Source organism: Lissotriton helveticus, chromosome 1_1 (genome assembly GCF_964261635.1).
Source record: "Lissotriton helveticus chromosome 1_1, aLisHel1.1, whole genome shotgun sequence".
NCBI classification, from domain to species: domain Eukaryota; kingdom Metazoa; phylum Chordata; class Amphibia; order Caudata; family Salamandridae; genus Lissotriton; species Lissotriton helveticus.
Window position 1 is genome coordinate 48,368,878 of NC_136057.1, and position 72,089 is coordinate 48,440,966.

At 48.0% G+C, this 72,089-nt stretch overlaps 1 protein-coding gene across 2 annotated transcripts; it reads left to right on the forward strand.

Annotated features, from left to right (window-relative positions):
• The first annotated feature begins 11,219 nt into the window (after positions 1 to 11,219).
• Positions 11,220 to 20,668, forward strand: LOC144767271 (uncharacterized). Of its 2 annotated transcripts, XM_078650789.1 has the most exons (3): positions 11,220 to 12,498; positions 19,672 to 20,126; positions 20,211 to 20,668. In XM_078650789.1, the coding sequence occupies exons 1-3, from the start codon at positions 11,220 to 11,222 to the stop codon at positions 20,526 to 20,528; spliced, it is 2,052 nt and encodes a 683-aa protein (XP_078506915.1). In that variant the 3' UTR covers positions 20,529 to 20,668. The 2 variants fall into 2 exon arrangements, with proteins under 2 accessions (XP_078506915.1, XP_078506913.1); XM_078650787.1 differs by having other exon boundaries at positions 19,672 to 20,668.
• The last annotated feature ends 51,421 nt before the right edge of the window (positions 20,669 to 72,089 follow it).

A 72,089-nucleotide genomic window follows, 5' to 3' on the forward strand; every position in this document is an offset into this window, starting at 1 on the left:
TTCACCTTACCTAAAGCGCCGGGATTCTCTTTTTGAGTAACCGTTGCGCTATATTAAATAAAAAATAACATAACATAACATAACAGTCAATCAGGGACTGGGCTCCTCCAACCACCCAGACTCAGGTTCGAGCTTTCTTGGGCCTGACTGGATACTACCGGAAGTTTGTCAGGAACTATGGTTCCATCGTGACACCATTAAACGAACTGACAAGCAAGAAAATGCCAAAAAAGGTTCAGTGGACAGCGAGCTGTCAAAAAGCATTCGATGACCTAAAGCAGGCCATGTGCACGGCGCCTATCCTCAAGAGTCCGGACTACTCCAAACCATTCATTGTCCAAACAGATGCTTCTGAGTTGGGTGTGGGAGCTGTTCTTTCTCAACTGAATTTTGATGGTCAAGACCAGCCCATTGCTTTTATAAGTAGAAGGCTGACCCCTAGAGAGAAGAATTGGTCAGCTATTGAGAGGGAGGCCTTTGCTGTGGTTTGGGCCCTGAAGAAGCTGAGGCCATACTTGTTTGGCACTCACTTCAAGATTCAGACCGACCATAAGCCCCTCTTGTGGCTAAATCAGATGAAGGGTGAAAACCCCAAACTGCTTAGGTGGTCCATTTCCCTACAGGGGATGGACTTTACCGTGGAACACAGACCTGGTACTGATCATGGCAATGCCGATGGGCTCTCCAGATATTTCCACTTAGAACAAGAAGACTCACCTGGTCAAGGTTAGCTTAGTGTTCCGACGTTTGGGGGGGGGTCATGTAGGAGAGTAGGGTCTGCAATCCTATGATCACCCAGATTTTTTGCTTTTGTTTCACTGGTTTACGACTTTCTCTGGCTGTGGGCCTGCTAATCAGACCCACAGCCTGGCTGTTCTCTTTCTAAATTACGATATGTACCCTAGGTGCATTTACCAATTGGTACTGGGCCACCTTATCAGACCCTGTAACGCAGGGCATAGGTGTACCCAGGGCCGCCAGGGGCTGCAGCATGTATTATGCCACCCCTGGCTGGCCTCTTAAATTTGACACAACTGGCTGCACGACAGCTGGGGCGAAGACGTGTAACCACCCTTCGCTTTAGGTATAGTAGCCCTATATCTAACCATACAATGGACACCCGAGTCCCTATCAGTCACTCCTATGGCAGGCCTTATCAATCCTGAAGGCAGAGTGCGTGGGCTCGTGTGAGCTAGGTTCAGGCCCGAGCCGAGCCCGGCTGCAGCTTGCGGAATCAAGACCCAATAGCTGTTCCATGATAACGCGTACCATATCGGTAACTCCGGTATCGCGTTATCAAAGCATGTCGAGTAAGGTGTCATACGAATCGGGGTGCTGCCCTCTCACCAATTCTGGCGATGAGGTTAGTATCCCACCCTTCTAGAGGGACACGACATGTACGTAACTGTGAACCCCGGTTAAAGTTAACTGAAGCCTCAGCTCCACAAAATGGATGCTGCCACCACAGACACAAGTCTGACCTCCTGCTGCTGGGAGTCCTTCCAGCGAGGAGCACTTGGACAAAGGGTTTCCTGTCGAGGGCGCTGTTCGCACCGTCCCAGACAGGGTTTGTGTATTCTGGGTAGGTAGGGCTTTGGCGAGAAGGTGACTGCGGAGTGGCACCCCGGTGCTCACTACGCATCTGCCGGTTAGAACCAGTTCCAGGGGCGACAGCCCTGGCCTGGGGAAAGCCCGGCAGGGGAGAGGGGCGTAACTACCCCCCTTCCTGGTCCCACCCTTAGGGCAGGACCTAGTCATGTACCCACCCCTTTCTTTAGGATAAAGACCGGAGCGGGGACCCTTCCAAATTAGATCATCTTTGAATCAAGAACTACTTTCTACGAAAGGACACTCAAGACTCTTCTCAAGATTTCTCCCTTGTGGCTAAGGAGTAGTCACCCTGCGTCAGCGGGCACCAACTAAGAACTCTGCGGTTTGCTGCAAGTCCTTCCTCAAGGATCCGACGGCCCAGCTCGACGAGAACCGGCTTCCCTGGCACCTCTGACCTCTACCCACGTCATCAGCTCAGCTGTGATCTGTGGGTGCGACGAGACCTCGAGGGACCGGCCATCATCAGAACCTGCACGCTCTTAAAAACCAGCACGACCATCGAGGTAACTCTCTGGTGAGTGCTCTGGGGTCCGAGAAGCCCCGATCCTGAGCCGCTCTAGCACCGAAGTGCAGTCTCCCAGCATCTCCACGATCTGCGTGGGGCCCTTCTGCTCGCTGCTCAGCACGTTGTCTGGTCACTCGCCGCTGGCTTGTGCCCTTCTGTGACGACATCCGAGAATCATCACTGCTGGTCTGGTTGCTCCAGACTGGCCCTTGCTTCCATCTTTGCGAGAAGCACCCCGGACCCTCCTGGTCCACTCAAGACGCCATCTTAGGCCCACCCCGTGGCCCTGAGATCTGCCAAGGCTTGTTGCCCCATCCTGGGCCCAGCGACGCCGACAGCATCATCCTTCGTGGGACAGCTCGCACCTCCACCGTGGTCGCCGACAACGCCTCCTGGTCCGTGAGACTGCAGAGCCTAGCGTCGCCCACTCACCTAGTCGAGGTGACGGCCAACCGGTGCCTTCCTGGTACCCTCTGACTACTGGCTAGTAGTACGAACTTGGTCCCCTCTGCTTTCAGGTTTCATCAATCTCCGATCCAGGCTTGGATCTCTACGAACTATTCAGCACTGGTCGCCGGCCAGCAACTCCTTTCTTCCGGCTCCTGGCTCGTCAGCGAAGACCCCGACGCCTGTAAGACTTGTGCAGCCGCAGCCCTCGTGGCTAGGTAACTCGGCATTTCGGTGCCTGCATAGCCTCCTTACTCTAGGGTCCCGAGTCCCTCGCTTCCGACTTGCCTTATCGGGTCCGCCCGAGACCTTAACCTTTCCGTGTCCTCGGACACTTGTTTTAATTGTGCACTTGAAGTATTTGCTAAAGAGATTTGGTTTGTGCTTAGTACCCTGTCCTCATAAAGAGTGCAGGGCTGTTGTGATTCTTAATAAATATCCTGTTTATTTTCATAACACTTGTGTGGTGTCCTTTCACTGGGTGTTCAAGGGGTACATGTGTGGTAAACAGCTGGCTTAACACGCCCTCTCGAGTCTTTAGCCTTAGACTGCTCGTATCCACGCTACTAGGATAGCTGGTCTATAGGTTGACTTACAACCAAACACCATAAGGGTCGTTGGAACGATACATAGCGGTCGCTAGAATAGCGAACGTTGCATATCGGGCCAACTTCTCACACGCTGGAGGAAGCTCTATTGCCCTATAGCCAGACAAACTTATAAAGATGCCCTTCAGGTTTACAAAAAGGCAATCTTGGCCCGAAAAACTGAATTTTTCTCGGCACAAATTAAGACCGCGGCTAATTCGGCCAGAGAACTCTTCTCTGTTGTCACCAGCTTGTCCACCCCCCCTGTTGGGCCTGAAGTGGAGCCCTCACAGGCTTTCTGTAACGAATTAGCAGCCTTCTTTATCACAAAGGTTGCAGATATATATGCTTCCTTTGAAGATAACTCTAGAACTGAATGTAGAGGTGGTAGCGGGAAAGAAGCATTGTCTCACTACAACCATGACCTTTTTCCATGCTTTCTACCCGCCTCACATGAGGATGTGATTAAAATCGTCTCTACCATCAAATCGGGCTCCCCACTGGATCCTTGTCCCCCATCCGTGATGTTAAAACTCACAGAAGTGATTTCCCGCCCTCTCATGGAGATTTGCAATATTGCATTTTCGACAGGCCAATTTCCAAGTATATGGAAGAACGCTGTCATAAAACCCCTCCTGAAAAAACCTTCCTTAGATCCCACAGCTGTTGCAAGTTACAGACCGATCGCGTGCCTGCCCTTTCCTGCCAAAGTATGCGAATACCTGATGAATAGACAGCTCTCAGAGTTCGTCGAGACTCACCAGCTTCTCGACGATACGCAGTTTGGGTTTAGGAAAGGGCATGGAACAGAGACTGCCTTGATAAAGGCCTCTGACGAGATCAGGGTGATCATGGACCAGGGAGGGGCGGCTGTTCTTATCCTTTTGGATTTGTCAGCAGCTTTCGACACGGTCGACCATGCCACCTTAGTCGACCGTGTCACTGCTTTGGGGATTAACGGTTGCGCCAAGGATCTTATCTCATCGTTCCTGGCAAACCGTACCCAGACAGTAAAGTTGGGAGATTTCTATTCCCCTATCTCTGCACTCCCTTGTGGAGTCCCACAAGGCTCCTCGCTAAGTCCTATGCTTTTTAATATCTATGTAGCGGACTTGGCGAGGATAATAAAGGCCTATGGGATACAGCTTACATCGTATGCAGACGATACCCAGCTGGTGCTGGGTATCCACAAGGATGGTCCCACTGTAGCAGCCAACTTTCAGAAAGCTATGCTTGAGGTCAGTAGCTGGATGGCTCAGAACTGCCTTCGCCTTAACTCGGATAAGACCGAGATCATGACCTTTGGAAGACTCTCCCCTGAATGGTCTTCTGGTTGGTGGCCAGAAATGCTTGGCCCTCCACCTGTCCCAGTAGAAAAAACCAGAAACCTGGGAGTGATCTTCGATAACAAGTTGGCTTTCGACCTCCACACCAACAAGGTTGTGTCGTCGTCTTTTTTCATTTTGAAAAAAATCAAGAAGCTGCTGCCTTATCTCCCGCCGTCAGCTGGGAAGACCCTGGTCTCTACCCTAGTCTTCTCTAGGATAGATTATGGGAATGCACTTTTCCTTCATACCCAGAAGCGTGTCACAATGAAGCTGCAATCTATTCAGAATGCGGCTGCTAGGATTCTTCTCAACATCCCTCGTCGCAAATCTACCACTCTTGGTATTCGTCAGCTTCATTGGCTGAGAGTGGAGAGCCGCGTCAAGTTTAAGGCCCTCTGTATTGCTTATAAGGCTGTACATGGCACTGGACCTAGGTTCCTGGTTGAAGCTTTCCAGCTGTATACTCCTAGGAGGCAATTAAGATCGGCCAATAACAGTCTCCTCCCGGTGCCACGCACAAGATCGGTTGCCTGGGGAGACAGGCGCTTTCTTGTGGCCACTCCAAAACTTTGGAACCTCCTGCCACTAGCCATCAAAACTGCCCCGAATCTGATGAGCTTCCGCAGGCTCTTGAAAACATGGCTGTTTAATCAGTAAGAGGATGACTTGATGATAGATTCCAGTTGCTCCACAGCGCCGAGACACCTTCGGGTATTTGTTGCGCTATAAAAGTTGCGTAAATAAATAAATAAATAAATAAATAAATATATGGTTAAGACTTAAAGCCAAACAAAGTCCTGAAATTTGCAAGTTATGGTTAGAACCACAATCCGTCAGTCACACTATGGGTGTGCAAACCCCAACTCAGTATGTTACGTGTGATGATGCGATGACATTTTACACAGTTAGTGTATATTTTATTTACTTATTTTATTTAATGCATTTTTATAAAGCGCGGACTTTACCCGAAGGTGCTGCTGTAGGGAGATCATGGCTACTTTTGTCTGCCCATAATACAATTAACTCTCTTTACTGAGCTAGAGGTTGGGAGGTTGAACTCACAAGTGACACATAACCAATCACTTTGTGTATATATCTACCATGAGGTGGTGTGCACTCCTGGAGAACCGTGCAGTGGCAACAACATCCCTGGTCGGCCCTACTATTGAGCCTGAATTCAGACTAGGATTTTTCTATCTGAAACTGGAGATGACTGCATCTTACCCAATGTAACTGTGCAACTGGAAACGCAGTTCCCTCTCTGGACTGCACATGTCTTCTATTCTCAATGAACACCACATCACTTGCATTGACTATTACGTGTGATTCCGGCCAGTAATTCCTCCCATGAATAGCGCTATTTCCAGTTCCTCAGCCAGGAATAGCGACGAACATTGAAGGACGGGAGCTACTGGCCTCCTTGTCTCATGCAGAGTCCCATAACCAGGCCTGTTTCTGCACAGGAAGGATGCAGTCCTGTGTGGAAACAGAGAAGAGTGCAGGGATACATCTAAAAACTATTTTTATTATTTGCCTATTAAAAGAGCTTTGCATGTGCAGTTTTGCCTTTATATTCTGCAAGTTCAGTAAACCTGCCCCCCGGCACCCCCTGATGATGGTGTGAGGTCAGTACACCTGCACCCCCTGATGATGGTGTGAGGTCAGTACACCTGCACCCCCTGATGATGGTGTGAGGTCAGTACACCTTCCCCCTGCACCCCCTGATGATGGTGTGAGGTCAGTACACCTGCACCCCCTGATGATGGTGTGAGGTCAGTACACCTTCCCCCTGCACCACCTGATGATGGTGTGAGGTCAGTACACCTGCATCCCCTGATGATGGTGTGAGGTCAGTACACCTTCCCCCTGCACCCCCTGATGATGGTGTGAGGTCAGTACACCCCAGGCTGCATTCACACTCCTTAGGTTGCAGATGGTTGTGAGAGGCTCACTTACATCGGCTGAAAGCGAGGGTGCCTGCAGCCAGGGCTCACAGGAAGAGAGCGGGCGAGGCTGGGCTCCACTGCTGGTGATGACTCTACCCCCGCTGACCCGGACACTGTTCTACCTGCAGGCCTGAGGAGCTCAGCAGGATCCGGCAATAGAGGAGACTCTGCCACCGCTGACCCGGAAGCAGACATTGTGAGAGGGAGGGGGCGGGGTAATGTTGTCCTGAGACAAATGCTCCCTCCGGCTTCCGCTGCTGGTGCTGACTCTGCCGCGATTGACCCGGAAGAAGGACTGTGTCGGTGTAATGTTACTTTCAGAAAACAAAGAGGCTTTAAACATCCTCCGCGCGGAGCTGCCTCCGGTCACCCGGAAGTGAATCTGTTCAAGAGTTACATATAGTGTTGCCAGATTGGGCGACATTATTTCCAATTGTGCGGGAAAAACCCATGCCTGGCAGGGGGCACATTTTTGGGCTGCTATTAAGCTTGTGTGCTCTTTTTTCTTGCTTGGACGTGCGCCGACCACGATGAAGACGTGGCGTGCGCCTATCACAGTGGCCAGACAGTCCGGTGGCAAATGAGCGCGCTGACATCAGAGCAGCACAATGCTAATCATTGGCCGAGGACCCAAGACCACACCCACACTCGCGTGAATTGTGAAGTGCTGTACAGCCAAGACACACCTTGTCTAGTATTAATGTGAGTCCCCAGGGACACAGTTAAAAGTTCAGTTATGGTTCTGGCTCCAATGCGTTAAACCCATCAGGGGTAACAAGTGCTATATGAATGCAAACCTTTCTTCCCCTCACTCCAAATAACTGACTAATATCCACCACTCAGATTACTTTCACATTTCACCATATTAATTCACCACTAGGCCTTCATGGGCTTCCGGAGTAGCGTGCTTCAACACCCCAAGCGCTATATAAACACAAACCTTTTTTCCTCCTCTATCCTTCTACTATCCTTCCGAATCCAGATAACTGACTAACATATCCACCACTTAAAAAATGTACTTGCATGTTTAACTATAGATGGGACATGAGTCCAGGGGTGTAGAGGGGAGGTGAGTCCAGGGGGGGGGGAGGTGAGTCCAAGTGTGTAGAGAGGAGGTGAGTCCAGGGGTGTAGAGAGGAGGTGAGTCCAAGGGTTTAGAGGGGAGGTGAGTCCAGGGGTGTAGAGGGGAGGTGAGTCCAGGGGGAGTGGGGAGGTGAGTTCAGGGATGTAGAGAGGAGGTGACTCCAGGGGTGTAGAGAGGAGGTGAGTCCGGGGGTGTAGAGGGGAGGTGAGTCCAGGGTTGTAGAGAAGAGGTCAGTCCAGGGTTGTAGAGAAGAGGTGAGTCCAGGGGTGTAGAGGGGAGGTGAGTCCAGGGGTGTAGAGGGGAGGTGAGTCCAGGGGTGTAGAGGGGAGGTGAGTCCAGGGGTGTAGAGAGGAGGTGAGTCCAGGGGTGTAGAGGAGGTGAGTCCAGCGGTGTAGAGAGGAGGTGAGTCCGGGGGTGTAGAGGGGAGGTGAGTCCAGGGTTGTAGAGAAGAGGTGAGTCCAGGGGTGTAGATGGGAGGTGAGTCCAGGGGTGTAGAGAGGAGGTGAGTCCAGGGGTGAAGAGAGGAGGTGAGTCCAGGGGTGTAGAGGGGAGGTGAGTCCAGGGGGGGAGGGGAGGTGAGTCCAGGGGTGAAGAGGGGAGGTGAGTCCAGGGGTGAAGAGGGGAGGTGAGTCCAGGGGGGGGTGAGTAAAGGTGGGAGGTGGAGGTGAGTCCAGGGGTGTTGAGAGGAGGTGAGTCCAGGGGCACAGAGGGGAGGTGAGTCCAGGGGTTAGAGAGGAGGTGAGTCCAGGGGTGTAGAGGGGAGGTGAGTCCAGGGGTGTAGAGGGGAGGTGAGTCCAGGGGTATAGAGAGGAGGTGAGCCCAGGGGGGATGGGGAGGTGAGTCCAGGGGTGTAGAGAGGAGGTGAGTCCAGGGGTGTAAAGAGCAGGTGAGTCCAGGAGTGTAGAGAGGAGGTGAGTCCAGGGGTGAAGAGAGGAGGTGAGTCCAGGGGTGTAGAGGGGAGGTGAGTCCAGGGGTGTAGAGGGGAGGTGAGTCCAGGGGTGTAGAGGGGAGGTGAGTCCAGGGGTGTAGAGGGGAGGTGAGTCCAGGGGGGAGGGGAGGTGAGTCCAGGGGGTGGAGAGGGGAAGTGAGTCCAGGGTGTAGAGAGGAGGTGAGTCCAGGGGGGGAGGGGAGGTGATAAGCAGCTGTCTCCAAACGTTCATAGTGTCATAGCCTTGTCATTCCCAAACCTTTTTATCTCTGGTTGAGGATTGTATGCAACATTTCTCTAACATGTTTACTTGTCTTCCTCTGCTTTGCGCATATATACTCCTCGATCCTGATGTTATTCCTTCAGGACCTCTTCTCTAAGTCCTCCTCCTTTACTGAAATATTATATTTATTTTCCCCAACTAAGTTATGTGGCGGGGTTATTGCTCTTGCTCAGAGAATCTGTTTGTTTGTCGTCTCCTACAATGACTTCATCTTGTCATCCAACTCATCTGTGTCCCTTTGTATGTCGGCTTCACAGAAACTTTCAATTTATAATTCACTCTCACACTGTTGCACCAACTGTGCGACACAACAAAATTAAAACCTTAATGGGGAGATTGATTCACATACCTTCCCCCTGGTAGAGACCACTTCAGCACCTAGTATTATTTGACACAGGGAGTTCTCCACTTTATACCCTGAGACTTCTGCAACTTCCTTTTGAGGTGGCTTGATCTGGCTAGCTGAACAACGTCAATCCTGTAACAAATTTCAAACATCTGAACCTCTAAGTTGGTCCAGTACCTCTGCCATTACTCCCCACTTAGTTGTTAATGGTATGGTTCCTGCCCCTCTTAAAGACACCACAGCGAATCCCTTGTTCTGGAAGCCAGGAGCAGATTCCTTGGTTTAAAAAAAGTTATTACCAATATCGTTACTTTCTTTTGCTCTTAGCTGGTGTAAAGGTTTGTAGCAAAACCACTTTCTCAAGGACACTAGGGCATGATTGAAGGCCATCACACAATACAAAGACAGAGCCTCTACCGATTATGGATGAGCTGAAATGGGAGCAGGAGCCAATGCTTTGTTCTCGTTAGATCTCTCTGCTGTCGTCCACAGTTGAGTACTCCATCTTGGGGAATCATGTTGAGGCTTTGGGCATCGGGTGCTAGGCCCTAAAGAGGTTCATATCATTCTTTACAGGCTGAACACGTATCGCCAGATTGGGCAACTTTTCGTCCAACACATTGCATGCAATTTCAGAGTGACTCGTGGGTCCTCAATCTCGGCCCATTTGTTCACCAGCTATGTAATCCCGCTTGCTGAAGCTTTACTTGAGAAAGGTGTTAGAGCATTTATGTGTTCTGACGACACCCAGATCTTGCTGTGTTTAGACAGTTAACTCTCCCCTCACCTCACATTCCACCAAACCTTGCCTGTCTATAGCAGTGGCTGGGTTGCAATAAACTAAAGTGAAACGCTGAGAAGACAAACGTTCTGCTTATTAATTGTCATAATGACTAATGGCTTGATGCCTACTAGCCTTCGGAGATGGGCACTCTTCCACTCTTTGCTCAAAATGTGTAGAGCTTGAAAGTAAAGATCAACAGTGCTTTCTCGGTCTGGCAAGGTCTGTGAGTCGTGTCATTGTGCATGTATCATATTAAACGCCAGAAAGAGATTGCCTCTTATTTGACACTAGAAAGCAGGCGCCTTGTAGCAGCAGCATAGATTGGGTCCAGTTTGGACTGGTCGAACATTCTCTACTTACAGTTTCCGACAGTCCACAAGAATGTTTATTTTGAGAGCCGAAAACATGGCCAAGGCCTTCTTCTCAGTAGTGGAATGTCTACATTCAGCCTCCGGCAAAGCCCTAGATGCAAAGGCAATCATGACTTGCTTTCCGATCATGCCGCTGTTTCAGTTCCACTCCTGGGCCCTTGTCTCTGGCATCCGTAACAACGCAATGGGGCAAAACTATGTAGACTATGAGCATTCACAAGACTCTCCATAATATCTGCAAATTCTTCTCGTATTCCCTACTCCACACGTAGTCTGCACCCTTCCTCAGCAGGGCTCACATGGCACAAGTAAATTAGGTACAAACTGAGAATAGAATGTTTCTCACCAAAAACGTGAGTGCCTCTTCTTTCTTTATGGGCCTAGGTATTTCCTGTATCGCTTTAATTGATTCATCTTTGGGGCAGACCCCATCAGCAGAGAATACGTGGCCTAGGTAGCTTCTGACCAGCACATTTGTATTTTTATCTGGGACTTTAAATCTATTATTCCTCAATGCTCAATTTCATAGAGAATATCTGTTATGGTAATGCTTGCCAAATTTTAATAAAGAATTACAAAAACATAATAAGTCCGTTAAATTATAGGGTTAGGTTTGATGAGGTCATACTGATACATTTTGAAGCTTTACAGATCAGCTCTGGATAGGGAGTCCTCTCTGGCAGGGCAGAGCGGACCTGCATGAAATCTCACCATATCACGTAAGGGCAGCACTGAGCGGGTTTAGATGTGTAGCAGGGTAACTCCTGATGTCCTCGAGGACAGGCTTGACCTTGAGCATGGTAGATTCTCTCCAGCTCTTGAGACAATTTAGTTCTTTCGAGCCATTAGCTGGACTGAATAATTTTTACTTAAAGCTTAACCAACGTGTGATGAGACAGGAAGGAGTATTTTGACCTAATTGTCCTGTGATAATGTGTTGTCTTTTCTATTTTCTTCCCCTTCACAGACACTTGAGGACGTGAACATCGGAATTCCAGAATGGAGAAAAGGCGGGTTCCAAGACAAAAAGGAGAAGTGCAGTGTTCACCTGAACCAGTAAGAGTTGCACTCCCTTCTTCTCCTATCCATAATGTGCCTTCTTCAAGATCCCAAACTGATGCTCAGAGGGACTGTGAGATGGAACCGCTATCGGGGAACGCACCTAACATGATCCTTTTATCTATGCTGGAGCAGTTAGAAGCCAAACTGGACAAATTGCAGAATACCCTAGAGGACGTGCCGTCAAGAGTCGCTGGGCTTATGGAGCAAATCTGGATAGCAAAGGGTCTAGATCACCTTGTAAATGGGGGTTTGTCTTTGGAGATGGCCGGTCCCGTGGTGGTTAGAGATTGTCCTCTCAGCAGGTCCCCTCCGATCAATCTTTCAGTCAGGGCCAAGGAGGTGAACCCATGCCTTCAATCAACATCTTCACCTGGTCGTGATCCACAGCCGAATCAGTGTCTTCAACCTACGTCTCCTCATGGGCATGAACCACAGCAGAGCCAGTGCCCCCAACCTCTGTCTCCGGTTTCCCCTGGACCACGGCAGGACGGTACTGTCTCCAGGTACCCTCCTCCAGATGTTCAAGTCATCTCAGGTGAGCCAAGCCTTCGTCTTCCACCAGTGTTTGATGATGGGCAGGAACCACAGCAGGACCAGTGCATACAGCTAGTTTTCCCAGTTGAACAGGAACAAGAGGAGCACGTGAAGAAGGAACCATTGTATGCAGATAGTTGGGGCCCACAACAGAACGTCTGCCTGCAGCCACTGTTTCATGAGGGACTTGAGCCACAGCGAAACCACTGCAGCCAAACAGTGCTATCAGATGGGGAGGGAACAAGTGAACTCCTAAAGCAAGAGTTGTTGTGGTTTGAGGGTGAGGATCAACGGCACAACATCTGCAGACAACCAGCATTTCAAGAAGACCAGAGTCTGCAGCTCAACACATGTCTGCAGGTGCTCTCTGATGCACATGAACCACATCAGAACTTAAAGACCGAACCAATGCACCTTGAGGCAGTCAGTCCAGATCGCGGCTATAAGCTAGAACCACTGAGTCCTGAGGACTACGATCAGAACTACAAGCAAGAACCACTGGGCCCTGAGAACCGAGATGAGAACTCTGACCTACAACCAACATGTGCTGATGCACAGGGCCCATCTGGATCCTCATCCTTCCTGCCACAGAATGCTGCTGATACTGATGGAGCTATCGCTAGAGACCCACTGGAGAGAGGAAATACAGACGCAGATGGATTGCTGCCCAAAGCCATCCCAGGTATTTGGTTTGTACTGAATGAACATGCAGAATGTCGAGTAACTTGTACAGTTCTGAGGGAATGTAGCATAAAAGATTTCCAAAGTTGATGTTTCCATATTTTTAGTAAGACCTGCAGGGGGCATAATCTGAGTTTTATGGAGTGGCATCTTTGTGGGGGCCTTGAGTACACCAGAAGCGGTCATGTACCTAGTATCTCCTTTATTTTCGCAAAGGAGTTTCTCCTTCCCGTTATGTGATAGGCTAAGAATTGGGACTCTGCACATGAAAAATGAACTGAATTCTGATATGTGCATGAGACGCCCCATTCCGGGCTCAGGAATTATGTGGCAGAATCTGTGATTTCAATCCAAGCACCGCAATACTCCTCGTCCCCTGAGTGTGAGATGAAAGTGAGGTGTTATTCACAGAGTGTAATATTGCCCTTTTTTTTTGCTAGTGCAAACTAAAGCACTGATGGGGCTGGGTCTTTGTGATGTTCGAGTGCACAGAATATAAGAGGATTTCTGGGTCAGTCAGGGTCTGACGCTTAGAAGGGAAGGAAGGCAGTGTGAAGAGGACAAGTGATCTGTAATTCAGGTCTGTAGTGGTTGAATGGGTAGGGTAAGACCCGCTTCACCCAGAGCCTTCGATAAGAAGTGGTCTTTTTTCTGAAGTGTGTAGGTACTTGCAAATAGAACTGGGGGGCCTGCAGGTCAGAGAGGGCCGGTTGTATTATAACATACTACATCATGTAGAACAACGTACAAGGTCAAGGGAGTTTCAAGATTAAGTGTGGTCTGTAGGGTTAGGTGCACAGTACAAGGTGTTCTGAATATCAAGCTGGGTTAGTTGTATTACCGTATACAGGATTGGGAGATATATTTTCTTATGTTTATTTTATCTAATATGGGCTCCATTATAAGGCCTCAGCTGTGTCTCCATAATGTTTCCTATTACATTTCCTTCACTTTTTCCTCCCTTTAAGTCAGCAATATCCGCGATTAAAGAAACTCTGGTGAAGGGTGGGTGAAGTAAATGGTGATTGCTCTGAGTTATGTGGAATTACTGTGGAGATTTGGCATCTGATTCCCTCAGTAATTCCAGAGTACTATGATTGCATAATATTATTGGTTCTGTGATCATGTTTGTGCGAATAATAGCTTTACAATATCACATGTTTCTTTTGAAGCCCAATTTATCTTTATTCCTTCTTTATTTAGCTATTGTGTCTCAGCCCCTCTTTAGACATTTCAGTGCACATTACAAGGACCAAATCATGCAAATGTCCGTCTCTCTGCACAAAATGGTGCAGTGCAGTGTGTTGCGATAAGCTGAAAGCATAGCCCTTGCAGCATCTTCCACTTTGAAAAGGGCCATGAAAAAACCCTGATTGACCAATCTGTTCATCCTCTCTGCTTGGCCATTACTCTGTGGGTGATGACGACTAGCACATTTATCTTAATACCAGTTCCATCAAAATACTGCTTCATTTCGAACAAGACAAACTGTACACCATTATCCGATACCAATTCACACAGAAAACCCTCACTTCCATGTACAAACCATACTTTCAACCAATTTGACATGTACTCCACAAGCACAATGGCAAATTTCTGATGCACAGCAAGCATCTGAACCAGACCTAAAAAATCTTTACATTCATTGGCCTGCACTCTGTCAGGAAAACCCACTTCTGTCATAAGCAGAACACTGTATATCATCCTTTTATCATTTTACAAACAGCTGGTAACTCTCTAATGGATTTTACCACATCCCTGTCCATGGCAGGCGACCAGTATTGCATTGTCAGTCGTTTGTTGTTGGATATCACACCTAAATGTCCTTCATGGCTCTCCTCTGACAGTATGAACTTGGCCATCGGTCTGCAGTTCACACAACAAATCGCTTTTCTTTTGGCTATTCTTTCCTCATGAAATGAATCACTTTCAATAAAATAGAATCTTCATCCAATGTCTTTTGCCCACAAACACGCACACACACACTCTTTACCCGGCCAACAAATACTTGCTGCAATACATTCCACATCTTCGCAGTCATTCTCTTTTTTCTCATGTTCCACATCTTCCTGCCCTCAGGGCAGTCAAGGCAAGCAATCAGTATTTTTGACCCTCTCGCCTGCAGTGTGTTCATTCTCAAAATGATGTTTCAAACTTAACCTCACCAACCTGGCAGTAGCCTGCTGGTGTACACATTATTACCATTCAAAAGAGGTTGATCATCAGTTCATATTCTGAACTTGGTCCCACATAAGGATGACTTAGCCAGGTCATTTATAGATTTATTTCTGATCTAATGAGTGAATTTTCGGTTGAGATCAGTTTTTGTCTGTCTCTGTATATATCTTTTAGACATTTCCCTACTTCCGTCCCACAGCAGGGAAAGGTCATCTGTATCCCCGATCCAAATCAGCGTATGGTTTGTCATGTTTTCATTTCGTGATGTCCAGACCACCCGTAATGTGCCCGGGTTAGGCCCGTTTAGCGAAGTGGCTCATTTCATATATTGTCCAATGTTTTACAGGATCATTTCTGCTGTGACCTTTTGCACATATTTGCATGCACGACAATGTTGGATTTGTTTCTCTGAAACTACTTTGTTTACACATCTAGCTTCGTACAACATTATCACGATGCCTCGAACACCATGTACAAGGCCTCTTGACGCACTATGTACAAATGTCATCTCTATCTTCATTCACGGAGTGACAGGGCTATCTACATATCTATAACATTGTCTAATCTATACGTACATCACAAGATGCTTTCTATTATAAATAATGAGCATCCCATTAGATTAGTAGAGGTGGCGCTACAGCTGACACCCAGGGTCCGTGCAGGCTGAGACTTCACTATGCAGCGGACTGGCATCTCGGTGGGGGGTGTTCAGTTTGTAACCAATTTGTGGCCTGCATTCTCTCCTGTCATGTCCCTTAGTGGGGATTCTTGGCTGCACACCCACACACACTCTAGGTACACGCAGAGTAGGGAGTGCGTAGTAGGAGTACGCCGTGGCTAGGGCGACTGCCTCCGGAATCTGGGGATCACGGTTCGATCCCAGGGACCAGCGGCAGATTAGCCCAGCACCATGTGACTCTGGACAATAGCTTGCTTAATCTTCCCGACAGCCCCCAGCGCCTAGAGACCCTTACGGGTGATTGTGCGCTTTACAAATGTGGATTATATTATTTTGCTGCCTTGCTCATATGCCTGCATATATACACGGTTTTAGCACCATGGTAGAACTATATCTACTATTTACGTGCTTGTAATCACTTTCAGCTGCTTCGGTCTACAGATTTCTGCAGCTTATGTATTCTATACAAGAATAACGTTGGTTCAATAAATAATTGAAAACGTCCCACTGTGTATTCTCTGTATATTTCTCTGAGAGCAAGTAAGCTTGAGTGACTGAGCAAAAGGTTCTGTTCTGTTTCCAAGATCCCTGAGGGGTCAGGGCTCTCACGTTCAGTGGTTGCCAGAAACCATTTGCTTCCTGGTAAGGTTAGGGAGTCTTATGGTGGCACTGTGAGCTAGCTGGTCTCTAGGCCAACTCATCCTGCGGAGGTGCCCGGAACCAGTCTAGGCACCTCATCCAAAGTTTATGTTGTCCAACAAACGCGCAGGTCCTACGGATTAGTGGGAACTACACCACACACCTGTTCCTTCCACCAGACCACAAATACATTTGCAGAGCTGGGAGAGCAGGTGCCCATTGCTGTTCCTGAGATTTGTCTGTAATATCTATCTTTAAATGTGAAAATATTGTTATTTTGTCAAAAGTCATGGTCCTAAGCATCCATGTATAGTCATATGGAGATATTGGTCTATTGCAAAAAGCGTGTTCTTATGCTCTTAGACCTTGCGTATGTTGTATGCATAATTAGCAAGATCACATCCTGGGTAATTGTCAAATATGATTGTCTCCTGTGTATATCTTTTGTAGAAAATTCTCTCTATCTATACAATGTGATGGGAGGCTCTCCACAAGAATCAGCAATAAATGGTTTTAGTTTATTGCTGTGCTTTTCAGTGAGCTATTGTTGGAGGGCACTATACGCCCCCCTTGTTCTTGCATACATTTGTTACAAGGTAAAAGCATGGTAGAGTAGAGGGTAGTGTTTTACACAAATGAAAATGTTGCCATTCCCATTTCACAACAATCCGTATTTAATAATTATTGAAAAGCCTTTTGTTCATAATTGGAAACAATCATTAAAACCACATTCTTGCCCCTTATCGGATGACATTGGTACTTATGTCGTCATTACGTAATGTCTTAATGGCCTCCTTTTGTCCATTACTCAAGTCGGATCTGATTCTTCCCTTCTTGCCTTGACTGGTGAACAATTTATTTGAACAAGTCTTTGGCGACCAAGTCACTAAAGACATCCAGATTATCATGAGGCAAGGAGGAGTTATATGTAGCTTGCTTTTTGAAGCGAGTTAGGCTTCCCTGATCTATCTGGGCCTCCTTTCCAAGCAACGCTTCCCGCTCTTTCGTTGCACATATATTTCCATTATCCAGACCAGCCAATGTCATGGAGTATCAGTGTCTCTTGAACACAAGTCATGTTTTCTGAATTGGGCTTCCCTATTCTCATGTTCATTGGCTTGGGTCTGATTTTATGTTAATATCTTAGAAACGGAAATATGTCAATTCTACATGAACTGTAATCTAAGTCCCTACTGGGGCAGAAGTATAAGCCACGGTTCTGGATATTTAGTTCATCCACTGTCAGTTAATGTTGGGATGATTTAATAATCATATCCCGCCTTGTTCTATCACCTTTCTCTTCCTATGGGGTGAGTTATCTTTTTGTCTTCCATTTGCTCTTGCCTGTCTTTCTCTTCCTCTGTTTGTGCCTCTTGCTTTTGTTTTTCCTTTTTTATGATATTCCATTGTCCGTCCTTGTCTGACAAGTTGGTTTCTTCCTAGGTAGTTGCTAGCAGAGTCGTCTGAGTCACCTTCTGATCTTGATTCTTCTGTCAGAAGTTGATGTCGTCTTTGTGTCAATCAAATTTTGACTGCTCTCCTTACTTATTCGTATCATCTTACTAAGTTTAAGACTCTTCCAGGACAGTAGTCTTGCTTTTCCCTTTAAAATTTCCTCTTTTGTAGCCTTTACCTCTTTCTTATCACTTGTTCATCATTCTCATTGTCCTTAAGTTCAGCTCTTATTTTCAAGTGCAACAAATGTGAGGTTGGAGAACTCCATCGGACTGCAGACTTAGAACTGTAACAAAAAAAACAAGTTAGCAGGCCTTTTCCATCTATGAACTCATGATCTGGAACAACATCCCTGCATCCATCAAGACCGCCCAACATTGCTCCCGTTTAGGAAAGAGTTGAGGACTTCCTTCTTTAAAAATAATTTATGCTCATCTTTGGCCCTAGCTTTAGGTTAGGTTTGCAGTATAGAAATAACATATACATACATACATAGAGAAGCTGGCCTAGCCTACACTAACGTTTGAATACTTTTGAAAAAACTCCTGTGAAAATGTTCATGGGAGAGTTGAGAATAGTTATCCCATCAGAGCACCCCTGGCATCCAGTTAAGATTTTAATGTTGTCTTATCAAGAGTAAAAAGGCCACCTTTTAAGCCACTACGTCACTGCAAACCTTAATGTGGACAGTTGTCTACCTAGTAGCAGTCACTTCCTCAACCAGTTAGCAAAATACATGCCCCATAAGTAGATGAACAGTTCCTGCAAGTTTACAAAGACAAAGTTAAATATGCATCCAGTGTTAAACATGCACTCATGCTCTGCATTATCAGAATTGAAAATGTATGAAAAAAAGACTGTTTTTTGCACCGGCACAGTTTAGCATATGGTTGTCTACACAAGCAGAGACTAGGGGTGGGCGGAATTTGCGTAGTCGTGTTACGCAAAGCTGTGCGAAAAAAGTCTCAGTGAGCGCGCAGAATTCTGCGAACACGCGGAATGGCTTCTTCCGCTCATTCACAATGCTTTTTCCCTGTTCCCGAATGCTGTTTCCATGCTCGGGGGGAGAATATCTTCCAAACACACATTTTGAAAGTGTGAGCAAGTAAACAATTCTGCGAAGCCGCGGATCTCGGAAGTTTTGGCAATTCCACTTTCTCCGAGGAATGCGAAATTACCCAAATTCCACAAATGCCGCAAGTGGAACTGAATTTACCCACCAGGCCTAGCGGAGACTCCACATAGAAATACTACAGTCTGAGTCCACGTGTGATAAAAATGCAACCATGGCTTTTCTACCCAACATACCTCTAGTAGATATTTGTAAAGTAGAAACATGTGGTTCTGTGCATCCTTCTCAAGGTGCTGGGAGGTGGACGGAGCAGCTCCGGGTCAGTCGAAAAGCCAGGTCTTGAGGTCCTTCCTGAACATGTGGAGGATCGGGGAGCGTCTGATGTAGACCGAGAGCTTGTTCCGGGATTTAGCTGCGATGTAGGAGAAGGCTCTCCCGCCGGTTCTGTTTCTGTGGATGCAGGGACCTCTGCCAGGGTGAGGTCTGTGGAGCAGAGGTTCCTCTTGGGTACGTGGACATCATACTCGGTCATTGAGGTATGTAGGTCCAATGTTGTTCAGGTGTTTCTAGGTGTGGGTGAGGAGTTTGAAGGTGATCCTCTTCTTGACGGGGAGCAAGTGGAGGCTTCATAGGTGTTGGGTCATATGTTTGTGGCGTGGTGTCCCTAGAATGAGACTGGCCGCGGCATTATGGACCTTACCGATTCTTTTAAGTTATGGCACAACCTGTGATGTGCCACAGCTTGCTGCAAATGGAAAATGTTACTCTCTTGCAAATACTGTCAGCTTGTCATGTTGCAGGCTCACATGCATCACCCACTTGCTGTATGGTTGGAAAGTATATAGGTTGCTCAGATTAAGCAGTTTATTGTTTTGATTTTACAATGTAAGCAGTTGTACTCCGATGGAGAAAACAACACAATGATTTTAATTGGAGTCTGCGCGCTGATGCATTATGCCTTTCTGGTATGGGATTACGAGCGTTCACTACATGTGAACGGTAGACCTACACGCAGCAAATGATTGTTTACAGGTAGTAACATTTTCCTTCCTTCCTGGATATTACTGTCCACCTTTCTCATATTATAACCTTGCATTTCTTTCAAGAAATATTTCCCATGTATAATTCTCAGTGTTCATTTCATTCTGCAGCACAGCAGTCGCAGACAGAAAGTATGAATGGGAAAGAGAAACGTAAAGCTTCTGGAGGACGGAAGAATTTTGCTTATAAAATGACTGAAAGAAAACACCAAGGAATACAGAAGAGGGAGAATTTTAACAATAAAACACCACTTGCAAGGCAGAAAAGAATACGCAACGGCCTAAGAGCTTATGCCTGTGTTGAGTGTAAGAAGACATTTACTGGAAAGACGCGTCTTTTACTGCACGAGCAAACACACACAGATCGGTATCCCTACACTGAGCATGAAATGAGGTTTGCTGATAAGGCAACACATGAAAAAACTCACAAAGGAGAGCGGCCCTTTCACTGCAATATCCGTGAGAAAAGTTTTACTCAGAAGGGAAATCTTCTACAACATCAAAGCGTACACACAGGAGAGAAGCCTTATCACTGCACTGTGTGTTCCAAACCCTTTTCTCAGAAGGTGACCCTTGTACGGCATCAAAGAACTCACACAGGAGAGAGGCCTTATCACTGCACAGTGTGTTCCAAGTGCTTTGCTCATCAGACAAACCTTGTACTACATCAAAGAACTCACACAGGAGAGAGGCCTTTTCCCTGCACTGTGTGTTCCAAAAGGTTTTCTCGGAAGGCGTACCTTGTACAGCATCAAAGCGTACACACAGGAGAGAGGCCTTATCACTGCAACGTGTGTTCCAAGGGCTTTACTCTTAAGACAGCCCTTGTACGCCATCAAAGCATACACACAGGAGAGAGGCCTTATCACTGCACTGTGTGTGAGAAGAGGTTTTCTCGGAAGGAGACCCTTGTACGGCATCAAAGCATACACACAGGACAGATGCTTCATCAAGAGCAAGAGCTTTAATCTTAAGGCACGCCTGGTACGCCATCAAAGAACACACAGGCAAGGGCCATGACGCTGTACAGGATATGGAAACTGCTGTAAACAAAAGGTGGTGCTCAGCAGCATCAAATAACACATACAAGTAGGAAGCCTTCTCAAAGCACTGCACAAAAACCTTCATTTAAAAAAAGAAATGTGATCTTTTACATCATCTAAGAATCTACAGCTGAAGTTAGACCTCCTATGACATCTAACGATCCTTCCGGGGCGAGATCCTCCTTGTCCTCTGAATGTCAGAAAAGTTTTGAGTTAAAGGACAAACTCTAACGTTCGCAGCGTCTCCAAACAGAATGTAGCTTCTTTAACGTCATTAACGTCCCTTCACCAAGCCACGAACTTCACAGAGGCTGCTTCACTGCGAATTAAACCTGTCAGACTCTCATGAAATGTGTGCAGTGTTGAGGACATGTTACCAAGTGTGGATCATAAACTATCCTGATAGACATAACTTCTGGGATTCAACAAAAAATTATTGAAAGACCTGAGCACATGGGAAAAAGAAACTAGGAGAAGAAATAGGAATCAAAAACCACTTGAGGACAAAAAATGTAAACTCCTTTCATCACTAAAGCAGGAACTTCTACTCCCTGTCAGTATCTTCAGACCGGCTGTGTAAATATTCTGTACAACCCATCCAGCCTGAGAGATCAAAAGAGGATTCATGGCTGTCCAGATTCTAACAACTTACAAAGGTGGCACCAACCATATCATTCTGCAGTTTCAACTGCCGAGACCGGTACACAATTCATAATGTTTTGAGATGGTTTATTCTGGTGAGAATTATTTTTTTTTTAATCAATTTTATTATCATTTTGAAAAACAAACAAAAAGACAGCATACATCTTACACAGTAAAGCCAATTCCATCTCCAACAGACAGTAAAAAACCCAAATGTGTGGGTAGGAGTATTTATGCAAGCCACCCAAGCTGGAAAGCAGCACCCCGTTACATGGTACTGCCAAAACTGGCAATTTAAAACAGTAGGTTCAGCCATTTGCCTCAAACTCTAAGAAACCTCGCGGGACAAACATGTGTCTCAAAGACGGGTTCCTCCTGGGCCGCGCAGCAATCCACTCCCTGGTGCCACTTTCGCAGGGTAGGGGGGTTGGGCTGGGCCCAGGCCACTGCAATATCTCGTTTAGCCACAGCGACCGCCGTTCCCAGAAAATGTTTGTCCTCTCTTGAGCCGTCCAAACCATCAAATACACCCAGGAGAAGACGTAAGGGATTGTGGGGAACCTGCCGACCCAAGGTCTGTGTGAGCTCAGATTCCACCTCGGACCAGAATGGGTCAAGGCCTGGGCAAAGCAAACAATATGATAGAAGTCGGCCGGAGTTTGACAGCTATTCTGGTGAGAATTAAATACCCAAAAACGAACTTTCACATGCAATACAAAACAAAGCAGATTGTCAGATAAAGACACTGTAAGGAGTATTTCATCTCATTCTGTGATGTGTTTTGTGAGGTCAGTTGTGTCCTGTTCTAGTGTGAGGGGTGAGATTGACATCTAGACAAAGGACACTGTCGCAGTGAGCTGTTTGCCAAGAATGTCTTATTTTACGCAATAAATCTTTGCTAATAAACCAATCTGCCTGCCTGTTCCATGTGGTGATGAGACGGGAGATACTTCAAACTCATCAGTAAGTTCAGAGTGTCTGTTTTCTATCTTGGTGATTACTCTGTCCCGGAAGAGGGTGGGGAGGAACGTACGTGCCCCTGCAGCCCTTCCACCACCAGCCCCTCAGATGGGAGGCATTCCAGTGTGTAGTTCGCTCCTTCACTGTGTTTATTAGAGTAGTGCAAGCGTTACAAGTACAATTTGCACTGTTGATGTTTCCAAAGACAACTTTTGACGTTTAATAGTGTAATTGCTTTGGGAACACCTTTGACCCTTGAACCTTTTCCTTCACTGAGCGTAATGATTGGTTTAAAATAGTCTTGTGACTCTGGACTCTGTGTCTTTTGTGAGCGCACAAGGCTTGCCTCCAAACCATTATATCGAAGCAACAGCACTAGTGTATGGAGTCGTGAAGCATCCTGGGGAACGCTGTGTGTCCCCCACAAGATCCACCCATGGTCATCAGTGACCATGAAGCAAGGGACAGACAGATGCCTGTTGCGAGGCTTTGTGCGAGGCTCCTCTGGGGTCACTCAGACACCCGTTCCCAGGTCTCCACCCACATTTGGCCATGTGCTGGAGCTGGTAGCAAGCCCTGGATCTGCAGTGACGTGTGTGTCTCCAGGAATGTACTAAGTGGTAATGGTGGCATGTATGTGTGTGCAATGATGAGACGCCCTGGGTGCTAAGTGAATGTTGAGACTAGGAATTGGGGGCCTCAGCTGAAGCTGTGATACTGGTTTATTGTCAAGAGCAAGCCAGCGGGTCACAAGATTGTTACAGCTGCGTTGGCACATTTACGACATATCAGCCAGACATAAAACTTTATTCTGCTTACATAGGCCATAAAAGTACTAGGTACAAGCATCTGAGACTCAACATTCATGTAATAAAACATAGTGATATTTTTGCACCACATATTTGTCCCGCACAGTAAAATCAGTGTGAACGGCACCACGCACACTGCAAGAGGGTGCTGCTTCTTTCCGCTGCTTGAATAGAAGTTCTACTAGAGCGGCAGCTTCCTCAACGCGAATGGAAAGTTTATCAAAATGAGTGCTAGTGCCCATCCCCGAGCACCTGCTTTGAGAAATCTGGCTTGGAGATGGTCTAGTGCTGGATTTTCCTTGCTCACGCTCGCCAATTCACATTGGTGAGCGCGAGCAAGGAAAAGTTTTTAATTCCTCCAAGTAGTCCGCGGAGTGCGGAATCTCCCCAAAGTCAACGAACAGCACGGAGTTCACCGCCCAGGCCTAATGTGTATGTATCTGTATATAAGTGTTGAGAGAATATTTTTTTGACCTGTCATGTCAAGAATGTAAATTTTTAGTAAGCACATATAGGTGAGAATAATGCTTCTTTTTCTATTGCTGAGTTTGCACAGCAACCAATGAACAGTAAACTTAACAAGCATTTGCAATGCATCGGTCTTGCCTTTGGGACCTCATATGTATTTAGCTATGCAGCACATTAGCCTGGGTGCTGAAACAGCTACTGTTCTTTAACATGGAGCGAAAGTAAGCACCAAACTGCGTGACACGCCAGGTATGGGAACAAATGGAGAAAAAAAGGGCCTTTCAAATGGAAATGGTATAGTCCAAAGCTCTGTTTTTAATATAAAATCAGGGCCTTTGGTGGTCATATCACTGAAAATACAAGATTTGAAAAAAATATTATTGTCTACGGGTGCTTGTGGAAGACAATTTCTATGGACTGGAATCTAGAGAATCCTAAAGTGATTCTGGTATTTAACTGACTTCTGCTTGTCATTTTCTTTCAAAAAAGTTAAATAGAGGCAGTTGCCAGAAATATTAAAAACAGAAAGTCCCTCAGCAGAAAGCAATTTTTCTATTTTATTGACCTCTACTGGTCCATTTTTATTAAGACAGTTAAATAGAGGCAGTTGAACAGAAAAAAACGGAAGCAGACAAGTCCTAGGGGTGATCTCCAGAACCCACAAAGTACATATATGTATCCACTAATATATAAGTATATACTAAAGTATATACAAGAGATCTTGCATGGTCCACCTAAAAATGACTAGTTGTCGGATGCTTGAACGGAATCAAGCATCCGAGGACCGGACCGGTTTCGAGGTAACACCTCTCATCAGCCCGGCTAGCTTGACTCCAGTGGTGTGGAGTGCCTGGGACCCACGTCTGAGCATCCCCAGCGCACTTATGGCGAATTTGCAAACAAAACAGGTGATGGGCCGAATGTGGATCAATGTCACACATTCACCAAGATCTGGGCCCAAATCCATCGTTTTTTTGCACTGCACACCACCCTGGGTTAGACAATGGCGATATGCAAATCAGCTCTGACCCTGTGCCCCATGGGAACAGTCCAGTCCGAACTACAAAAGCCATGTCCTTCCCAGAACGGAATCAAGCATCCGAGGACCGGACCGGTTTCGAGGTAACACCTCTCATCAGCCCGGCTAGCTTGACTCCAGTGGTGTGGAGTGCCTGGGACCCACGTCTGAGCATCCCCAGCGCACTTATGGCGAATTTGCAAACAAAACAGGTGATGGACCGAATGTGGATCAATGTCACACATTCACCCCAGTCCAAAGATCTGGGCCCAAATCCATCGTTTTTTTGCACTCCACACCACCCTGGGTTAGACAATGGCGATATGCAAATCAGCTCTGACCCTGTGCCCCATGGGAACAGTCCAGTCCGAACTACATAAGCCATGTCCTTCCCAGAACGGAATCAAGCATCCGAGGACCGGACCGGTTTCGAGATAACACCTCTCATCAGCCCGGCTAGCTTGACCTATGTGGCATAAAGCCTGCCTGGTCCGGGTAGACCAGATCTGTCACATACGGGAGTAGCCGGTTCGCCAATGCCTTAGCCAGTATTTTAGCCTCTATGTTGAGCAGAGATATTGGGTGATAAGAGTCATGCCTATCAGGGGGTCTGCCCGGCTTCTGAAAGACCACAATCTCGGCATGACGCCAGTCAGGTGGCAACCTACCCCGCGTCCGCGCCGCCTCCAGTGCACTCCGGTAATGGGACCCCAGTAGGAGCTGAAATTTCTTATAGAATTCACTCGGGAAGCCACTTGGCCCCGGTGCCTTCCCCGTGTTGAGCTGTCCCAGTGCGTCTCCTAGTTCTTCCGCTGTAAGGGGGGCGTCGAGTGCCGTCCTAAACTGAAGGTTTTTTAAATCAGTTTTTTGTGTGGCATCAGGGTACATGTGTTAATGTACTTATGTGGAAGTTTTTTATTGTTTTATAGGTAAGTGTTAAAAACGCATGCTGAAAATAAAGCTGTGTTGTGGTGGCGCAGGGGAGAGACAAACATGTTGTGTACCCCTTGTAAAGCCAGACTCTCATAAATATAACGAAACGTAACAGTGTGAAGCATGTAACTAACCAACAAAATGCACCTAGACATTTTATATCACATGAGGGAAACTAATGGCTATTTGCAAAATTAATATATTAATAATTGTAAACGAGTCATACTAATATAGAGTTACAATAATATACATTTAATTGAATAAGCATGTGTAGTTATGCTTTAAATAGTGTATTTATATGTCGTGGCAAGGGAAAATGCACTTGCTAAGTAAAATGACGCTATCTGTGACGCTTATGCTAGGTAACAACTAACTGGGAACATTAGAATGGTGGGAGGTAAACAGAAGGGCTATAATTCTGCATTAGTTCTCATTGAGGCCTAGGCGGCCTGTCTGTGGAAAAATTATTGATATTTGAAGCGTTGACATCAGTTTGAAAGAAAAGGCCTCCATGCATGCCCGTTCTGAAATCAGAAGTAAATAGAATGGCCTGTACCTGAAGCGAGGTATGTCAAGGTCAGTTGGGCCTAGGGCACGGAAGTGTGCCAAAGGATGCCTGCATCTAAAACCGGGAGAAAGGAACAGATGGAGAAAAATATCAAATTGTGTAACAAAAAGGAGAATGACAAGCATAAATCGGAGATGAATGCCATGAGAACGTTTTAAGATGACTTTGCTGGTTTAAGCGAGGATTGAATGAGGTGATCATCACCACCCGTCTAATGGACCAATCAAAATGAACTGTGGACCCTAAAAGGCTCAATTTTAAGTTAGTTAGTTAGAGAAAAAGGGTATAAAAGAGCTTGTTCGAGAGAGTGAAAAAAAAGGAGCTTGCACCACTGATTTGATTTTGCACCACGACATGCTGTCGGTTTGGACAATTATATGGTGCTAGCGACTTTGAAATATTTTTGGACTTGAACTTTTGATGAAGCAGAGAAGAGGATTGAATGCAGAATTTTATTTGTGCAAGGGAGGCATTGAGGAGAATAGAGAGACAGTTTGGGAACCTGCGTGAATCTGTTATTTTCATATAACAGAGGGTAATATCTTTTCTAAATTTCATTTTTCTTTAACCCCTTCCACGCTGATGACGAGCTGGGCTCGTCATGGCGTAGCCTCCTCGCACGCTGATGACGAGCCCAGCTCGTCACGTAACATGCGATTTTAAACATCTCAGCGTGCGAGCGGAATTCCGCTAGCGCGCATGAGGTTAACATGTACTAAATAAATTGCTTAAACTTTGCTTGTCATAATAAACTTTAACAGTTCCTTTCTTAAATGAAGCAGGTAAAATTTAATTCAAACTTAAACTTGAGTCTGATTATGTTTTTTAATTTTAGATAAATGTCATAACAGAATAGAATAAGAAATGTTAAATGATTATAGGATTACTCTGATTGAGCTGGTCTAAATCGCCATGAACTGACTTCTACTAGCTTCGGAGTACTTTAATGTATATGTGTCCTATTTTCGAATTAGCACGATGAACAAAACTTTATAAATTTATATAATGTATAAAGTGTAGAATCTAGGTACCCCGCTAACCAGCAGCTCGCCTTCTTTTCACTGATTCGGGAGCAGTGTGATGTGTGTGTATGTGTGACTCGCAGTGGTATGGGCCCCATGAGTAGGAACAGTTGTTCCTGAGTTAAGTGACATGATTATAAAGGGATGTTGGGGAGCTCCGCTAGATCAGTTGCATGCTTTGAAGAATGAGATGGTGTATAGGGAAAGGTAGAGAGAGGTGGAGATTAGTCAGAGAAAGAGTGAAGAAATAGAAATGTTTAGATAGAGAGAAAGAGAGAGCTAGGGAGAGAGAGAAAAAGCGAGAGAAACCACGATATGTAAGGTGGGCTGGGAGAGGTCACCTGACAGAAGAGCTCTGGACTGCTAAGCTCGCTTATTTTGTGGTACTTGAGGGTATGTGGGAGGTACAGAAGTATATGTGGAGTCTGAGGCCTCAAATATGTCCCCTGGGTAGGGAGTGGTCACCCTGGCGATGAATTCTGGACTGCTAAGGATATGCACACTTGTGGGTGTTTGAGGGGAGGATGAGGGGAGAACGGTTGGGCTGAGGGAGGATACTTGCTGGTCCAGTTAAATTATAAGGAACAAAAGCAGACCAATGTGCACCCAGCTTGATCAAATCTAAATTACTGCTTGATATAACAAAGCAGGCTGGTAACCAGACACACTATTTGAATAATGCCTCTTGTCCCAGCAGGTCTGTCTCCATTGTGTAGCTCCCTTCTATTATGTATCATGAGGTGTGAACATTCCATGGTAAAGTGTGTGTAACATATACAAGCATTGGCATAGCCATTAGGTTTCGCCTTTGGGTCCTTATAAGTGTTTAGCTAGAGTTCTTGACTTAGCCAACATTTTTAAGCTATGTTGTAGAGCAGTGATGCTGCAGGCAACTATGTCAGCCTGTTTTGAAATGAGAGAGAAAGAGTAAGGAGTTGTGTGTGTGTTGATAGCAAGATGAAAGTTGAAAGTAACCAACTAACCAGTGTAACTAATTCATGGGATTTGAAAGCTTCATTCGCTTCGCAGGGTGTTCTTGTTTTTTTTTTTTTTATAAGTCTTTTTATTAAACAGTCTCAACATTAGGGACAAATTCACAGAATTACTTGAGGGTTACAGTGGAATCAGGTTACATATAATACAGCAGCATGATGCATCGGATTTCACGGGGATGGGGGATCATCATCATTGACATCGCGGGGAGGGGTACATACATCGCCTGGGTATGTATTCCAGGGTGTCCAAATCTTGGACCATTTGCGGGGGCAACCCCGGGCCACATAGACTGTTTTCTCTCTTGGCATACACCAGTCAAGATCTCGCTCCCAAGCTATGACCGTGGGCGGGTGTGAGGCTTCCCAGAGCAGTACTATATTCCTCTTGGCAATCATACAGCCAAGCGTGACCCATTTCGTAGTGTAAGTGTTGAGGTCGGTAGGTTCCCAGATATTGAGGAGACACCTGGGCGCCTCCAGTCTGATTTCTACCCTCAACACTTCACTCATGACCGTGTAGATGCTGCGCCAGTATTCCTGAATTTTCTCACAATACCATAGTATATGTATGAATGTACCTAATTGTGTGCATCCCCTCCTACAAGAGCCGTCCATCAGTACACCCATGTGCACCGGTTGGGGACCAGTTATGTAAATTCTATGTAGGATCTTTAGTTGCACCAGTCTGAGTCGTGCTGGGATAGAGACCGTTTTAGGAGAGGAGACGGCTTCCTGCCAGGTTTCATCATCTAATTCTATTCCGTCCTCAGTCCACTTGTCTCACAGTTTCAATAGGGGGCTGTCGATATTGTTAATGAGTTTTCGATATGTCAGGGAAATGGCTTTGTCCTCTAGTGGGGAGGCGTCGGGTGGAGTCGAGTCAGCGGGAAGTGCCTGATTTGTAGGTATCCGCATACTGAGTTTGGAGAACGTCAAAAGGTTTCACACACCCCGCGTTCCAGAGGTCTTTGACATGGGAAATGCCTATTAAGTCCCACTTATCAAATCCTTTTGTATTTCCCATATATCCAAGTTTTTGTGAGTCCCACAGAGGTGTGGCAAGAGTCAGCTTGTTATGTCAGCCGAGTGATTTCGTAGCAGAGTGCCATATTTTAACGGTGAGGTCGGTGGGGCGGGTGAGTGGGTACTTATTTGGTGTTGAATAAGAAGCCCTTGAAAAGGTCCCGTTGGGTAAAAGCCAACAGTCCATAATGAACCCAGGGTTGTCAGGGCAGCCATATGTGCAATGATTGATAGCTGTTAGATGTGCAGCCCAATAGTATTTTTTAATATCAGGCAATCCAATTCCTCCATCATACCAGCAAAGTGGCAGCTTTTTCATAGCAATATGTGGTCTCCCTCCCCATAGGATGTCCCTCAGGAGCCCTTCGAGATTTTTAAAATACAAGTTTGGGACGAGGTCGGCTGAATTCTGCAACCCGTACAGAAAACGGGACAAAGACATCCTTTTAAATAATGCAGCTTTGCCCAATAGTGAGAGTGGGAGTGACTTCCTGTGTGGCATGTCGCGTTTTAGCTGCTCCATTGGGGGAAGTAGATTGCGGGCGTATCGAACTGATGGGTCTAGGGAAATAAATATGCCCGAGTACTTGAAGTCTTCTGAGACTACTGGCATCGGGCAATTACGGGGTAGAGGGGGAGAAGACCCCACAGGACATACAGAAGTGATTTTTGCCAATTTACTCGAAAACCAGAGTACCTTCCAAAAATATCTAATATATCAAAATTATATGCTATTAGGGATCTCTTAGGAGACGTGAGATAAAGGAGAATGTCATCCGCATATAGGTATATCCGGTCCTCTCAGTCCGCTGACGAACGCATGCCGCAGATCATTACGTCTTTAAGGATCCACGCTGCAAGTAGCCCGAGGGCCAGAGCGAACCGTAAGGGAGAAAGGGGGCATCCCTGACTGGTCCCTCGACTGAGTATAAAGGGCTCTGACTTCTTGTTATTCACAACTATCTGAGCCATCCAGCGCCAAAAATGTGGCCAAATTCCAGTTTGGAAAGTACTACAAAGAGATAAGGCCACTCCAGTGAGTCGAAAGCCATTGTGGCGTCTAGAGAGACTATTAGGGCAACCTCAGGTATAGTCAGTAATCTGCCCAAGACTCCATGCAGTCTGAGCAGGTTGAGAGCAGTGTTTCTTTTAGGCATGAACCCTGATTGATCTGGGTGGACTAAATCGCCTATCACCTTGATCAGTATAGTGGCAAGTACCTTAGCTAGAATTTTGGGTTCAACATTTAGCAGCGATATCGGTCGATATGAGGTGCACTCCGTTTTGGGTTTCCCTTCCTTGTGGATTTTGACTATAGTGGCAATCCTTTGGTCATATGGCAGCGAGCCCTGTTTAAGGCTGTCCTCGAACATGGATTTAAGATAGGGGGCCAATTTGTCTGGATCGAAGTTTGTAATGCTCAATTGGAATGCCGTTTGGACCCAAAGCTTTCCCCGAGCGCAACGTTCTTATTGCTGTTGCTATTTCATCAGCAGTTAGTGCACTATCCATGAATGCGTGTTCTGAGTCTGACAGCTTCAGGAGGGAGATGTCCTTAATAAGATCAGCAAAGTCTGTTTCAGGGTATGGTGCCACCAAGCTATATTCAGTTTGGAAGTGAGTAGCAAAGTGGTTAACTATGTCTTAAGGATCTGTCACTGGGGACCCGTCAGCACTTTTAATTTCTGGCACGAGCCTGCTGGCCTGCTCTCTCTTGTACAACCAGGCGAGCAATTTGCCAGCCTTGTCACCCCAGTCATATATCTGTCCCAGCCTATCCTGTCCCAGTAGTTTGGCACGGTGTCGGGCATGCAGGTATGACCTGGCTTATGAAGGACGCAGCACACTACTTTCACAGATTTCAATAAGTCTTTTAATGGGTAGTCACCAAACACGGCTTCCAAAATGAAAGATAATCCTTCGCTCAGGAGAAACAAAAGAGTATACAACAGCCACAGTCTCTTCTTGAAGGGATGCCTTTCCTACGATTAATCTTTACACAGGAGTATGACGTCCTCGTTGTAGGCGTGGAGGTTCCAGGGAGGGATGCCAGGGCACAGCAGGAGTTATTCCCAGCATGAAAAGAAAAGAAAAACAAAGGCCCATGATTACTGGCAATTCTGGGGAACCATCGGAGTATACGCTCGTTGTGGCCACGATTCCTTTGTAGCCACGTCAATGGGGCATGGTCCATATATAAGATAAAGGGTCTACCTTCCAAATAATACCTAAGCTTGTCAACTCCCCATCGAACCGCTAAACACTCCTTCTCGATGGTGGAATACGCCATTTCTCTGGGGAACAGCTTTCTACTGATGTAGAGGATGGGTTTTTCGATACCTTTGTTGTTCTCCTGTGAGAGAACAGCCCCGATCCCCACCCCAGAAGCGTCCGTTTGAAGAATAAAGGGTTTGTTAAAATCTGGTGACATCAATATCGGGGCGGAAGTGAGGAAGGTTTTCAATGTGTGGAACTCTACCGATTCCTTATCAGAGGGGGCTGGCAATTTGGAAGACGAATGGTTCTTCTTGAGGAGATCTGTAAGTGGACTGGCTATTTCTGCAAATTGGCCGATAAACCGTCTATAATAGCCCACTAAACCCAAAAACGCTCTCAGGTCTCTTTTGGTTTTGGGATAGGGTACATTCAGGATAGCTTTCACCTTTTCGGCTTGGGGTTCGATCAGACCATCACCTAAGAGGTACCGAGGTACTTCACCTTTCGAAATGCAACTCTTGATTTCTTTACGTTAATGTGAAAGACAGTATCCCGGAGACTAGCAAGGATCTTTTCAAGGTGTTCGAGGTGTTCCGCCCAGGTTTTACTAAAGACGACGATATCGTCTAAATAGGCGGAAGAGTATTTATGGTGCGTGGACAGTACCGTGTCCATGGCCCTCTGAAATGTCGCTGGGGCGCCATGTAAACCAAATGGGAGCACGGTAAAGTGGAAGTGCCCATGAGGAGTGGAGAAGGCAGTTTTCTCTTGATCCTCACGAGCTAGAGGAATTTGCCAATATCCCTTGGTGAGGTCAATAGTAGTGATATAATGAGCCTCACCAAGACGTTCTAGCAACTCGTCCACTCTAGGAAGTGGGTATGCATCTTGCTTGGACACTCTGTTTACCGCACGGAAATCGATGCAAAACCGAATGCTGCCATCCGGTTTTGGCACCAAAACCACTGGCGAAGACCAGTTACTGTGCGAAGGTACTAACACCCCGGTTCGTAACATTTGATCGATTTCGTCTTTAAAGGCTTGTCTCCTAGCTTCGGGTATACGATAGGGCTTTTGTTTCACCACAACCCCTGGGTCAGTGGGGATGGTATGTACCGCTATCTGGGTCTTTCCTGGTTGGTCTGAAAATACATCCTTATACCGAAGCAAAAGGGAAAGGACGTCTTCCTTTTCTTGTTGGGTAAGGTCGGGGTTGACAGGGGTGTCGTGCACAGTGTGAGCGACCGTGTGGATGGTGTCAACCGCTTGTGGAGGTTTACCCAGCCATTTCTTCAAGATATTGATATTGTACATTTGAGTTCTGTTTTTAGACAACCGTAGAATATAGGTGGTTCTCCCTATCTTCTTGACTATCGGAAAGGGACCTTGCCATTCTTTTTTTAATTTAGGAGTAGACATGGGGAGTAAAACTAAGGCCCAATCCCCAACATCCAACTCCCTCCATTTTTTTCCTTTATCATAAAAAACCTTTTGTTTTACCTGAGCTATGGCTAGATGGTCATGGGCCAGGGTTCTCAGTTTATGGAGTCTGGACTGTAGCTGTCTGGTGTAATCTAACAGGGCTTCTGCCTCTTGTGCTCCTTCTTTTTCCCAGCTGTCCTTGGTTATTTCGAGTAAGGACCTTGGGCTACGTCCGAACAACAATTCGAACGGAGATGTACCTAGGCTGGCTTGTTTCTGACTACGGAGGACAAAAAGTGCCAGGGGTAACAGTTGATCCCAATTTCTACCATCCCCAGACAGAAGTTTTTTTAGAGTGAGCTTTAGGCTCCCATTGTTACATTCTACCAACCCATCTGTCTGAGGGTGGTAGACGGAAGTTTTGATGTGGGTGATCCTAAGTTGTTGACAGACTTGCTTCATCAGTCTAGAGACAAAGGGAGTCCCCTGGTCGGTAATGATCTTCCGGGGAAATCCCATTCGGAAAAACACCTCAACCAACCGTTGAGCTATGGCGGATGAAGTAGCGGCCTGGAGGGGAAACGCCTCCGGATAACGGGTGGCGTAATCAACCAACACCAACGCGTATTGATGTCCTCTTGCTGACTTGGGTAAGGGACCTATCAGGTCCATCCCCACCCTATCAAAAGGTTTTCCGATAATGGGAAGGGAAGTCAGCGGTATTGCCGGGGGAACGTAGGGGTTACGCCTTTGACAAATCTGACATTCCTGGCAGTATCACTGTACTTGTGCGTAAACTCCCGACCAAAAGAAGTGTTGAAGGATGGCCTGTCCTGTTTTCTCCGCTCCTGAATGTCCTGCTAACAGATGGGCATGTGCAAAAAATAGAATTTGGTCTCTGAAATCCGTAGGGACCAAAACCTGGGGTACCCCATCGGGTTTTGCTAGCCGATACAACAACCCATTCTGTTCTATAAAAGTGGGGTAGGACCTAGTTAAGGGATCCTGACCTGAACGAGCTGTTTGCCATGCATTGGTAAGACTAGCATCGTTTAACTGTGCTGTTCTAAAGTGTGTGTCCCTAGCCCAGGGTTCTGATACCAGAAGGGCGTTGTTAGGAGGCTGTTTAACAGCGTCTCTCATAAGAGAAAGAAACCCTGGATTATCAGTGCCTATAAAGACTGGCTCAGGCAAATGTTCTAAGACCCCAACCATCACCTCTGTCGTGACTCCTGAGGTACTACAAAGGGATATCCTGGCTAATGGATACTCCTTGACGTCCCCATGGACACACCTTATGTGAACAGATTTCCCTGCCAGAAGACAAGATGGGGATACATATCCTTTTCTAACTACGGATTGTCGACACCCAGAGTCAAGCAGAGCCTTTGCTATTTTTCCACTGATGTCTACACTCACATAGAAGACTGGCCCTGTTTCCTGGGCATACAGGAGGGAACGGGGTGCGTAGCTCACGTCCATGGGTTCTTCTTCTTTCTCCATTTTCTTCCTACAATAGCGTGCTAAATGCCCCCATTCCCCACAGTCATAACACTGTGGGCCTGAAGTCAGTGGTATCTCAGGCCTAGGGAGACGAGGACGCGGAAGTTCTACTGGAGGTTTTGTTATTTTCTTCTCTTGTTTTCCTAGTACGTTGCGGTTGGGTTTTTCTGGTTCCTTTATGGGGGGCCGGCCCTGGGTGCGTGCATAGCTTGTAGCCATTTCTATGGCATGCTCAAGAGTCAATCCAGTTTGTTGTTTTAGCCACCGCTGTGTTCCATAAGGTAGAGCCTCCTGGAACTGCTCGGGATAAATTTTATTCATGACTTCTTCCATACTTGAGTCTTGTGGTTTCAGCCACAAGTCAGCTGCTGCTTTTAATCGATAGAATAGCGTTTTGGGAAGATCTCCAGGGCTCCCTCTTTCTTGTTGAAATTTCAACCTGTGTGTTTCTTAATCAACACCCAACCGGTCTAAGATGTACTGTTTCACGAGACCATAGGCAACAGTATGTTAATGTTAATGTTAATGGGGGTACTTTTATAGAGTGTCCCGGCGCTGGAGATCATCACAGACCCAGAGTGATAGGCAAAACGGGAGAAAGAGCTAAGGGCAGATTGGGATAAGTTATTGCGTGAAAAGCAAAGTCTTCAGATCCTTCCTGAAGGCCAGTAGGTTGGTGTTGGATCGGAGTGACAGAGGAAGAGCATTCCATAACCGGGGGCGAGATGTTTAAAAGAACGCCCCCCGCAGCGCGCACGTAGGATCACCGGGGTGGCCGCCCTGGCCTGGGTGGCGGATCGCAAGGATCTAGAAGGCAAATAGAAGCTGATCAGTTTCCGGAGATAACAGGCACCTGTACCATGAAGGGCTTTGAAGGCAATGGTCAAGGCCTTAAAAGTGATCCGCTTCTTAATGGGCAACCAGTGAAGAGCTCTAAGAAGATCGCTGGCCCTGGCTCTCCTAGAGAGGCCAAAGATGGCCCGGGCCGCAGAGTTTTGCACAACCTGGAGGCGCGCAAGAAGGAGGTCCGGAAGGCCTAGGTACAGTATGTTGGAATAATCTAGGCGAGAGCATATCAAGGCCTGTACCGTGATCTTTCTATGCTCTAAAGATAGGAGCGGCAGAAATTTCCTAAGCATCTTCAAGATCGCAAAACACTTGCCGGCCAGACCAGCCACCTCAGCTTTGAAAGAGAGGCTGTTGTCGATCTGGATACCCAGATTTTTAGCAGCCCCCGAATCGCTGGCGGGAGGGGACATGTCTTTACCGTCTTTATTCACCATTTGATACGCTGCTTGCGCTTCTCCAGTCAAGAGAGGGGCAAGATAGAAGGGCCATATGTCCCCGGGCCAAGCACTGGCTCTAGCGGCCCTTTCAAAGTTCAAAAAGAAGGCTAAAGGATCTTCCCCGGTAACATACTTTTGCAGTGGAATGACAGTTCCTGGGGGAGGGGCAGTGGCTTTTTCTTGTCCCAGTACTGCCATTAAATGGTTCTGTCCTTCAGCTAGTTTAATAAGGTTGTCGGCTTGATTTTGTATAGCAGATGTGAACTTGGCGCGGTCTGCTTCGGCTTGCGCGGACGTTTGCCCGATGGCCCACTCGAGCTTGTCTTGGTTCTCCTTCATCTGCTGGATTAGGGTTTCCATCTTGTATCAGATGGCGGTTCGTCGCACCAAACACTCCTATCTGGCTCGCCAATTGTCGGGCATGCAGGTATGACCTGGCTTATGAAGGACGCAGCACACTACTTTCACAGAGTTCAATAAGTCTTTTAATGGGTAGTCACCAAACACGGCTTCCAAAATGAAAGATAATCCTTCGCTCAGGAGAAACAAAAGAGTATACAACAGACACAGTCTCTTCTTGAAGGGATGCCTTTCCTACGATTAATCTTTACACAGGAGTACGACGTCCTTGTTGTAGGCGTGGAGGTTCCAGGGAGGGATGCCAGGGCACAGCAGGAGTTATTCCCAGCATGAAAAGAAAAGAAAAGAAAAACAAAGGCCTGTGATTACTGGCAATTCTGGGGAACTTAACCTGAGAGAGGGGAGTGGGGAGTGAGGGAATCACCAGGGACCAGCACCAAATGTGACTTTCCGTAACGTACAACTGTTGGAGCTATACGTGACAAAGACTGCATGTGCTCGGGAGATGAAGGACCGTTTACAACACGAAAGTCAGCCCTGTGACCTCCCTCAGTCCTCCCCCCCCGTATCCGCCCGTGAAGCAAACAGCCCCTTTAGCCGTCCCCGTACCTTGTCCAGCCACACTTCTCCAGAAGTGCGGCGGGCGGCTCGTGGGAACGTTGGCCTCCTGGCGTTCCTTCTCGGCTGTGCTCTCCGTCTTCTGCTTCCCCTTCGTGGCGCTGAATCTTCTCCAAACTGCTCGGCGTCTCCTCACTCGATCCCCGCCCGGCTTTCGCGCCGTCTTCTTCCTGTAGGCAGGTTTTCACCTCTGTCTCGTTCTCTGATTGGGCATAAGCCGGTGACGTCACGACTGATGAGTCCTCCTCCAGGAAAGCCCAGGCCACATTAAAGGGGCCGCAGGAATCCTGTCCACGGGGCGGAAATGAAGAAGTATTAAAGTCCGGCTCCTGTCCAGTAGCCCCGTGACACACGGTCAGTGACTAACGCCCGGTATTCATCCTGGCGCAGACCTAAGGAGTGAAGGGCTTCAGGTGTGGCGTCTGAGGTAACATCCTGTTCCAGACGGTAAAGCTCCTGTTCTAAGTCGGAGATTTCTTTCACCCTATCTTTTTTGGAACCTGCCACTAAGGAAAGGGCCTGCCCACGGACCACCGTTTTGAAGCTTCCCACAATATTTGGGGGGACTCAACTGTGTGTTCATTCTCCAAAAAGTATGCATCAATTGTTTTGGTTAGTCCTTTCCGTATTTTGGGGTTCTTGAGATACCAGGGGCTTATTGGGGCGACCAGTCCCACCTGTGTATAGTCTAGAACAATATGAACCCACAGAGGGGAGTGGTCGGAAAGGCCTCTCGCCAGGTGACGAATTTCATGAATATCAGTGATTTGCGGAGCCTTGACAAGTATATAGTCAAGGCGGGATAGGCTGTTGTGCGCTCCTGAGTGAAAGGTGTGCTGTATCTTATTGGGGTTGTATGCCCTCCAGCCATGTATGAGCCCCATTGCTTCTAAGAAACTGGAAAACACATGCGCAGCTTGGGGGGTCGTGCGAGGGGGGTGTCTATCTAGAGCACCCGACACTATTGAATTAAAGTCGCCTCCAAGCACCAGGTGTCCGTCAGGCAACGTCAAGGGTATCACACTTAAGTCTGTGAATGTTATGCCCTGCATCCCTGGGGGCGAGTATATTGACATGAAGGTGATAGATCTGCCCTCCCAAGAACCTGTGATTCCAACATATCTACCCCGGTCGTCTACATACGTGGAGGTGAGTGAGAGAAGAAACAACTTTTTTTGCATAATGCCTACTCCCCTGGAGTTAGAGCTGAAGCCCTCGTGTGCCACCATCGAATAGCCCCACCTGTGCATTGCTTTGCACGTGTTGCCAATGAGGTGCGTTTCCTGAAGCAACACAATGTCCGGTGATAGCCTCTTAATATACTGTTACACTGCACTCCCATTGATCATTAAACAGGTCCCCACTAGTGGGTTTACATTTATACATCATGTTGAACATCACTGGGGCAGCCGCCACAGTCCGGAACTGTACCATCAAAAAATTGTCAAGAATAATAAACAAAAAACACAAAACAACTAAGGAAAACACCCCAACCCAACAACCCCCCAACCCGCTGACCTACTCTCTGAGCTCAGAACTGCCCATCAAAAACTTGCAGAGTGCCTGTCGCCCTAAAAATCAAAGGAAGAAAAAACAGAGCGGGAAAGCAGTGTGCTCCGCGTCCTGCCCTATGCTACGTCACTGTCGTTGTTGAGCATTAAACGTAGAGTTGTAGATAAATCAGCAAACCCCTTCAAATAATGCACAGTTATCCCCCCTCCCCTACGTGCCCAGCATCATGTTCCTATCACCTCTCAAAGAGGCGACCATCGTCCGAAACTCCGCCTCAGCTTGGGCCACTGTCTGCCTGGACTTCGGCCACACGCTCCGCTGGGTGTTTAGTTCCTTGTTAGTCAATCCAGTCCGTAACTGCCCCAGGACGATCAAAAAACCACACCCTCCCCTCCACCTTGACTTGGAGGCGCGCTGGGAACAGCATCGAGTATTTAAGGCCCCTTTCTCTCAGGTCACATTTAACAGATAGGAATGACCTCCTTTGCTTCTGTACCCTTTGCGTGAAGGGAAAAAGGAGATTTCGGCATTATCACATTGGAGGGGGGCGTCGGCCCTGGAATTCTGGAGGATCACATCTCTGTCCCGTTAGTTTAAGACACGAGCCAACATGGAGCGCGGGGGAGTGCCTGGCTTGTGACGGCCGCCCGGGACCCTGTGAGCCCGCTCGATCACAAAAAATTTACTGAGGCCTTTGGGTTGCAGGTGCTTGAGGATAAGGTCCTCAACGATCAGGTCAGGAGATTTCCACTCCGATTTCTCCGGAACTCCTATAATGCGGAGATTCTTGCAGCAAAGTCGGCCTTCATAATCATCCAGCATGAGGTCCACGCGAATTCTGGATTCCTGCAGTTCCTGGACCTCCCTCTGTAATTGTGTGACATCACCCACCAAGCTGGTTGTCGTGATTTCCACCTGTTTCACTTTTTCGCTGAGTTTCCCACTGGCAGCTCTGTTTAGGTTGACGTCGCTGGTCACTGAGTCCAGGGAGGTCTTGATACCTGTGATGGCCATCATGACGTCTTTAAGGGAAAGCTCAGGCTCTCCTTCTCCATGGCCTCCCCGTGCTGCTTCATCTGATGGACGTCCCTGTTGCACGTCTTTGGTCACTGTATAATTGTTCCAGCTTGTTGGTCTGGACTGGTCTCAGTCCCCTGGCCCCCGTCCCCTCACCGCGCTCCATAATTGCAGATGAGGTGGATCACAAATGGATGCGGATTCTTGAATGTGGTGGGTGAGGAAGCGGCCTGCTCTAGGACAGGTTCGACGATAGTAACACTGAAAGTCTCCCACCCTATCTCAACCACCACAGGGATGAAGGCAATGCAGGTAAACGCATTAGGGGGACCTGAACCCCGAAGCCACTCGTCACAGTTCAATCCGCTCCTGACCTTTCCAGTGGAAAGAGGGGCGTGGGTGACCCACCGATCTCTATGTGAGGGGGTTCCACAGGAAAACAACAATGGTAGAGTTAGAGAAGCCCAGTCGCCACCTTCGAAAGCACCACCCTCGGCGCCCCTCAATTGACCACAGACTGGAGCGCAGACAGGTGTTATAAGTGTTGTCCAGTAAGGCCTCAATCAGTGCTGCTAGCGTGGCTGCACGTGATCCTCCCGTCATAGATTCCCTTCCTGGTTGGAGCGCCATAGTGCCGCGGGGTCTCGGCGCCACCGCCTTGAGGTGACTGGATGACTGGGGCTTTCAGTTGGGAGGGTCGGAGCTCTGCTTCAGGTATCTGCATGTGCCTTGCCATTAAGGATTCCGCGGTTGGCGCTCTACAGTTAGCCCCACTGTGGCGTACAGATTAATGTCCCCAGCGCATATCAACAAGGCCAAAATCACTCCTCCTAGCTTTTTCTGGGGTGACCCTCGGCACAGGCCCCCTGCTGTAGATGGAGCGCAACAGTGTTGTGCACCATTAGCGCCTATTCAGTGCAGTGGTAGAACATGTGTGCCTGGAGATCAAAGGATCTGTTGCTGTGGGCCCCAGCTGCAGGCTTTAGTGCAGGCCACGAAGAACAAAGGCAAGGAGAGCCCACTAGGTCAAAACAGGCCGATGGGAAGGCATCATTATTCCCATCAGGGGCGCGCTGCCTGATTCCAGCTGTTTTGCAGCCTGCTCGCCCCGAGTAACAACCACTGTGCCCTCTCACAACGGCTGCACATCAACAACGGGCCGCAGTTCCCCTGCTGCTCCGTGCAGCGACGGTCCCTCCAAGAGCCTCTGTCTCACGAGGCTCGTGTTGGCGCTAATTTCTGTGACAGCCCAGCGGGGCATCAAACGTCCAGATCACAATGTGCCTCGGTCTCGGCCTCGCAATGATGAGCATGCAGGCCGTGATGGAAGACGCAAGTAGAGGAGCGCCACTAAGAGAGCGAGAAGGGGTTGGAGCCTAAGTCTGGCATGTGACACGTGTCACTCTGTCATGTGGCATATGCCACATCTGATGTGACATATGCCATAGATTTTCTACTTGGTCTTTCATTATTATCAGTTGAGCATTTCCAAAGGACTATGTTTCACTCTGCTAAAATAAATAAATTGTTTAAAAAAATAAAAATAATATTAAAAAGTAATTTCCCGAGGTGGGGTTTGAACTCTGGTCAAAACTCACTCAAAGCCCCTGTACAGTCACAGTGAGCCACCTACTCTGCTGAAACTTCCACAGCCAAAGGTATCTATGTCATAGAATAAGGTTGCCAGTCCTTCCTCTATTTCTATTGTCTTTGGACAGTAGATACCAGAAATCTTCTCTCGATTTACATTCTTTAAATACAAATAGCCCTTCCTTTCATACAGTCTGCCACTAGCCCCATGCATTTCCAATTCTTACACAATCATCCCCAAATTCTCATTCCACTAAATAAGTGATTTCTTTCATAGCAAACCTGTACCCCCTATCCACGTGCCACACAGCATGCCATTATCAATGCCTGACATGCGCTATGACTAAGGAGGCCAAAGTTCTCCCAGATACTGCTAGGGGGTCATTTACAAAGGCACAGCTTTCATTTGTGGAATTTAGAAATAAAATGAAAAAAAAAAAAAACGATTTTCCCCAGCTGGGGTTTGAACCCTGGTCAAAACTCCCTCTAAGCCCCTGCACATTCACAGTGAGCCACCTACTCTGCTGAAAGTTCCCCAGCCAAAGGCATCTATGTCATAGAATAAGGATGTCAGTCCTTCTTCTATTTCTATTGTCTTTGGACTGTAGATACCAGAAATCGTCTCTCGATTTACATTCTTTAAATACAAATAGCCCTTCCTTTCATACAGTCTGCCACTAGCCCCATGCATTTCCAATTCTTACACAATCATCCCCAAATTCTCATTCCACTAAATAAGTGATTTCTTTCATAGCAAACTGTCCCCCCTATCCGCATGCCACACAGCATGCCATTATCAATGCCTGACATGCACTATGACTAAGGAGGCCAAAGTTCTCCCAGATACTGCTAGGGGGTCATTTACAAAGGCACAGCTTTCATTTGTGGAATTTAGAAATAAAATGAAAAAAAAACAAAAAAAGATTTTCCCCAGCTGGGGTTTGAACCCTGGTCAAAACTCACTCAAAGCCCCTGCACATTCACAGTGAGCCACCTACTCTGCAGAAACTTCCCCAGCCAAAGGCATTTATGTCATAGAATAAGGATGTCAGTCCTTCCTCTATTTCTATTGTCTTTGGACTGTAGATACCAGAAATCTTCTCTCGATTTACATTCTTTAAATACAAATAGCCCTTCCTTTCATACAGTCTGCCACTAGCCCCATGCATTTCCAATTCTTACACAATCATCCCCAAATTCTCATTCCACTAAATAAGTGCTTTCTTTCATAGCAAACCTGTCCCCCCTATCCACGTGCCACACAGCATGCCATTATCAATGCCTGACATGCGCTATGACTAAGGAGGCCAAAGTTCTCCCAGATACTGCTAGGGGGTCATTTACAAAGGCACAGCTTTCATTTGTGGAATTTAGAAATAAAATGAAAAAAAAACAAAAAAAGATTTTCCCCAGCTGGGGTTTGAACCCTGGTCAAAACTCACTCAAAGCCCCTGCACATTCACAGTGAGCCACCTACTCTGCAGAAACTTCCCCAGCCAAAGGCATTTATGTCATAGAATAAGGATGTCAGTCCTTCCTCTATTTCTATTGTCTTTGGACTGTAGATACCAGAAATCTTCTCTCGATTTACATTCTTTAAATACAAATAGCCCTTCCTTTCATACAGTCTGCCACTAGCCCCATGCATTTCCAATTCTTACACAATCATCCCCAAATTCTCATTCCACTAAATAAGTGCTTTCTTTCATAGCAAACCTGTCCCCCCTATCCACGTGCCACACAGCATGCCATTATCAATGCCTGACATGCACTATGACTAAGGAGGCCATAGTTCTCACCTACTTACTTACTTTTGAAGCGGAAGGCATCACTCACGCTGTAGCCTATCAGCCCAGCAGCGCACCGGCCTCCCAGCCCACCTCTCGCCGCACCCGCTTCGCGGGTGCCGCTTCGCTGGTGGGCGCTGGTAGAGGCAACATCTTCAAGGACCAACGCAGGACGCCGGCGGCAAGGCGGTAAGGGGCGCGAGGAACCAGCGGGGCTGCGAGTGTGCGGGGACTTCATTTCCCAGAAGTCCCTGCAAGACCAAGGAAGAGCTTCCGGTCCGCTCTCCCTGCTGGCCCGCCCCCCGCCCATCAAAGCCAGTTAAAAGCCCTCCTCTTCCTCTACCCTGTGGGACACCTACTTACTTACTTTTGAAGCGGAAGGCATCACTCACGCTGTAGCCTATCAGCCCAGCAGCGCACCGGCCTCCCAGCCCACCTCTCGCCGCACCCGCTTCGCGGGTGCCGCTTCGCTGGTGGGCGCTGGTAGAGGCAACATCTTCAAGGACCAACGCAGGACGCCGGCGGCAAGGCGGTAAGGGGCGCGAGGAACCAGCGGGGCTGCGAGTGTGCGGGGACTTCATTTCCCAGAAGTCCCTGCAAGACCAAGGAAGAGCTTCCGGTCCGCTCTCCCTGCTGGCCCGCCCCCTGCCCTTTACGCCCCCTACTTAATAACATCTTACTCCCGCAGCGCGGGACGCAGCACGGGCGAAGACTGGGCAAAGACAGGGCCGTTTGAGGCCGTTCGAGGACGGCAGAGGACGGCCCCGGCCCTGTCACCCTGTACTTTACTTCGTTCCCGCAGGCCCCCACGACTTCGGACGTACATCACTGAGAATCACGATGCGTCCCAAAACTAGAAGCACGTCTAAGAAAGCTACACTGGTGACACAAGTGACCGGTCCTATAGACCTTTTCATATCCAGGGTAAACGACACCATTGATAAGAGTATTATCCTACTGGAGAAAAGAGTCTCCTTGGACCTCATGCAGGCCAAACGATCCTCGCTCGGCTCACTTGCCACCGCAAATTCCTGGTTGCTAATAATTGCTCTTTACCACTGCCACTAACTATCGTTCCTACGATGACTGTTCCAAATTCTGTAGATTTATCCGTAACCCAAACAGACTCTGATCAATCATATGTCGACCTTGAAGCAACCCCAGACTTAGAAGCCTGCCAATCACCGACTGAAAAATTAGACCAGAGTGCCATTAGTAATCCCTTACTACCTGATCCAGTAACGACCTTAGAACCAACAAAAACAAGGAAAAACACCTCCACCCTCCCTAAGGCTATGCCAATTATCAAGGAAAAACCTAAAACAAAAACAAAGAATCATAATCTGATCACGCCCATCCCAAACTCCTCGGCAGGTATCCCCTGTTGGGTGGAAAACATGGTCATGGACCTAAAATCAGACCTCGAAGCTAATATTACAGCACAGATCAAACCCCTAATATCAAAGTTGGACAGACTTACGTCACTAATCAATACGAAATGCAGTTGTAAGGCAAGCGGGAACGGTCCCGCTCCAACGCACGGGGCAAAGGAAATACTCCCAAAAAAACCATCTAGTCTCAAACAAATAACAGGTATAACAAACAAGCCTCACACTTCACCAACCAGAAAAGCGGCAGTAACACAACCCCTAGCTAAAAAAGGGAGTAATCTAGATGCCCCCCAAGACATTCCGGTCGCGGTACATCTCCCCCCTGCTACACAAATAGGTCCAGCAGGTCAAACTAAAACAAACAACCGACAAACAAAAGGAAATACCACCATTCCAGTAGAGACCCCCTCCCTAGAAAAACCACCAGAACTGAAGACCAAGCAGTCTCGGCCCAAAATAATCAATTTACCCCCGGAAGCTTCTCCCTTCGTGGTGGTGTTAACAGCTGTTCCCCCACTGAAGGAGGGTGTAAGAGAAACTTTCGCGGAGCTGAGGAACAAATGCGCCCAGTGGCTCCAACTCCACAAACCCTTACCCGCTCACATCAGGGGTGATATCTTCTCCGCACGCAGAGGAGATTGGGTTGGCAGAAGCACGAAGGCAATAGCGGGAGATGTCATCAGCATCAAATTTAGGGAGATAGGGGCATCAAATTATATCTGCAATTCACCCAACAGAGGACCAGCCACCCAAATAAATCCCCTTCCCTTGTCCTATTTCCTACCCCCATCTTCAAGGCAAAATTTTCCCTCTCCCGTACTCCCATTAAACACTGGGCCCATAAATTCCTCTGAATACAATATGTATCAATACCAGCAGCACCCACACTTGCCACGATTCCCACAAATTCCACAACAATCAGTTCTCCAGTGGCAACCACCCGCCCAACTTCCTCAACCTATACACCTTGCTACCCAACCACCTGCTCATCCTCCTCAATACCCATATCATACCACCCAACAGTGGTGGCAACCCCAGCAATCCACGCAACACAACACTCACCTATGGCAGCAGCCGCGGCAAGGACGGTTTCCCCCATTCAACCCACTAGGCCTTAATCACCAAGGCAGAGATAGGGACGAATGGAGTGGACAGGAACACTGGAGAAAGTACAGTGACCCCACACGTTGGGATAGCTGGAATGGCATACAATTAGCAAACAGGTATAGCGCCTTGGAGTGCGTCGATTGACTACCACAACCACAAGAACACTCCCAAATCCACACAGACCTATCGGAACCCACGGTCTCCTCATTAGTCCCTCCAGACCCAGAGATTCCTCCAGCCCCAGAGATCTTTAACGAATCAAAAAGAGTAAAAAGCTCAAGGGACAGTCCAACAATCCTGAGCCTGATCTCGTGGAACATCGCTGGACTAAGGACAAAAATAGAGGATGGGACAATCATGCACCACATGCATAATCACCAAATAATATGCATACAGGAGACATGGTCATTACAAGAACATCACCTGCAGGGGTACAAAACGTACTCCTCTCTCGCGCAGTCGGGACACACAGGTAGACCAAAGGGAGGTCTGTGCATCTATGTAGCCAACACTATCCAAAACGCTAAAATAAAGGTTATAGAACTGGCATCTAATTTGCAGATCCTTGGTCTTTTCCTCCAGAAAAAAGAGTCAATGGTTATCATCAATTTTTATAACAACCTGGATGAACTGGACTTTGAGGGAGTCCTGGCCCACCTCCACGAAAAATTAACTACTCTCAGAATGAAACAAGGAGAAAGAGGCCCGGCCGCAATAATATGGGCAGGCGACTTCAATCTTCACGCCTGTACCCAACCAAAAAGAAAATGTCCTGGCATGGTGACAGAAGATGGCCTCTCACTCACCCATTTCTTGCATAACAAAATGGGTAGACAAATGAATGATCTCCTATCCGACCTGGATCTCCAGATAGTAAACACTCTGGACTACGGGGATAACTCACTTGCACCTACTTATACAGGAAGAGGCTACAAAACCACGGTAGACTTCATAATTATATCAACATCCTTACAACTAAGAATAAAAAACTTTGAAGTCAAACCGAATCCTCAAAGTGACCACGCAATATTAACCTTGGAAGTCTCACTAAACTATCAACAATGTTCTCCAGTAATAATAGCCAATGCATTGACCCAGGAAAATATCAATATGGATAAAGTAAACGGGTACTCAATAAAATGGGGAAGGATAAACCCAGAGGAACTCACCAAAGAGTTAATAAGATCAGTCTATCCCCAAATCAAAATTTGTTTGGACATAGCAACTAAGGACGTGGAGCTTCTAAATAACTTTGCCCAAATTATGGACAAACTAAAGGTTTTACTCACAAAAACACAAAAATCCGGTCCATCCCGGCCCAAAGGCTGGTTCAACCAAGAGTGCACTAAGGCTCATACAAAATTGAAGCTAGCCTTAAACAAAAACGAAAGGGATCCCCGCACAATAGCCACCCTCAGAAGTGAATATCACAAAATTAGGAAAAAGAGGAAAGAGGAACTGAAGCAAGCGCTGTGGCATGAACTCCACACCAGTGCCCAAGAAAAAAACTCTCAAGCCTTCTGGAGAATTATAAGAACTCCTTTCTTGGCAGACGACACTTGCCCAAAAATCGAAGCTGCTATAGACGCTGCAACTTGGGTATCACACTTTACCAGCATCTTCCAAAAACCAACCTCTGATCAAGAGACGGAAGAGGAGGAAAAAACATTCCTACCATACCCTATAGACATAAATTTTGAAATCTCTGAGATTCTTGTGGCATTGAACTCAACCAAAAAAGGAAAAGCTCCAGGGCCGGACGGAGTCCCGGCAGACTTTTTTAAACACCAAACAGAACTTTGGGCACCGATTTTAACAAGGGTCTGCACCGCTACGGCAAAATTAGGAATTCTGGAGTCATGGACAAGGTCCATCATGGTGCCGATATTTAAAAAAGGTAACCGTATGGACCCTGCCTGCTATCGCCCAATTTCTTTGCTGGACTCACTGGGAAAAATAGCAGGAAGAGTGATTTTAGAAAGACTTCAGGACTGGGCGGAAGAGAGAGGCATCCTATCCGACCTTCAATTTGGATTTAGAAAAGGACTAGGTACTGTGGAACAAGCCCTAAATTTATCGATAATCTTTGGAAAATATGTGCATGCAAAGAAAGCAAAACTTTACATGACCTACGTAGATTTGTCCGCGGCTTTCGACTGCGTCTCCCATACAAAATTGTGGTCCCTTTTAGCACAGATGGGGGTAGATCCATCACTCCTGAACTTTTTAAGGGAACTCTATTCCAATCCATCCGCAAGAGTCCGCTACGGGACAAAGGGGGAACTGACGGCGTCTTTTAGAGTAGAGCGTGGGGTCAGACAAGGATGTGTCCTGGCACCCTTCCTTTTCTCCCTCTATACCAACAACTTGGAGGTCGAGCTCCTGAAGGGTGCCCGTGATCTTCCACTGGCCAAACATCGCCCGATCCCCGCTCTACTCTACGCGGACGACGCCGTCCTCCTTGCACAAACCCCCCGAGAACTCCAAAGGTCCCTTAATAGATATTCGCAGTTCATGAGAACCCTTGACCTTCATATAAACGTAAAAAAGACTTTCGTAATGAAGGCTGGGGTTGGGAGGAAACAGCAAAACTCCATCTACCTTGGCAGCCAAAAAATAGACTCTACAAATGAATACTGCTATCTGGGAGTCATGATAGATAATAAACTCTCCTGGAAACCAGCAGTAGAAGCCAGAAAACATTGTTTTAAAAGAGCAATAGCCGCATTGGTGTCATTTACACAAAAACTAGGAAAACGTCCGCCCAGGGAATTGATAACCATATACAAAGCTAAATGTCAATCTACAGCTTTATACGGAGCAGGACTATGGGGCCATACGGACGTCACCTCTCTGCAAATTGCAGAAAACAAGTTTTTCAGATTCCTCTTATCCGCCCCCAAAAGTTCCTCGACTTACGCCTGCCACTTAGAATTGGGGGCACCATATATCGAAGATCTTGCCAAAATTCAACCACTCCTCCTTTGGCGACGTATCTGGGCGTCAGATAAAAACGACATTACAAAAACAATACTGGCGGATGCAATATCTCTGGACTACGTTTTAAAAATTAAATGGCTAGCCTATATCCGGACCTTTCTCTTTGACCTTGGAATAGAAAAATATTATTCAAACCCCGAAAAAATTGGAGAACTCTCAAAAAATAATTTTAAAAAACGAGCCTTGGACCATCTGGGTAATCTAAGACTACAAATAGAAGCTGGGAAACAGTCGGTGCAGCACGCAATAATGGTTCAATCTACCCTTTTAATGCAGCCCTATTTAAACCTTGACATTGGTACCTTCGAACGATTTCTCCTGATAAGATTCAGACTGAACATATTTCACAAACTGGTAGCTTTCCCAACGCCAAACGTTTGGGACCCAAATCCACTTCCATGTCCATGCGATGGGATATCAGGTCAAACCACCCTTCATACTGTTCTGTTCTGCAAATTTTATCAGGAACACCGCAAACTTTGGTTACTAACTCTTTTAAAATCTTGGGGTCTTAGACAATGCCGAGTAGCCATGTTGAGCTTGCAGCTTTTGGATACCGAAGCCACATGTTACCATGTTCTTAACTTTCTGAAATGTATATATGGACACAGGAAAAACCTTTAATTATAATAGTACTGTATAAATTACCGAAACTCCTTTTTTCTGTTTTTAAGTAATCTGTAATTATATTTCACTGAAGATTTTTTATCTGTACTGCTTTTATGGATCTTTAAAATCCGAATAAAGTTTATTATTATAGTTCTCCCAGATACTGCTAGGGGGTGATTTACAAAGGCACAGCTTTCATTTGTGGAATTTAGAAATAAAATGAAAAAAAAACAAAAAACAATTTTCTCCAGCTGGGGTTTGAACCCTGGTCAAAACTCACTCAAAGCCCCTGCACATTCACAGTGCGCCACCTACTCTGCTGAATGTTCCCCAGCCAAAGGCGTATATGTCATAAAATAATGATGTCGGTCCTTCCTCTATTTCTATTGTCTTTGGACTTTAGATACCAGAAATCTTCTCTTGATTTACATTCTTTAAACACAAATAGCATTTCCTTTCATACAGTCTGCCACTAGCCCCATGCATTTATTATTGTTACACAATCACGGCACAGGGAACCCCAGGTGCCACCCAGATTAGGACCCCCCTGGCATAGGTAGAATAGGATGAATGAAACATCTGGCCCGCCATTTTTAGGACAGCTTCTGGGCACCCTCTTCGTTCAAGTGGGTCTCCTGGAGGCACGCAATGGAGACGCCATGGCGTCGGAGGAATAAAAGGACCCTGTATCTTTTAGTGCAAGTGCCCAATCCACGCACGTTCCAAGTTAAGAATTTAAACCTCATGACAGGAGATCACGCCCAACCTGGCCATATATTACAAACAGCGTGTTACGCCACCCACGGGCCCAACCAGCATCCAGGCCGGGGGACCTAGCCCATCTGATCAGCCATTCAAAAAACAGAAACACAGTACTCTCGATGCCAGCAACAATTTCCCCTCCCAACCCCACCAACCCCCCAAGCCCCCCCAACCCCACAACCCCCCCATAACATCTACCCCCTCCCCCACCCACGAGCAAGATGACAGCAACAACAAAACACGCTATCCTGCCCTCCCCCTGCTGGTGCCAGGATGTACACAGCCACCCTATTCGTCCCATCCAATACACACACACACACACACCCAACCAAACACCACCCACCCCCCTTCTAGCTCCCCATGGGACCCAGACGTACAGGAATGAACCTGGGCTTGGCCGCCGGCATCAGTCCCAAAGCAGGGCCCTCCCCAGCCAAAATAAAGACAGACACCGCCACATAAGGTCGTTCCAACGGGATACAGGTCCTACGCTCCTCTCTGTCATTCAAGCTCGAACAGCACGGCTCCCAGGTACCTCATACAAACTCAAGGCCCAGCACTAAAGCCCCCAAAGCAGAGCACAACACTCTTCACTCCAACAGTACCTTACGACAGAGCCGTCCCCTGCAGCAGTTCAGACATTCCAGTCTCTGGGATCACCGGAGCCATAGAGTCTGTACCTGGCACAATGTCCTGCAGGGTATCTGGAACCAACACGTCCCCAGGGGCGGATGCGCCCGAGGACTCTGGACCATCCCTCGCCAAGGAAGGTCCCAACGTCTCCGCCTTCCGCATCGTCGTCTCTGGGGATGGTTCCCCCAGGTCTCACGGGGCCCCCCTCACTCTCCTGAGGGCATGTCGTCACCCCTGTATCTCCTGCCACTCCCACACCTCAGCGGGCTATTCGAAGAAATGCGCCCGGCCCTGAGATATCACCTTGACCTTGGCCGGATATAACAGCATATATTGTAGCTTCATCTCCTGGAGCTTCTGCTTGACTCCCAGGTAGGACTTCCGCTGCTCTTGCACCTGTTGGGTGTAATCAGGATAGATGCATATGCGGCTGTTCTCAATGGTGAGAGACTCCGTCTACCTCGCCGCCTTCAGAATGCAATCCCGGACTATATAGTTCAGGATCTTCGCAATCAATGCCCTTGGAGGCTCCCCCGGGTGCGGGGGGTACCATGGCCCTATGCGCCCGTTCGATGACAAATACATTTGATAGCCCATGCGGGCACAGTTGAGTCTGAATGCAGTCCTCCAGGAAGCGCTCGGCATTCCCCGCCTCCAATCGCTCCGGCACACCCAGGACTCTAATGTTGCTGCGGCGCGCCCTACCCTCCGCGTCCTCAGCTCTTCGTTCCAATGCGTGCTTCATAGAGGTGAGTTGCATGACTGTCTTCTGGAGGGAAGCCACCGATACCTTATCCGCCACTTTGCGAAGATCCGTTCGCAGGGGTTGACATCAAGCGATACAGTCTCTATCTGCCGCTCCAGCGCAGAATGGGAGCCCTGTATGGCCTTCAGCAACTCCGCCCGGGAAGGCTCCGCCGGCACATCCGCGCACTCCTCTTGACCTCTCTGCCCCGTAATCCGTTGCGACGGCAGACGCTGGGTTGTATACTGTGTGATACTATTAGGCTGAGTGGATTTCGACATCCTGTCCTTACGCAGAGCCAGCAGACCAGGCACTCAGCGACCACCGCAGGGGAGCACCAAGGATTGTATACGGGTACCTCCGCTCAGTAGCGCGCCTCCTGGTCGCTCTTCAGGTCACTGCCATTCCGCTCCCGATCTCCCATCCAGCAGGACCAGGCTGTAGCAATGGGGTGGCGCACACAAGGATCAAGCACTACCTGAGTGCGTCCCCAGCGAAATTCAAGATTAACAATACTATGTCCACACCAGTTCCTGTAACACTGAGTGTCCTTCAAGGATCCTCCCTCTCCCCTACTCTGTTCAATATACTCATGGAACCACTTACCGCACTACTTCAAGCATCTAATGTTCAATTTCACATGTACGCAGACAATACCCAGCTCTACCTTAAAATACACACCCTTGATGACATCAAAATACTCAACACAACGCTTAGGAACATACAGACTTGGCTGGCAGAGAGTCACCTCAAACTTAACCTTCAAAAAACGGAATTCCTCCTAATAGCGCCTCCCACCAAAGTCCCCCTCACTCAGTCCTGGCTTAACCATCTCATTGTACTCAACGTTCAACCTACTATTGTGGACTCAGCGAAATCTTTAGGCATAACCCTTGACTGCAATCTCAATATGCATCATCACGTCAGCAATGCAACGAAGGGAGCTAATTTCCAACTCAACACATTGCGGAAATTGAAAGCTTTCCTTCCTCCCAATGACTTCAGAACTGCAGTCCAAGCCCTAGTCATCCCTCGAGTGGATTATAGAAGTGTTGCCCTCTGTGGTCTCCCCATATCGACAACCGCACCATTAAAAGCCTCTATTAATGCTGCAGCCAGACTAATCATGGGCTCAAAAAAACTTTCACACATTTCTCCTGATCTAAAAGCTTTGAACTGGCTGCCTTACGAAGCTAGAATACATCTGAAAATCGCCTGCATGACCCACAAGGTTATACACCAAAACTCCCCCAGCTACCTCGCTCAGAAACTGACAATCTCGGGTGGCTCAAGAGTGACAAGAAGTGCAGACAATCTTCTTTTGAAACCTCAGAGATTTCACAAGAAAAAACTTATAAATGCTCCTTTCAGGGATGGCGCCCAGGATCTGGAATGCCCTCCCTCCAGAAATCAGACTTATCTCATCCTTGGCATCCTTCAAAAAAGAAGTAAAATCTCTCCTATTAGCTAAAGTTACCTGAACTTTGACTAATGTAATCTCGTAACTCAGTACTCTTCCTCCTATGACTATGTATATTGACCACCTATGCACCGTTGCTACCTTACCTTGTTTCTTTTTTTGTAACAATTTGCTCATCTTTGCACAAAATGTTTTGTTTAATTATTACTCCTTGCCTTTTTATCCCATTCTGTATGTAAAGAGCTCTGATATCCGTAAGGATCTTGTTCGCGCTCTATAAAACTTTTAAAATAAATAAAAATAAATTAAATTCACTATCAGGACATGCCACACACACCAGCGCATGTCCTACCTTTCACATACAGTGCACCCTGCCCATGGGGGTACATTGGACCTACCTCGAGGCGACTTACATGTAGAAAAGGGAAGGTTTAGGGACTTGCAAGTGTGTGCACTTGCCAATTCGACATGGCAGCCCTAGGCTGTGGACAGGCTACGCAATGGCAGGCCAGAGTTACACTTTACAGGCTGTTTGCGTGGGTGGCACAATCCAGTGCTGCAGCCCACCAACAGCATTTGATTTATATGCCCTGGCACTCGCAGTGCACTTTACTAGGGACTGACACATGAATCAAATAGCCAATCATGAAAAAACCAATCCATAACACAGTTTACACAGAGAGCATACTTTATCACTGATTTGGAGTGGTTAAGTGCCCATAGTCCTAAAACCAATGCACACAGGTCAAGAAATAATAGGAGGAAAAATCTAAATATTTGGGGATAACCCTGCAAACAGGGCCATTTCCAACAAGCAGTCACACACATGCAAGCACAAACTCCACTCAATAGCAGTCACACACATGCACACTCGACTCACGAGCAGTCGCACACACTCCACTCACAAGCAGTTACACAAATTCAAGCGCAAACTCCACTCACGAGCAGTCGCACACTCCACTCACGAGCAGTCACACTTATGCATGTGCACACTCTACTCACAAGCAGTCGCACATAGGAGCACTCGAGCTCTTCCACTAATGTTATGTGAATGTGATGGCATGCAAACAGCTCCTTCATTCTGCAGGCAGAATGCGTGGTGAGCACAGTGCGGGGGAGACACTCAGAGTGTGAAACTCTCTGATGGATCCTGTCTGGATTGATCTGAAGGGTTCAGGAAACAGAGGAAAACTATGAAACAAAGAAAACAGCAATGTGGGGACGCCATTTTTTATTCCATATATAAACACAAGCCTGCCAATTTTCAAATGAACCTGGATAGCTCAGTCGGTAGAGCATCAGGCTTTTAATCTGAGGGACCAGGGTTCAAGTCCCTGTTCAGGCGGTTCGTTTATTTTACTTTTTTCACATCTATGATTTCTATTTTTGTTCTTAAAGGCCAACGCTCCTAGTAGAAATAATCTTTGCAAGCTCTTTAAGGTTGGAATTCGCTAATTGCTCTCCTTTTCGATATTCAATGTTGTCTCCGTAGCGCCACCTCCTGTCTGTCTGTCACTGTGCACCGGTTTCAACGAGTGATAATCGGAAGTGCAGTCGGTGTGCAGCCGGATCCCACTCGGGCTTCTGCTCGTTGACATCTCTGCTCATTATCAGATACTTCTGTTTTGCATCTTATAAATGTAACAAACTTACTATATTCATCCTCATTCATCGTCTGGACCGCCCTAAGGGAAAAGGTGGAGGCATTGCCATAATTCATAAAGACCAGTTCTCATGCCGTTTTCAAGGCAGTCCCCTCCTTGACTGTGAAAACGTCATGTTCTCCATCCAGATCTCCCCTTGCCAAACTATGTCAGGCTTTCTCATCTACCGCCCCCCAGGACCACTTACGGAGCAAGCTTACACTCTGGCCGCTACCAACTCTTCATGTTTGATCCTGGGCGATCTGAATATCCATTTCGATAAAAAGGAAGCCAAACCTACCGCCGACCTGATCGCAAACCTCGAAATTCTTCAATTAAAATTACTAGGCCATCTTCCCACCCACACTCTAGGACATCTGTTGGACCCGGTTTTCTCCAACATCAACGATCTCACTGTCCTCGACCCCATCCCAGTCCCATGGACCGACCATCTCCTAATTCCTTTAAACTGGCAGATTACTCGCGCTCCTCGCCCCACGGCCCCTCCTAGCAAGCCCTCACGATCATGGTCAAAACTAGATGTCGAAATCTGGAAACAACATCTAGAGAGATCCCCGCCTACTCTTGACACCAACCCCATCAGTGCTGATGCAGAATTCTCAGCTTGGATAGGCGACACTCTGGACAAAACTCTCCCCAAAAAAATCTCCTGCAATCCACGGAGTAAAGCCACCTCCCCCTGGTTCACTGACGAATTACGGCTTCTAAAAAAAGCTTGCAAGAAATCAGAAAGAGACTGGAGAAAAAACTTTGACCTTACTAGAAAAACTGAATACAAAACTACTCTTCTCACCTACAAAAAAGCACTCAAAACCGCACAAATCAACTACTTCGAGGACAAAATAAAAACATCCACCAACTCCTCTCGAGAAACGCTTCAAATAGCCAGGAAACTTCTCAAAATACCGGAGCCCCCCCCCCTGGTTGAACCCTCAGCCACCCGCTGCAACGAACTTGCTGAATTTTTTAATTCCAAAATTATCAACATCATCAAATCACTTCCCCCTACCTCTTTGGACGCCCACACAGCCCCCCCGGACGTCAACCAGCCCACTCCGCCATCAATAGTATCTACTATTCAGCTGTCAGCCTTCACTCCGCTCACAACTGACACTACCCTTCTCATACTCAACTCCATTAAGAGTGGTAGCCCAACTGACTCTGCTCCACTCAACATTCTGAAACTATTCGGATCTACCATTCTACCCTATCTGATAAAACTAATTAACAACTCACTCATCCTAGGCATCGTCCCTCCCAGCTGGAAAAGAGCAATGGTGAAAGCATTGCTCAAAAAACCTCACCTTGACCCTCTGGAACTTGGCAATTACAGGCCAATTTCCCTACTCCCAGGTATCAGCAAAATAGCCGAGAAACACGTCAACCACAACCTTTCCCAATTCCTCAAATCCAATAAACTTCTGGAACCCTCCCAAACGGGATTCAGGCCAGGCCAAAGTACAGAGACTGCAATATTGGTGGTAGTCGAGGAAGCAAGGAAGATCATGGACTCAGGAGGGTCAGTGGCAGTGATCCTCCTGGATCTCAGCGCTGCCTTCGACACCGTCAACCATTCAATCCTGATCCAAAGATTCAGATATCTTGGAATTGCAGGTACGGCTCTGGCTTGGTTAGAATCCTTCCTCAAAAACAGATCCTTCCAGGTGGCAGAGGGCACCTTCACGTCCAGACCCACAGCCATCAGTTGCGGGGTACCCCAGGGCTCATCTCTGAGCCCAACCCTTTTTAATGTTTATATGTCCCCCCTCGAGAAAGTCGTCGCCCCTTTCGGAATTAAACTTCTGACTTATGCTGACGACACTCAACTGGTGGTCTCCTTAAGCCAACAAGACCACTCCATTCCCAACCTCCATACCTGTCTAATCGAAATAACGAAATGGATGAGCAGCTCCCACCTCAAGCTAAACAACGAAAAAACAGAGAAAATTTTTTTGGGCAACAAATCTCTATATCACTCCATATCCATATGGCCTTCAGCCATGGGCCCTCCACCTGCGCCTAAACCAGAAATTAAGAGCCTTGGCATTTGGTTAGACGAAGAGCTCAACTTTTCAGCCCAGGCGCGGAAAACCGCTGGAACATGCCATGGCCTTCTTAGATCAGCAAGGAAAATCTTACCCTTGCTTCCAGCACAATCCCGCAAACTTCTTATCCACGGCCTTGTACTATCCCGTCTGGACTATGGCAACGCCCTTTACCTGGGGGCTCCCAAAAAAGTTCTGGCAAAACTTCAAACAGCTCAAAATGCCGCAGCCCGTATCCTTACAGGAACCCATCGCCGCTGCTCAGCCAAACCCTCTCTGAGGGCCCTGCACTGGCTCCCCATTCAGGAGAGAATTCAATTCAAAGCTCTCTGCACGACCCACAAAATTCTGCACGGCAAGGCCCCTCCTATACTCCAAAACCTTATCTCACCTCACACCACCTCAAGAACGCTCCGTTCCTCCAACTGCAATCTCGCCTCAGTACCTAGGATCAGAAAAGCCCGCTCTGGCGGCCGAATGTTTTCATACAACGCGGCTAAACTATGGAACTCGCTTCCCCCAAACCTTAGAGCTCAACCTAACCTTCTCTCATTTCGCAGAGCACTCAAAACATGGCTTTTCCCATAAGGCTCGCCCCACCAGGTTCTTGTTATTAGCGCTGGGACGCCCATGGGTAGCCGTGCGCTCTACAAATCTGTAAAATAAATCAATAAATAAATGAAGGAATGTTTCCGATTCCTGAGTCAAGGCCTAGCCGGGAAATGCATCCCAGCCCCTCTCAGCCTGAGGTGGTTCAGGTTTGTGCCAGGGTGGGTGCAAATCTCTGTACTCAATGCTGGCCGGATCAGACGTCAGCAGAGCCCACAATGACATCACAGGCAATGAACGGACAATGTCCGCCCACAATATATTCCCGAAGGTCTCCATTAACAAGGTATAGATTACGTCTGCGAGGTTTACATTTCACTGGTGAGATTGAACCGATGTATTTGTTTTTTGTGGTTTCACAGAAATATTCCGGACTATGCCCAAAAAATCTCCAGAATGAGTAGATTGGCAGGCTCCCGGCTGAGTGAGTCCCCAGACCAGGCGTGCAGCACCAATTGGGCTCACCTTGCTTCAGTCACCCCCTGCCCCCGGTGTGTGTGTCAGCCCGGCTGAGACAGCTTCGCCAGCTGGCAACCCTTGAATTGCAGCCGCACCCGAGTACTTCACAGGTCTTTAAAAGACCATTTACTTGTTAATGAGGCTTTTGTTGTGTTTTCACTCCTTCTTGGAGCCATTCTGCATATGGCTGGAAGAATCAGCTCCCCAAAATTTGTCTCTAGTTGCCCGCCTGCCCCAGACCCTACACATGCGCAGTGTCAGTGGTAAGGCTTTGTGCATTGTGCGTTGGTCCTTTCCCACCCCTTTTCTACCCACTACGCAAATGTGCATGGCCCTGTTGGTTCCTTGTTTACACCCTAGTCAATGCCTGTGCCCCCTTAACTAACTGAAGCCGAGTGGCTTAGTGGATTAATACATCCACTGTAGGGGCCTGTGTTCTTGTGTTCACAGGTTCAAATTCCAGCGGGCCTTTTATCCTTCTGAGGTTGATAAAATGAGTTCCATTGAGTTGGGTAATGATAAACATCTTTTATTCAGTGCAAAGATACAATTGGGTGAAAGTGTGCTTTTCAAATACACTTTGTTATCTGCACACTCATGGTCGGACACGCCACTGGCAAAGTTTATATGTCACACTCGGCATAACTCCAGCCCCTCCGGTGGTACCTGCTACCTCTCTGTGGAGGAGCCTTTGCATGCCTTAAACAGTAAATTTAGGACTACAGAAAACCCACCCACGCAGCTCTGGCTGCGCCTTTGTGCATTGTGCCCCTATGATGAGACCCGCCTGAGCATAAGATTGTGCAAAAAGTGGCACTCGCGGGGTGCAGGTGTCCAAGTGGTTTATGAACAATGAATGCATCATCAACTCTCTACATTTAAAGGTAGTATGAAACTGGCAAGGGAGATTTAAGTAGTAACCAGTGGCGCTGCCCACGCAGCTCTGGCTGCGCCTTTGTGCATTGTGCCCCCTATGATGAGACCCGCCTGAGCATAAGATTGTGCAAAAAGTGGCACTCGCGGGGTGCAGGTGTCCAAGTGGTTTATGAACAATGAATGCATCATCAACTCTCTACATTTAAAGGTAGTATGAAACTGGCAAGGGAGATTTAAGTAGTAACCAGTGGCGCTGGTGACATTTGAAAGTCATGGGGCGTAAAATTAATGTTGTACTGCACCTGAAGGGCACCCAAACCGGGGCTCTTTTTCGGGGATCTTTTGTTCCTGCCGGTGGGTGCAGTGGGTGTTAGTCCTAAAACAACTTTATTGGGAGTGGTAAACTGCCTAGTTAAAAGAGTGAGAGGGGCACAGGACTAGTAATGATGTATCTAGTAGTGTATGTCCAGCTCTCAAGTGATCAACATGTTTCGTGACATTATTGTCGTATGGATCAGGGCACTTCCTCAAGATTGAATAAAACGCTATCTACAATAAAGAGGTAAGTAAAATTATTCGTACCCAGAACCCAGGTAGTTGACCTGGTCTGTATGTGAGATATACTCGCTACAGTGAGTCGGCGGTATGAAAAAGGACACTAGTTGGGTCCGGCGAGTTAACGCTTCTTGCCTTAAGACCTACCCTGCCACCGACACCGGCAGGAACAAAAGATCCCCGACAAGGAGCCAACGGTTTGGGTGCCCGTCAGGTATTGCAGCGCCGACCTGACTAGGGGCAGGCTCATATGATGAAGCAGGACACCTAGCTTGCTGGGTGTGTGAGAGCCCTAGTTATGATAAGGGAATCCCCCCTCCCTTGTCCCTGCAAACACGGAGTGGTCCCGTTGGACTCACTATGCTTTGCCCCCTCTTGGTCCTCTACCAACCACACACAGAGGAACTTCGTACTCTCTTTGCTTACTAGTCATTTTGGGGCTTGTATGTGGACATTGTTAAACACGCCCCCCAGTCCCTGCTTTTGTTGAATACATTTTTAAAGCGATATCCCTCAACAACAAAGGTAGCTGCTTATTCAGTATACCCAAGGTCATGCCGCCCACTGCTCCGAGCATACGTGCCCGTGTTTCTAAAACTAAAATGCTGTAAAATATGTGTGTGACATGCAGCCTAACATACAGTCAGTTGCACACTGAACTATCTATGTATTGTGCTTAGTGCAGCAATACAGATATAAATACATAAGGAAGTCAGCTACACATACGGAAAATCGTTCCCTTATAAGTTATATGCATCATGTGTTTGGGGTACGCACGATTCCGAGCTAACAGTGTACTATTAATGCATATTTTGTTTAACATAACTGTCCCTTCCATACCTGGTCAGGGGTAGTAAAGGCTATATATATACACACTTACAATTAAAGCACACACTCACTTTACAGCTCAGTTGTAAACTCGTTTTACTGATGCTCAATAGCAATAAATATTTGCCACAAACCTTGGAGTGATTTGATCAATAAATGCCAATTTCCCAATACCCAGCTCCCAACCACCCTTTACAATTGCAGATGAACTCATTGTAGTACATTTGAATTTCTTTCAGTGTTCCCATCCAACAGCACTCAACCTCTACACAGCACATTCAAAGCCCGGCAGCGAGAACATTACTTAAGTTGCAAACGTGTACAAGTGTTTGGAGTTGCAGCTCGCCTCAGTTCTGCAGTAAAACCGGTTAGCTGAGCTCGAATCTGGATTTATTCTCAGGGTCTGAAGATATCATGGAGGTGATTTATCTCAGCCTTTCATCATTTTGTGTTCCACACATTCCGCTCAGTATAGTGCATGGGTACTCACAAACTTTCTCTCGGGGGCCAAATTTACAGTTTGGTTTGTGTCCGAGGGCCGCATCGGTGGGGGGGCAAGGGCAGTGGGGAGGGGGAGGGGCTAGAGCAACAACATAAAACTGACCACGAGGTTGATCATAGGTCCCTGCAGCGGACGCCTTCGTCCACTGGCCGCCCAGCATACACACATCTCTCTCGGTCTCCCTCCCTCTCTCTAGCCTCTCCTCCCCCTCCTCTCTCTCCTCTCTCTCTCTCCTCTCTCACTCCTCTCTCTCTCACCCTCCCTCCCTCCCTCTCCTCCTCCTCCCCCCCCCCTCCCTCCCCTTTCCCTGTCCTCCTCACTCCTTCTCCGTCTCCCTTCACTCCCTCCCCTCCTTCTCCCACTCTCTCCCTCCCTCACTCTCTCTCTCCTCCTCCCTCTCACTCCCTCCCTCTCACTCACTCCCTCTCATTCTCCCCTCCCTCTCACTCTCACTCCCTCTCACTCACTCCCCCCTCTCACTCACTCACTCACCACTCCACTCCCTCTCCCTCACTCCTCACTCACTCTCCCTCCCTCTCACTCACTCCCCCCTCCAGCCACTCACTCCCTCTCACCCCACTCCCTCCACTCACTCCCTCCCACTCACTCTCCCACTCACTCACTCACTCCCACTCCCTCTCTCCCACTCCCTCTCTCCCACTCCCTATCTCCCACTCCCTCTCTCCCACTCCCTCTCTCCCAATCCCTCTCTCCCACTCCCTCCCTCTCACTCCCTCCCTCTCACTCACTCCCTCTCACTCACTCCCACTCACTCACTCACTCCCTCCCACTCCCTCCCTCCCACTCATTCTCTCTCACGCACTCCCTCTCACTCACTCACTCCCACTCACCCCCTCCCACTCACTCCCTCCCTCCCACTCACTCCCTCCCTCTCACTCACTCCCTCCCTCTCACTCACTCCCACTCATTTACTCATTCTCTCTCACTCACTCCCACTCACTCACACACTCCCTCTCACTCACTCCCACTCACTCACTCCCACTCACTCACTCCCACTCACTCACTCACTCACTCACTCCCTCACTCACTCACTCACTCACTCCCTCTCACTCACTCCCTCTCACTCACTCCCTCTCACTCACTCACTCACTCTGTCACTATCTCTCAATCCCTCCCTCTCCCTCCCTCACACTCCCTCCCTCCCACTCCCTCCCTCCCACTCCCTCCCTCTCACTCACTCACTCCCTCCCTCTCACTCACTCACTCCCTCTCATTCACTCCCTCCCTCTCACTCACTCTCTCATTCACTCCCTCCCTCTCACTCACTCCCTCTCACTCTCTCCCACTCACTCCCTCCCTCTCACTCACTCCCTCCCACTCACTCCCTCCCTCCCACTCACTCCATCCCTCTCAATCACTTCATCCCTCTCACTCACTCCTGCTCACTCACTCACTCCCTCTCACTCACTCAACTCATTTTCTCACTCACTCCCACTCACTCCCTCGCCCTCACTCATTCTCCCTCACTCACTCTCTCCCTCACTCACTCTCTCCCCCTCTCACTCTCTCCCTCTCACACTCTCCCTCTCACTCCCACTCACTCCCACTCACTCACTCCCACTCACTCACTCCCACTCACTCACTCCCACTCATTTACTCATTCTCTCTCACTCCCTCTCAGTCACTCTCTCCCTCTCACTCACTCCCTCTCACTCACTCCCACTCACTCCCACTCCCTCACTCCCTCTCCCTCACTCCCTCTCCCTCCCTCCCTCTCACTCACTCACTCCCTCTCCCTCTCACTCTCTCTCTCTCCCTCTCCGCCCCCCTCCCCCTCCCTTTCCCTCCCACTCCCTCTGTCACCTCACCCTGCCTGTGCACCAGCCTGGGCACACACACACTCACAGCCGCAGAGCACTTCACAGGTCATTAAAAGACCATTTGCATGTTAATGTGGCCTTTGTATTTCAAGCCTACATTTCCAAAGTTTTCATCCCATCACTTTGAAAAAACATCTACCTATATCACAATTAATCAGGTTGAAACGCATCACATCAAACTCACAACAACTAGAAATCTCTATGCAAGATCAAATCAACAAATACCTTGAAAGAGGATATCCTACTACTGTTCTAGATGAATCCATGAAAAGAATTAAAGCTATCCCAAGAGAAAGACTCTTTATACCTAAGTCGAACTCAACAGAACAAAAAACAGTATGTGTACTCAAATACTCAACAGAAGCCATGAAAATTAAAAAGATCATTAAAACTCACTGGAATTTAATTAAAATGGAACCAGATTTGAAAGACCTGTACAATGACAACATTACATTTGCATTCCAAAGATCAAAAAATCTAAAAGAAATCTTAACCACCGCTCCTGATCAAATGAAAAAATCTGAATTCAAAGGAATGCGCAAATGCTTCAACTGCACCCACTGTAACAATGTTATAGTGGGCAACAAATTCAGACATCCTACCCAAGGCTATGAAATTGACTTGAAACACAATAGCACCTGCGACACCACTAATACTATCTACGCCATCAAATGCCCATGTGGCAAGATATATGTAGGTCAGACGGAAAGGAAAATTAAAATACGAATAACAGAACACAAATCAAATATCCGACTGCATAACCAAAAATCAACTATAGCCAATCATTGGGATGAAGCAAATCACCAAATCTCCCAACTGAGATTCACGGTATTGGAGACTGTACCACAACGCAGTGACATGGACCCCACAAAACAAAGACTGAGAGCCGAATTCTTCTGGATCAAGAAATTAAACAGCCTACAACCATCCGGGATGAATGACCGGATAGAATTTTCATGTTTCCTATAAAAGGCATCATTAAGGACCTTTCTAACCCCCGCTTGGGAACTCTTGAAACCTAATGTTCTAAGAAAATGCCCCATTGGTATTTCTGTTTGTGACCATGTATATATCAATGTTGATTCACAGTTATACTATTATCATTAGAGAATAATGGAATGTATAGCCATTTTGAATGCAATCTCCTGTGCTTATTCACGTTTAACCTCACATCCTACACTTTACTGTTCGCCTTTTCTCTATTGTCAGTTTCTTTTCAGTCCGTTTTCAGTTTCCACATGTCCTTCAGTAAACCCTGACGACGGGACTTTATTACGTATTTCATGTTCTTTATTTATTTATTATTTATTCCTCGAGCGCACACATTATTCACCTTTCCATTTGAATTATTTCCAATTTGGACATCTCCCCTTGATGTTCGATATCCTGCTTATAACACCATTAGAAGTCTTTTTTCGACTTCCTTTACCAACACCCGCTCACGTGATCGGAACCCGGCTCGCTCTTTAAAAACACTACCGCGAGTGTTCTCCTTCTACCGGCCCGGTATCCATGGGAGCTTTTTGATGTACCCGCCCGCTACTCGTGGAATTGCTGATACTTTACCGACTCGCGTAAGTGTCACTTTACCCTCTGTGCACGATTTTTGCGCTACTCGCGCCCCTTTACGTTATCTCTGCTTGTACTTTAAACTGACCCGCACACTCGTGTAAGTGCTTTCTTTTCCCTCTTATGCGTTCTATCGCAGTACTTTGTATTCGGATCTCAACAATCCCTGACTATCCTACACACGCTATTTATTTACTTAAGCCTTGGATCACCACATCACCAGCTCACATCAATAGGATATGTTTTATCTATTGGTTATGTTGACATACTCATGATTTACATTAGCATATTAATTGTTTTTATTCTATTTTCACTGTTGGTACATTTAAGAAGTGCTTTATGTTCATATTGATACTGAAGGTGATGGTCCTGTATTCGTCTTTATTCACAGGCCCCTGACGAAGGGTCACATGACCTGACCCGAAATGCATTGGGCAGAGTTGTAAGGATATTATGATTACTCAAGGATATGAAATGTTAAATATTCATGAATGAATCAAGAAAAATATCTGATCAATAAAATTCTAAGCAAAAGCAAGAAAAAAATGGAGTCATGAACTTTTGTAAATAGTGATTTAAAACAGGAGAAGAAACAAGTTAAAGTTTCAAGCTGAACTACAGCGCACGGTTAGTGGAAGTCAATCAACTTCCGCACAATTCGCCTTTGTATTTGACCTCTTATTAGGCCCCTGCAGCTTTACTCTGGCCATTCCTAGCATCGCCCGCCGGCAGCCCCCACAAAGCAGCAAGAGTCTCTCTCGCTGCTGCAGACACTTTAAAAAAAAACTCGGGAAACACAGGTATGATGTCTCGGGGGTCCGCGGGCCGCCAGGGAAGGCTTGCCGGGCCGCCACTGGCCCGCGGGCCGTACTATGAGTACCCCTGGTATAGTGTCAGAAAAATGGGTTCATTTCAGATCCTTGTGTGCAAGCAGCTGTTAAGAGCGCACTCGTTCGTGCTCGGAGTTCACTAGCCTATGCTGAACAATCTGCATCTGTCCACGCCAGAGGTGCGTGAGTGTTTTCGGCATTACCCCCTGGCTGATAACTGAATCCATGTGAGTCTGTCATGACTAGGAAAAGTGGACGGCAGTCAGACATGTTTGAACTGGAAACAAACCACCAGTCTCTGTGCCCTTTCATGATTCAGAACTCTTGTTCCGCACACCCTTTGTTCCCTTGTCCTTACCCTCTGCCCTCTTTTGTACTGTTTCCTCCCTGTGCTTTTCTCTGCGCTATTCGCTTCTCTTCGCCCTTTATGCTTCAGTTCTCTGTGCCCCTCTACACCCTTGGATTCTCCTGGTCTCTGTAACCTTCTATTCTAAGCGTCCTTGTACCTCTTCCTGCACCATGGGATGCTCTGGGTCTCTGGGCCGTTCAGTTCTCCTAGCCCTGGGCCCTTCGCCTTCCTTCTTGGGACCCTTTGGGCCTCTCTCCCTGGGGCCTCCATTTCAGTCTCCGTCCTGCACTCTCTGTTTCTCTGTGCCCACGGCCCATTCGTCTCACTCACTCTTTCCTTGCATCCTGTGGTACGCTAGGCCCCTCCACCCTTGCCCTTGGGTTCTCTCACCCCCTCCCTCTGCATCTTGCAGTTCTCTTACTTGAGCCTTCGGATCTTCAGTCCCTCTCTTTCTCTGTCGCCCCACTCCCTTTAGTACAGTGGGCCTATGCAGCTTTCACCCACCCCCTCTACAACTTTCGGTTCCATTTGCTCTCTTTGAAGTTTTCTAAACCCCTCTACCCTTCAGTTCCCCGACCCGTGCACCCTTCGGTTCTCTGGGCCCCTCCACCCATCGGTTCTACTCACCACTGGGCCCTTCAGTTCTCTTGGCCCCTGCACTCTTTGGTTCTCGGGGATCTTGCGACTTTCGGTTCTCTCTCTCTCCCAGCACCATGAGCTTCTTTGGGCCTCTGGACCTTTCAGTTCTCTTCTTGTCCTGCACCCATCGGTCCTGGGACCTGTTATGGCTGTCTGTCTATCTGTGCTCCCCTCGGCCCTGTCTCCCTTCTTGCACCCTATGGTTGTGTGGCCCTCCTGTACCCTACAGTTCACTCTTTCCCTCTCTTGCTACATATTTCGGTTTTCATGTCCATTTGGGTCTATTATAATAATAATAATAAATAAATGGGGTCTCTCTTTTTCTCTCCTTACATCCTTCAGTTCTCTGGGCCTCAGAGTCCTTCCGTTCCAGGGGTCCCGTTGCGGCTGGCAAGAGAGGGTGGGGGGGCGGCGCAAGGGGGGAGCGACACAGTAATGTCAATAAAATTAAAACTAAACTTAACTTAATACCTTCCTCCCACTGCGTCCTTTGGATCACGTGCCACCGCTCCTGCTGCTCCTGGCTGGGCCTGCCTTAACCAAGGCAGCCTCCCTCCCGCTCTCCTAAGCCACACTCCTTGCATGTGGGGGCATGGGGCCCCTCAATAAATTCATCCCCTGTCTGGTCTGGGCGGCGCGAGGTGGGCCCCAGTCTTGGGTTAGCAGTGGCATCTGTTACGCCAGAGCCCGGGCGTGCGCGTGGGCACCAACTATTTCAATAATTAAGAGGCCGGCTGGCAGTGCGTGCCCACAGCAGGCCATGGCATGCGCGCAACGAAGAGGCTTGGTTGCTAGCTTAGCTGAGTGAGGGGGCCCGCGGGCCCCTGGAGAACAGGCGCAGCCCCCGCACTGCGGGGGCTGCGTGGGCCTGTGTAACGCCCCTGGGAGAAAGGTGTCAGAACACCGGGACACACGTCCAAAAACTAACCTGTACGGTCAAATACAGGAGCGCCTATTGCGTTGATTTCCGATTTTATTGATTTAAAGAATTGCTTTGTCCTTCACGTATAATTTCTTTTCCCCTGGATTTTCGGGTGTTTGCTGTCAGGAAAGCAATTGAAGCCAAGTGAAGTGGGTTCTGCGCTCAGGGGAGCCGGGGGTCAGGCATGCCTGGCATGAACAACAACCCTCTCAGACAAGTGCCCGTTTCAAAAGCACTTGTCTGAGAGGTAACTGACATTGCCTGCCCCAGATGAGCACGTCAGTCATCTACCAACCCAGGGTTAGTCCTTTAGTCTCCTGGAAGCACCCCCGTATTTAAGCGGTTCAGTGTCACAGCCCTTACATGCCAGATACTGGTCTTCAGGGCGCTATTCTTGCTGTCATGGCCATTGATTTCACATACTCTTTCGGGCATGCATTTAGTCTGAAAACAGCACCGGGAGCCAGGGAATGCGTGTTTCCGCAAGTGCCTGGGCCCAGCCTTCCGTCTGCACGAACGACGACTTCTTCTATTGTACAGCGCTCTGACACCTTCGGGTAAAGTCTGCGCTGCATAAAAATGCATTAAATAAAAATTAAATAAAATAAACCTGAACCTGCGTGTCTGTAACATACACTAGTAAACTAAGTGCCACCACCCCCACCTACCAAGTGATACCAGACCTCCCTGTGGGGGTGTGCACTCTGCACTGCACACAAAGGCCCACAACGCCTTAAACTCAGGACTTTAAGTGGGCCGGGTCTCAAGGGGTCTGAGCACCGGCAGCTTTTTTCAGGGGACCTCGAAACGGGTCTCTATCGGGCTCTGTTTTGAGCCCTGGTACAGGTGTTCCGTTTTTTCCGGACTGCAGTGACAGCGGTTTGCTGTCACTGCAGTCTGGAAAAAAGTGCAGGGCGCAAAACAGCCTGATAAAGACCCTTTTGGAGACAGTAAGCACGTGGTTGTGCACTTCCCACACTGCTCACTTCTCACTACTCACTAGTGGAGAAGTGACGGCATGACATCATGTCAGGTGAGCGTTGTGGGGGAAGGGAAATCCTTTAACCCCTTCGATGGTGATGACGAGCTGAGCTCGTCATGTAACGCGGTTTTTAGAAAACAGCCGCACAGCGCAAAAATAACCGCAGCAGCGATGCGGTTAAAGAGTCATTTTCTTTCTGGATTTCCCTTCTCTTTCTGAAACGCAAGAGCAGCAACATTGTGGTAGGGTCACCAATGCTTTAATTGGAAACTTTTTCAATATTATATGTAACAAGCCATAGTTACAGCTTATTTATCCTATGCAACTAATAACCATTGACAAAGCCAATAGTCCAGACTTATTGTAGGTATGATGTTACTTGTTGTATCACATATCTGGATGCAATGACAGGAACGGCAAAATACAAGTCGGGTGTCACATTATGCTAAGCACAGATTTTTAGAGTAAGTGTTTTAAAGCCACGCCCCTAAGTACACTGGACACGCCCCTTTGCGAGACCCCCCAGTTTTTTCATCCTACTTAAAGCCCTGCTTAAACTGTCTGCTGCCGGAGTGCCAGTGCCACAAACGAAACCAAAAGCCCAGTAGCCAACCAAAAACAACGTACGCCACCAGGGCAAGGCCTCGCCGCCTCGGGCTCTATGGATCGAATCAAAGTCACCCCCTACCGGCAGTGGCCCATCCCCCAGGTGTCGCGCAGTCAGTAGAGTACTACTAAAGTTAAGTGTAACACACTAAGTACATAATTAACGCAGGCTGCAGCGACAAAATTAAAATCACAACAGCCCCTATAAATATAATAGGAGGTTGTTGTGGGTGGTGGCGGGATCGCTTTCACTTACCCGTGTGTTGTGGTTACCATGACCTGCCCTGACCTCGACGTTCACTTCTCAAGGCTCCTCGTCAGGCTCCTCGTCTCGACTCAATACCAGGAGGACTGCAGTCAGGGCTCGAGTCGGGGTACCACGCGGGTGGACGGCGTCCCACCACTTATTTTACTGTGTTTTTACCGGGTGGACGCCGTCCCCCCTGCCCAAAAGATGGAACGGGTGCCCGAGTCTGCACCTGCGCGCGAATGAGAGCCTTCTAAATGCACCCAAGCCTCAGACTAATCTCCCCTTCCACCTCACGCCCTCCCCTTGCCAGCATTTCTCAGAGCACAGCCGAGGCGCCAAGGCTTCAAGGAGCTGCGCCGTCAACACGCCGAGCATGTCACTTCCAGGGACACGGACAGATGCCCGTAGTGCCGTCTGTAATAACCGTGTAATCTGAGGAATGGGTCCTGTGTATAGTGTGTTCTTGTGTTTTGAGTGACTGCCACTTACTGCAGTATTATACTTCTACATGTATCTTGTGTGTATTCACGCATTTCAGACGGAGACAGTAAATTTCGTGGTGTCACTTCCTGTTGTGACGTCACTTCCGGTGACACCACCTAACTTGGAGCGTCCCCCCACTTCTTTTTTTAGGACTTGTGCCCTGACTGCAGTACACAGCATGGCAATAGCAATGATAGCACGCACAAGCCAGCCACGACGAAGCAAGCCAAAAGTAAAACTGGGAAATACTGGAATTTGGTGGTCTTTGGACTCCTCCCCCAGACCCCAGCAAACCAATCACATGCAAAACAACAAACTGTTGCTAGGTCTGGTGGAAGAGGCAATGGCCACTGCCACACCCCCACAAACTCAAAGCCGCCCGGACTGTCCCGCCCTCAGCCATTGAAACTAATGGAGGGCCTCCAACTCCTCCCTGGGCCAAAGGAATAACGCCCAAATATAAATGCTATTCTGGCAGTGAGACACAGGCTGCACGCTCCAGTGTGTCGTCACTGCCCTGCTTTATGGCTCCAGGTCGAAGAAATCTTCGCCCAGCCAAAAGCATGTGCAGAACAAAGGCCATCCTCCACCACCCCCTTAAAAAACAACATTTGAACATGTTTGTTTACCGAGCACAAGCAGCCAGCAAAATGCATTGCTAACTGCTCAGTGTTCCATCATGCATTTTGTTAGTCCCCCACAGTCCCCCACAGGGTGGGAGGGCGCCGCCCATCTTGCCCGTGTACACCAGCCGCCCCTGGGTTTGACATGGTAGGGTTGTAACTTACGCCATTAAGGCAAGTTATATGCAGAGTTACTTTGCATGGATTTCTGTTGCTGGATCTAAGATCTAATAAGGCTGTGTGTTTCATGGCATTGCAGGGTTTGAGACACATCGATGGCCGATCCAAGTCAAGTTAAGTTAAGTTAAAATTTGTATAGCGCTCTCCTGACCCAGAGGGTCTCAAGGCGCTTGAGGAGGGGGTGTTCGCTACTTATCAAACAGACAAGTTTTGAGTTGTTTTCTGAAGGAGAGTTGTTTGAATTGACTTGCTTGACTCCATTGAAAGCGGTCGCTCCAGCCTTCCTCCCGACATCATAGCGCTGCTGTGGTATCGTTAAGCTGCTTCTTACTGAATTATTGCTCATTTGAATTGCTGTAGCTTGCAAGGCTTAACGTAGCGCTCCGCCCTGCCTGCTCTGCATATTTCGCCTAGACTGTGGCTGTGTGCGTAGCGCTGCTCCTCTCCTCTCCCGATCGGTGGCGTAGTGCTCCGCATCGCTTTGTGTGACTATTTAAAGATTTGATTTCATTTTTGTTCCTTCAGTCCACTGCTAGCCCGCTCTTCCCGCACTGCCCCCTGTTTGCCTGATTGCGCCCATAGCGTAGTGCTGTCCTTCCTTGTTGTTGTTTGGACACCATTTTGTTGTGCCTGCAGCCCGTCCCTCCCCCTACGCCCACGCCTCCCTGCTCCCCCTCCCACCCACGAAGCACTAGGAACGGCCAAGCTGGGGATTCTCTGTGACTTGCTTGACTCCATTGAAAGCGGTCGCTCCAGCCTTCCTCCCGACATCATAGCGCTGCTGTGGTATCGTTAAGCTGCTTCTTACTGAATTATTGCTCATTTGAATTGCTGTAGCTTGCAAGGCTTAACGTAGCGCTCCGCCCTGCCTGCTCTGCATATTTCGCCTAGACTGTGGCTGTGTGCGTAGCGCTGCTCCTCTCCTCTCCCGATCGGTGGCGTAGTGCTCCGCATCGCTTTGTGTGACTATTTAAAGATTTGATTTCATTTTTGTTCCTTCAGTCCACTGCTAGCCCGCTCTTCCCGCACTGCCCCCTGTTTGCCTGATTGCGCCCGTAGCGTAGTGCTGTCCTTCCTTGTTGTTGTTTGGACACCATTTTGTTGTGCCTGCAGCCCGTCCCTCCCCCTACGCCCACGCCTCCCTGCTCCCCCTCCCACCCACGAAGCACTAGGAACGGCCAAGCTGGGGATTCTCTGTGACTTGCTTGACTCCATTGAAAGCGGTCGCTCCAGCCTTCCTCCCGACATCATAGCGCTGCTGTGGTATCGTTAAGCTGCTTCTTACTGAATTATTGCTCATTTGAATTGCTGTAGCTTGCAAGGCTTAACGTAGCGCTCCGCCCTGCCTGCTCTGCATATTTCGCCTAGACTGTGGCTGTGTGCGTAGCGCTGCTCCTCTCCTCTCCCGATCGGTGGCGTAGTGCTCCGCATCGCTTTGTGTGACTATTTAAAGATTTGATTTCATTTTTGTTCCTTCAGTCCACTGCTAGCCCGCTCTTCCCGCACTGCCCCCTGTTTGCCTGATTGCGCCCATAGCGTAGTGCTGTCCTTCCTTGTCGTTGTTTGGACACCATTTTGTTGTGCCTGCAGCCCGTCCCTCCCCCTACGCCCACGCCTCCCTGCTCCCCCTCCCACGCTCCGCCCCATCCCCTCTCCATTTATGGACAGATGCACCCACGCGCAGCGTCCACGCGCTACGGCCACGCCGAAGGTTCGCCAAAGGTAACCCCTTCTACGCCCGTCCGCGCCTGGACCGCGCCCAGCGCCAGACCCCCTGCCCCTCACGTCTCCCAGCCTTCCCGCATTACCTACGATACCGCCTCCCTCCTAGCCCTTAACCCCGGTCGCGCCCCCAACTGCGTCCAAGCCGCTCCTGGACACACCCATGGACCTTTCTCCTGCTACTCCTGCAAATTCAGCGGCACCAACAACATCCCCACTACGACCACAACACAGATTCCCAACCCCAACCACCTACAATGCATCCTTCTCAACACCCGATCGGTCCACAGGCACGCCATTGACCTATGGAATCTACTAGACACCATTTCTCCGGACATCGCCTTCCTTACGGAAACATGGATGAACGCTTCCTCCGCACCAGACATCACCATTGCCATCCCTGAAGACTATAAGATTACTCGCAAAGACCGTACCAGCCACACAGGAGGAGGACTCGCTATCGTCCATAAGAAATCCATCCGCATCTCTACCAGCTCGGACGTCAACCTCGCCAACTCTGAACACCTTCACTTCCAGATCCACATCGACCCCAAGACCACACTCAGAGGCACCCTCCTCTACAGACCACCAGGACCCCGCGCAAAATTCAGTGAAGACATCACGGACTTCGTCACCCCACACGCGCTCCCCTCCAAAGACTACATCCTTCTGGGAGACCTCAACTTTCACCTCGAAAAGATCAACGACCGCAACACCGCCACCCTCTTAGACAACCTCGCCAACCTCGGACTTAAACAACTGGTCACTTCCCCCACCCACATCGCAGGTCACACACTCGACCCCATCTTCACCTCCAGCAACCATGTCTCCTTCAGCCACACTACGGATCTCCTCTGGACTGACCACAGCTGCGTTCACTTCACCTACAACAAGCCGAAACCCATCATCCACCTCCAACCAACTCTACAAAGAAACTGGAACAAAATCACCACGGATCAGATCTCCACATCGCTCCTTCGAACCTCCCCAGCCCTCTCTTCTAACGCCAACGAGGCCGCCTCCAACCTCACCCTCTGGTTATCTAACACCGCCGACACCTTAGCACCACTGAAAAAACGTCAACACAAACTTGTCAACAAGAAGGCCTCATGGTTCAACGATGATCTCAAGAACTCCAAGAAACTATGCCGCTCCCTTGAAAAGGCCTGGAAAAAAGACCCATCCACCAGCAACAAGGACGCCTTCAAAAGCGCCACCCGTACTCACCACCAACTGATCCGAAAAGCCAAGAAAACAGCATTCAAGGATCGACTTGACAACAACGCCCACAACAGCAAGGAACTTTTCAACATCGTCAAGGAATTTTCCAACCCCTCGGCCAACTCCAACGACATCACCCCCTCTCAAACCCTCTGCGACTCCCTAGCCTCTTTTTTCCACAACAAGATTGCTGACATCCACAACAGCTTTGACAACCAACCCGGAAGCCAACCCACCCTACCATCTGCTGACCATCTTCCCCCCGTAAACTCCCTTAACGCCTGGAACCCAATCTCCACTGAGGACACCATCCG

Bases quoted from the DNA above. Each gene is read 5' to 3' on its own strand.
- LOC144767271 (XM_078650787.1), top strand. From the start codon at position 11,220: ATGGAGAAAAGGCGGGTTCCAAGACAAAAAGGAGAAGTGCAGTGTTCA. The intron at 12,499-19,671 runs GTATTTGGTTTG...TTCATTCTGCAG, and splicing joins GCTGCCCAAAGCCATCCCAG to CACAGCAGTCGCAGACAGAA.